The 59,716-nt window shown below is 44.2% G+C and overlaps 1 protein-coding gene across 4 annotated transcripts; it reads left to right on the top strand.

The window, feature by feature from the left end:
* The first annotated feature begins 8,184 nt into the window (after positions 1-8,184).
* Positions 8,185-59,090, top strand: LOC137528998 (cytochrome P450 2F2-like). Of its 4 annotated transcripts, XM_068250851.1 has the most exons (10): positions 8,185-8,396; positions 19,154-19,316; positions 22,385-22,534; positions 27,621-27,781; positions 33,890-33,923; positions 40,152-40,291; positions 43,038-43,179; positions 46,348-46,535; positions 50,520-50,661; positions 58,722-59,090. In XM_068250851.1, the coding sequence occupies exons 1-10, from the start codon at positions 8,232-8,234 to the stop codon at positions 58,901-58,903; spliced, it is 1,467 nt and encodes a 488-aa protein (XP_068106952.1). In that variant the 5' UTR covers positions 8,185-8,231; the 3' UTR covers positions 58,904-59,090. The 4 variants fall into 4 exon arrangements, with proteins under 4 accessions (XP_068106952.1, XP_068106955.1, XP_068106954.1 ...); XM_068250854.1 differs by lacking the exon at positions 50,520-50,661; XM_068250855.1 differs by lacking the exon at positions 19,154-19,316 and having other exon boundaries at positions 8,209-8,396.
* Positions 59,091-59,716: the final 626 nt, after the last annotated feature.

Below are 59,716 nucleotides of genomic sequence, written 5' to 3'. Positions count from 1 at the left end.
ATTTAAGGGGGTCAATTGTAAGCTTCCCTCCTCTTTTAATTTTCTCTGAAGAATAGCAACACAGGGTCTCAAAACAGCTATCAAATGACCTGAAGACAAAGATTGTTCACCATCATGGTTTAGGGGAAGGATACAGAAAGCTGTCTCAGAGATTTCAGCTGTCTATTTCCACCACAGGCTCATTTCTAGTTAAGGCTCAAAGTGGCAGTGCAAGAAAAATCTTGGATAAACAGAAGCGACAAATAGTGAGAACAGTCCCACATCATTTTGCTGCAGATGGAGTCACTGTGCATCGTTCAACCATTCGGCGTACTTTACACAAGGAGATGCTGTATGCAAGAGTGATGTAAAGGAATCCTTTTCTCCGCCCACAGCACAAACAGAGCCGCTTGAGGTATCCTAAAGCACATTTGGACAAGCCAGCTTAATTTTGGAATAAGGTACAGTGGACTGATGAAGCTAAAATGAGTTATTTGGGCATTATGCATGGAGGAAAAACACCACAGCATTCCAAGAAAAATACCTGCTACTTACAATAAAATATGGTGGTGGTTCCATCATGCTTTGGGGGTGTGTGGCCAGTGCAGGGACTGGGAATCTTGTCAAAGTTGAGGGACACATGGATTCCACTCAGTATCAGCATATTCTGGAGACCAATGTCCAGGAATCAGTGACAAAGCTGAAGCTTCGCCAGGGCTGGATTTTTCAACAAGACAACAACCCTAAACATTGCTCCATAGCCACTAAGAAATTCATGTAGAGGAACAAGTACAATGTTCTGGAATAGCCATCTCAGCCACCAGACCTGAATATAATTGAAAATCTGTGGTGTGAGTTAAAGCGGAATATAACCCTGCATTTCAACTTTGCTCTAAAATATTATTTACAGCATATTATATGCAAAAAGCATTTTTTTACTAGACCAGCATTGAAAGGGTTAAACACAGAGGTTTAAAGGTCCTGGAGAGATATGCAGAAGTTCAGATAGATACATTCTATTTAGTTACATGTATCTATTGATAAACAGTTACACACTCTTTGGCTGTCGTCCAAGCTCCTTCTCAGTGAGAGAGATGAGTCACATTCAACACTTAGATACATTATGTAAACAAAATGTATCTATTTCAGCTTCGGATGCGTCTGCAGAAATCTAAAGGAACTTTAAAGCCCTGAGTAACCCTTCCAATGCTGGTCTAGTAAAAAAAAAAAATGCTGGTTGCATATAATATACTGTAAATAATGTTTTAGAGCAAAGTTGAAATGCAGGGTTATATTCCGCTTTAAAGAGAGCTGTCCATGCAAGGAAGCCATCAAACCTGAATGAACTACAGATGTGTTGTAAAGAGGAATGGTCCAAAATACCTTCAACCAGAATCCAGACTCTCATTGGAACCTACAGAAAGCGTTTAGAGGCTACAATTTCTGCAAAAGGGGGATCTACTAAATATTGATTTCATTTCTTTTTTTTTGGTGCCCAAAGTTATGCACTTGCCTAACTTTGTTTAAAGAATTATTGCACATTTTCTGTAAATCAATGAACGTCATTTCACTTCTCAAATATCACTGTATGTGTCTCCTAGATGATATATTTAACTGATATTTTTTATCGTAACAACCATCAATTTATACAGGAAAATCATGGCGTTTAACAAGGTTGCCCAAACTTTCGCACCCCACTGTATGTCTCAGATTAATACAGGGTTGCAGAGCGGACTGGGTTACAGAGGAAATAGGTGTTCATAAATGCCAGACTAAACAGGTGGCTTAAAAGGAAATAAGTGTCAGACTCCATAACATATCGCAATCTCAGATCTGCACATGACCTTCTATTGTCCTCCTCTAGAATAACCTCCTCGCATTCACATAATTCACACATGTTTCAACCCTCCTCTGGAATTCTCTGCCACAGCACATCTGTCACTCTCCAGCGTACGAGAGAGAACGGCGCTGGAGACTTGGGCGCAGGATTCAGCCGGTATATGGCTGATCCTGCTTCTGCACAAGTCCCGGCCGCAATAAATACTATTCCCCCTCCAGGCCGCCATGGATAGTGGGGAATGAAATAATATTATGTTTTAAGAGTAACTTCAGCTCCGTCTTCTGACGGCGCTGAAGTTACTCCCTGTGCCTGCTATAGCCGTAATTCCTATTACGGCCTATGGTGGCGACAGCTGCGACCAAATCTCCTGCACTGGTATCAGCGTGTTCGACTCTCCATTCTTTGATATCTTTAAACGTACCATCAAAACTCACTTTTTTCGTCAATCATGCGCTCTGCTTAGGCCAGTTTACCTTTTGACCTCTGGCCAAGTTGTACTACTACTAGATAACCTAAAGCATACTGCCTCTAGGTATGAATATTGTATACCACCCCACCTCTTGTTCCTCCCCTATTCCTTTAGATTGTAACATAGCAAGGTCAGGGCTCGCTCACCCTTTTGTGTCTTGAATTTTGTTTACTTATATTAATTTTGTCACTCTTATGGCCAATTCTGTACTTTGTACTGATTCTGTATTTTGTACCAACTCTGTATTTCATATATTGGTGTATACCGTTGTATTATTTTGTACCTCATGTTTGTTTGTTACATTGTACAGTGCCACGGAATATGTTAGCACTTTAATCTCTAATAATACTGTATCCCTTCCACTTCAGGTGTCCTTCATGATTTTTTATTTTACATTAAAGAACAACTATCAAAGTTAACTAAAATTCTACTAGCAAATAGCAAAACAACAGCTTTTTTTCATCTTTTAATTTCTTGTGAGGAAAATATGACATTTACAGTGAACAGTTTTCACTGTGGGCATTACTATGGAGGACTGTGTCCAGCACATCAAGCATACAGAGACAGTCCTCACTGGCTGTAATCATGTGACTAAAATGTGTTCAGCATGACAGAAAGCAGAAATAATCCATCAAAATAGTGTGTAAATAATTTATCAGCTGCAGCTCTGTGTGCCTCATCTCTGCTTCACACAGTTCAAAAGTAAACAGTCAAGATTAGATTACCAGCCAGGAAGAGCGCATTCTGAATGGTGAGTGTAAGCATCAAAGTACAGGAATAAAATAAGACTCCTTCTCTTTAGATCCTTTCTCTGTAGTTGAAGAATCTCTCAGCTGTCCTCTCGGCAAATCTGTTTATTAAAAAGTTTGCATGAAAAGACACAAAATGAAAATAAATATCACATTTTACTTCACCATTTACAATATACATGAATGTATAAATGTACAACACATCCATAACAAGCAGCTGTTATATGGTGAGGACAAATCTACATCATCATGCAGTATTATGCAACCACAGAAAATATGCAAAATCTGAAGTAAAAAATAAGGAGCATCAAAGAGTTATATAAGCAAACTCAAGGTATTCCTTTCACACAGGCTGTAATCTGAGACTTCTGAAAAGCTTTCTATTGTTACTGGCTAAGAGATCTATATTTATGTAGGGCTTACAGAATGACAGTTTACTTTGATAGTTGTCTTTTAAGAATTTGTACTTTTTTCCAAAAAGTTCTGCAAAGAGACAAGACAAGACAAGACAAGACAAATAACATTTATATTGTGCTTTTCTCCTTGCGGACTCAAAGCGCCAAGGGTGTCCTTTACAGTGATGAGTAATGGATTTAATCTGGATAATGAATGCAGCTGAGCGAGTGGGTGGGTGGGGGGTTAAACTTACCCAGCAGCCTTCTTTTATCTGTCCCACAGCGCCTCCCACACTGTGCTCCAAGCCGCGTCACTTGACTACAAACACTTCCTCCTTCAACCCGGATGGAGGAAGTGTTTGTAGTCACATGACCGCTGGATTTCATCCGGATTTAATCCGTTGCTCATCCCTGCTTTAACATTTTCCAAGTTGGCTTATGGTAATTATTTAAAGATCTGTGGCCTGATTTACTATAGCTGCAGTTAAAAAGAAAAAAAGCCTTCAAAGTAATATCTCAAATTCATTAACTATTTGGCAGCTATAGCTACTTTGCGCTGGCAAACAGCAAAGTAAATTTACAAAAAATATACACAAAAAAACATGTCCCTACAGTGCCTTATGGTAAATCCGGCCCTGTTTATATGTATAGAGATCTATACTAGCCCCCTTCACTGGTTCAACTTGCCAGCAGTAAAGACGCCAACCAGAGATGGCCCGAACCTCAGATTTTTGGTTTGTGAACCGGGTTCGCGAACTTCCGCAAAAGTTTGGTTTGCGCGAACTTTCGCGAACCGCAATAGACTTCAATGGGGAGGTGAACTTTGAAAACTAGAAACACTTATGCTGGCCACAAAAGTGATGGAAAGGATGTTTCAAGGGGTCTAACACCTGGAGGGGGGCATGGCGGAGTGGGATACACGCCAAAAGTCCCGGGGAAAAATCTGGATTTGACAGCTGTTTGTGTAGTGACGGCTGTGCTGGACTGGTGCGGACCATGGCCATAGTGCAGGCCATGGTGGTTTTCAAGCCCAGTGCTTTAATACATCTTCCATGTGTATACATCAATCAGGGAGTGTAATTTGAGTACTGCTTCACACTTACACACCAAACGCACCTCAAACAGCTGTTTGTGTAGTGACGGCCGTGCTGGACTGGTGCGCACCATGGCCAGGGAATGATTTAACTATACTGTAGTGATAGTGAAGGGGTTAATCACTGAACAGCTTATCACTGTGTGTACAGCCCTTCCTAGGCTAGAAGCACACGCTCTAAATGTCACATTTATGACATCAATCAAGCAAATGAATGATTTAAGAATACTGTAGTGATAGTGAAGGGGTTAATCACTGAACATCTTAGGTTTATAACTGTGTACAGCCCTTTGTAGGGCACTAGCACTGGAGCATGTCTCTCAGGAAGCATTCAGCAAGCCAGGACGATCTGTCTCATCATGGCAGCCTCTCCTTATTATACAAGGGTGGCTGGCCAGTGTTCCTTTCTGTGATTGGGTGCCAGGGCTTAGGCTGGGAGGTCTCTGATTGGCTCAATGAGGTCAAGTGGGGCTGGCCACGGTTCCCCTCTGTGATTGGTTGTTGGTGCTTCTGCTGGGAGCCCTCTGATTGTCTCCCATGACGTCCTGGACCTCATACAGTATTTCAATGGTCCAGATATCCGCGGATATCAGCGCTATCCGCATAGCCCAGCCAACTATCCGCAGATAGCTATCCGGATACTGGAACAGCTATCTGGAATACGGATCCGGTTGGATAGGCCTAAAAAGTTCGGATATCCGGGTCTACCCGGATATCCGGAATCCTGATGAGCAGCACTATATATTTAGTTCAAAGCCTGTTTTATGAAAATATTATATATATAATTTTTTTTATATCTTGGCTGTCTATACTACAGTACACTCCAGTACTTAGCATACTGTCTTCTGTCAACAGTGATATGCTCTTATTTATTGCCTGAGGAAGTGGGATATACCCGCGAAACGCATTGCACCTTGTTCGGAGTATGTAAATAAACTGATTTTTGCTTAAAACAGCAATTTTTTTAGTCTGTTTTGGAGGGGTAAGTCAACCGCTACCTACTTCATTTTATCCATTTTAAAGAAATATTGTTTTTACCCTGTTGGCGCCTCTGTACTACTATTGCAGTTGTTTCCACCCCTGGTGGAGGGGAATTCTTCCTTTTTCCCGATCTACAGAGAGCGACTTCTTAATCCTGAGTGAGGACAGGTCTAATCTCCTCACTTGCCTTAATAGTGGTTACCTGGACAGTAACCCTTGTTTGTGAGTATAACCTACCTATACTTACCTTCCATACCCAATTTACAGTACCTACTACACTATACTGGGCTCTCGACGTCTTTCCTTATATTTTGACATAACCTTCCTACTTTGACTCCTCTTCTCCAGACCTGTCCTTCTCCTCCTCCCCCCTCCTCTGTGCTACCGCAGGTGTTGATGACAAATCTGGTTCTGTTTCTGCTTCCCACAGCTCCTTCTCCTCTTTCTGTTCATGCTCCTCTACAGCTTGATCCATCACTCTACACACGGCACGCTCCAGGAAGAAAGTGTATGGGATCAGGTCACTGATGGTGCCTTCGCGGCGACCAGGTTTGTCACCTCCTCAAATGGACACATGAGCCTGCAAGCATTACACATGAGTGTCCAGTGCCTCTGAAAGAAAATCCCCAGCTTTCCAGAGCCTGCCCTGACACCGTAGCTGTACAGATACTCGTTGACGGCTTTCTCCTGTTGTAGCAGGTGGTCAAACATGAGGAGCATTGAATTCCAGGGAGTCGGGCTATCGCAAATCAAGCACCTCACCGGCAAGTTCTTTTTCTGCTGAATATCGGAGAAGCACGCCATGTCTGTGTAGGAACGCCTGAAATGTGCATACACCTTCCTGGATTGCTTCAGGACCTCCTCTAAGACTGGTAACTTACACACAAATCATTGGATTATAAAATTCAGCACATGTGCCATGCAGGGCACATGTGTCAACCTGCCCAAATTCAAAGCCGACAAGAGATTGCTTCCGTTATCACACACCACGTTGCTGATCTCCAGTTGGTTCGAAGTCAGCCACTGATCCACCTGTTTTTTTCAGAGCGGCCAGGAGTGCTGGTCTGGTATGACTCTCGGCTTTGAGGCATGTCCAAGATGGCGTGACACAGTCGTACCTGGCATGCGGAACAGGCCCTGGGGAGCTGGGGGGTGTGCAGTTGGAGAGGAGAGCGCAGCAGTAGAGTAGCACTCAGCTGAGGAGGAGGATGACAGAGAAGAGGATGTAGGAGGAGGTGTAGGAGGAGAGGGAGAGGAGGTGGCAGCAGACCTGCCTGCAAGCTGGGGAAGTGTCACCACCAAGTCCGCTGCACAGCCGCGTACTCCATGCTTGCCAGCGGTCACCAGATTTACCCAATATGCCGTATAAGTAATATACCTACCCTAACCGTGCTTTGCAGACCAGGCATCCATGGTCAGATGGACCCTTGACCCAACGCTTTGTGCCAGAGATGACACCACTTGCCTTTCAACATCACGGTACAGTTTGGGTATCGCCTTTTTGGAAAAATAATTGCGGCCTGGTATCTTCCACTGCGTGTCCCAATCGCCACAAATTTCCAGAAGGCCTCAGAGTCCACCAGCTTGTATGGTAACAGCTGGCAGGCTAACAGTTCCGCCAAGCCAGCTGTCAAAAAATTAGGCTTATACACAAGTATATAAAGTATTTGCACTTCTGCAGTTGTCTCACCGTTTAATCTCTTAAATATTTGTATTTCCTTTTATTGTTGCCTAATGCATAGTATAGGCATTGTCTAAGAAATGTTTATTTCTACTGCATCTGATCTACCAGTGCACTGGAGATCATGCTGAACCTTACTGTGATTCATATTTTGTACTGGATCATTACTAACAATGGCCCTGTCCTGGAGAACAGAAAAGCATGTATTCATTTAGATCAGCTGATAAATTTGTAAGGTTCTGATTTGATATCATGATGTCTTGTTTTTATGCAAAATCATGTCCAGCAAATCAGATCGTTACAAATCTATCAGCTGATCGAACTGATCACCTGCTTCTCCATGAGTTCTCCTAGGCAGCACCATCCATAATCATTACTAGTGTATTTATTTGAGTGTATTACTGTGAGCAGTGCTTTCTTCATATTAGATCATAGCCATGAGAGTATATCTTTCATACAAAGATGCCGATTTATTATACAGTGTTGGTGTGTCTTTAGTTTACAGACTTTTGTGGAAGAAAAATGTTTGTAAGTAAAAGTCAGCCAGTGCATCCTCAGATCATTTTAGTACTTTGGCGTGTTGGCAGTTTTAAACAGAACTACTTTAAACTGCAGTATAGTAAAGCAACCACAAGATGTCACTGTCTGTAGATTGATGTGAAGAGCACTATGGTATTGGGATTTTTTATATTCACCCTGTGTCCCCCTCTGTTCTAAGTAAGGCGCAATTTCCTGATGGTGGTGTATGATTTATCTCTGCATGTTTTTCTTTAGTAAAGAGCTCTAACTTGTTTTACTGGGTGCCAATCTGCGTGTACAGACCAGTCTGCTCCTTCAGGGCAAGCCTTATAATTGCTTTAGTTATCAGGAAAAAACATGACTGATTTAATTTTTTTTATCTTTATTACACTTTTCCTTTTATGTACAAAAACATTCACATAAAAATGATGCTCTTAGGGCATATTTGCAACTCTGCCCAGTCCTACCCACACTAATAGAAAGCCAGTGAGCATCACACTTTATTTCCACTCTAAGCTCACAGAGATGATAGCTGTGCTGATCATACTCGTCTCCTGCTGCTGTTTCATCTTCTCAACATGGTACACAATGTACAAGAATCGGAATCTACCACCAGGTCCAACCCCACTTCCACTGATCGGAAACTTACTGAACATAGAAAGAGGAGCGCTGGTGAATTCTCTCATGACGGTAAGATGTGCATGAAATGTCTTAAAAATGCAGTATTAAAGTTGGATCTACTCTGCTTTATTATCATGCACAGTATATCTTGCTGGGTTAAACATATTGTTTAAGATCTACATTTGCAGATCACACTCACTGGCTTCTATCCCAGTTACTTATGTCTGTTGAACTCTTAAAAATGAGCAATGACCTATTGAAGTTTTCTCCTTACTTCTTGCTTTTTTTCCTCAATTAGTACAGAATGTTAATGACCTCCTATCAGATATTAAGAAGAGAAAATATAGTTCAGTTGTGGTTTAAGAATTTTCGTAAAGAGATTATGAAGAAAATTGCTACGAGTGTACCAGGCATTAGAGGCCTGCGCGGGTCCACTTTTTCATACCCGCACCCGACCCACACCTGCGACCCGCTACCCGCACCCGACCCGCGACCCGGTTTCTGGTGAATTTGATACCCGCAACCCGACCCGCACCCGCAGAACCGCTACCCGCACCCGACCCACGACCCACGACCCGCAGGCCCGCTACCCGACCCGCGACCCGCTTTTTTACATTTTCTTCTAAAGTGGACATTTAAAGTAACATTTAAAGTAAAGTAAGCAAAAGACACAGTCAGAATTAACATGTTGGCTTTCACTACCCGCGACCCGCACCCGTACCCGCAGACCGCTACCCGCAACCCTACCCGCACCCGCAACTCGCTACCCGCACCTGACCCGCACCCGCAGCCTAAATCAATTCGGGTACCCGAACCCGACCCGCATTTCGGGTTACTCGCGGGTACCCGTGGGTACCCGACCCGCTGCAGGCCTCTACCAGGCATTGCTATTATAATGGCACAATGGAGGAAAGTGACACTGTGTAGCATGCTCTTTAATGTGGGCTGTTGAAAGGGGATACTATAAACTGGAGGCACTATAATTGTGGTGTCACTGAATATATAAGAGGGTCACTATATGGAGGGAGGGCACTGTAATTTGGAGGAATCATGATGATGAACACTGTATACGGGGCATTATACACTTTAGGCATTTAAACAAGGTCACTATAAGTGGGCCTTTACACTTCACCACTACACCTGAGATGGGTAAAAATGACTTCAACTTACCCAAGGCTTCTTCCAGACCCCTGTAGTCATTGTGGACCCTTGGTGTCCTACAGGTCCCCGCTTTTGTAGCACTGTCAGCCCAATTAAAGTTAGCAAAGACTTGCAAATGCACTGGACAGTGCATACAATGTAGCCCAGGACTTTACAGCAGAACAACAGTGAGGAGTGGACACCAAGGGTCCTTAAGGACTATGGAGGGCTGGGGGAAGCCACAGGTAAGTAAAAGAAGAGTCAACTTTTTCCTTCATCTTAGAGCAATGGACCAAAAATGAGGTCAAGAGTAATTTATTAACTCTTGTCTGAGTTAATTACTTTTAGCCCAATTGCTGACTTACTGTTTACACCACTTATCCTCCTTGTGATTTAGCTTTTTATTTCCACTGGTGCCTCATGCTTACAAAGTTCAGTTTTGGTGGTAAGTTTGGTACTTCCCTACTTCCTGCCTTTGAATTTAAGTGCTGATTCTTAGGGTCATATCTGGATATTCAGAGTGCAGTTTTCCTCCACCCACTTGGTGTGTGGTTGCCTCTCAAATGACCTGTGTTTGTTAGTACTCAACCCTTTACCTAATTTGGTGTTTAAATTACTACACTACCGGTTCACAATTTGTTTATTCTCTTTCCTAGAGATACTCTGGCCCCCTGCTACATATGGAGGCACTGTATGTGCAGTTGGACACGCTTTAGGCCAAAAACCCACTAGGAGCAATTTTCTTTATGATTTGAAAAGCTCTTGCTAATGTAATGTTATGGGTGTGATCCCACTTGAGCGATGTGATTTTATAAAAATCCCCCATAGCATTGCATTAGCAAGAGCTTTTTCAAAACACTAGTGATTAGAAATCGCTCCTAGTGGGTTTCTCGCATTTCAGAGGGCATGTTAAACAAGCAATATGTAAATAAGCACTTTCAGTGGAAAACCACTATAACAAGAGCCAGGCCAGGATTTACCTCAGAGGAGCCTATAGGCACAGATGTCCTGGCACCGACTTCGCACTCTAGGAGTCTGCAAACCCTTCTGAACCGCACCACAAGAGTCCTGGCTGGCCCAGCTGTCACTTCTCCCTTATTGTCCTTGCCTGTCATAGGTAACTACAGGTGCCCTTTAGTATTAGGTAGTCAGGCATACCCTCAGCTTTAAGTAGCTAGAGTTGCCCCCAAGTATTAAGTAGCTAAAGAAGCCTCAATATTAAGTAGCTAGAGGTGCCCCCGACTGAAGGGAGATCACGTCGGTTGAATGCAGAGAGCAGGTTGAGCAATCTCTCATGTACTATCTCATTAGGACTCTGCATAGGGAAGGAGGGAGGGAGGCACTTGGGGAAGGGAGTGGGCCACCTTTCCATCACCAGGTGCCTGTAGGCATGTGCCTACAGTGCCTTATGGTAAATTCGGCCCTGATAAGAGCTTTAATGGGAGCACCAAAAAGTATACATGTGGAATATGTTATGTACTAGAGGGCACTGTGTAATTCTATGTACCCTTGTTTGTTTCTTACTCTGTATAGCGCCACAAATGATGGTGACGCCATACAGATAATTAAAAAAAATACTAATAATTATAATAAAGTACAATTATCATTTAAGGAACATTTTCCTATGTAAGAAGTCTAGATGCCAGGGTTAAAGGGACCCTGTACAAACTTGAAATAAATGTGTGCAGACAATACAATCCTACTTAGTACTGGCCCTTGTTTCCTTTTTACTTTTTTAATTGCAAGGGTTAATAAACCAGTGCTTTATCTCTGCAGTTCCTGAAAACTAATTATAGATCATAAAACCCATGGGAAATGAGCAAATGTTATGATAACAGTAGAGTGAAAAAAAACCTCAATAGGTAGTTATTTCTCTGTTGAGAGCTAAATAAACAGCAGTCATGCTAGTGTGATGTTCAAGCTTCAAACCTCAATTTTTCAACCCTTGTAACCAACATATAAATACTGTATGTGGCTTGAGGAAAGCTGTATTTCATTTTACTTCTACAAATGCACTCAAGACAAGAATGTTATTGAGTTACAAAGTTTTTAGCATTCAGTACAAAAGGGATCGATAAATTAAAGTGTTATACAGGTGCAACCATCTTCCTCATACATCAAAGAAGAACATCAAAATACCTACTGCATTATACAATAGTTTCACAGAAATTCCACCACTATTAATCTAGATGCTAAAGTGTTTATGTTGATTCAACTGGTTGATGTTGATTCAAACCGAGGACCCAGTGTTGCAAGGCGAGAGCCTAACTAACCACTAACGAGAGACTAACCACTATGCTACCGTGCTGCTGTTTAAATAGATACAGTCAGAATCAGAATCACTTTTATACACCAAGTACAACACATGTCGTACGCTGAAATATTTGTGGTTCACAAGGCATAACAAAAAATGAGCAGGAGCCATGTCACCGACACAGCCTCCTGGGCAGGGATGCTCGGGTAGTGCTTTTTATTACCCGCCCGGATCCGGGGATACCCAGATATCCGGATCCGGCTATCCGGATCCGACCTTGCGGATATCCGGATCCGATCCGGATATCCGACCAAATTACCCGCGGGTACCCGACCTATTCGGGTATCCGGATAGAAAACCCGGAAGTGCCCTTTAAATAGCTTTAAAATAGTTTTTAGGGTAAATGATGCATGTAGCATCATGTTTTTTTAAAGGGAAATACTAATTAATTATTTGGTGGACATAAAATGAAAAAAATAAATAAATAAATAAATAAAGCTGTCAATTAACATCAGGACTAGGTTCCAGACAGCGGTCGTGCAGCCCACATTGTGTCCAAAGTCCAATCGCACAACTGGGACATGACAGTTTTCAACCCAGACACCTCCAAAAAAATGACACCGCAATTGTGTTTTGGGTTGAATATAGGTGGCGGTATCAGCAGCAGTGGCCTGTGGCAAAGTGGCGGCCAGATTGGGGAGGTAAAGATTCCCCTGCGGCCTGAATGGGATGCTGCGGCTTTTCTCCCTGTGGTGGTTGGGGGTTGAGTGGTGCGGCTGGTGGTAGCGGCAGAAGGATGTGGTGGGTCCTGCATTCCACGGCCACTGTCTGCAATGCTGATCCTCCGTGCCAAACCCACCGACACATCCTCCTCCTCAGAGTCAGAGCTGACATCCCTATCCTGTGGATGGTAGTCACGGTCCTTCATCCCATAATCAACATCATAACCCCCCCTCCTTAAAACCCAGAACATCCTCCTCAAACTCCTTGTGCTAACAGCCCTGAGTTCAATCGCGCCGCCTGGAGCGAAAAGCTCGCTGACTGAGTGTAGGCTGCCCGCTGGGGTCGATACTGACACGGCAGACCTTCTGAGGGTGGCTGTAATGTTGCTCCCTGTCCTCTTGCCCTTGCTGCCCCTCCCCCAGCTGCCGGTGCCAGCAGACATAGTACAACTTATACGTGATGATGTCACCAGATGATATGGGGTACTTTTACTTTAATAAAATCGGGGTTGGACATTACATCAAATCAGCACAGAGTGACAGACCGCAGAGTAGAGAACAGACAGTGCACACTGTGTTATGGTGGCGGCCTGGCGGGTACAGACGGTGCGTTCCTGCACTCGATTTCCCGCTCAATTCCCATGGACTCGATTTTTTTTCGACATGTCCGATTTGCGTTTCGATGGATCGTTAGGTCAATTTGGCATACTTTACATGCGAATCCAAATGCAAATCGGACATGTCGGAAATAATCGAGTCGACGGGAATCGAGCGGGAAATCGAGTGCGGGAACGCACCGTGTGTACCCGCCAGGCCGCCGCCATAACAACTAACTGCAGTACTAACTACAATACAATAACACAGTAATCCTCCTATTTCTTATACTGTCCTGCTGGCCTACACAGACACAGACACAGACAGGACCTAACTGAGTGAATGAAAGCAAACAATTACAAGCTAGCTAGCTAAAAAAAAAACAATAGAACAATAGTGTGGTGAAGATGTTTAGCACTCAAAGCTTTAGGTTTATCACTGTATACAGCACTTGCTAAGCCAGCAGTGGAGCAAGTCTGTCAGTGACCAGCCAGCCACACAAGCAAGGACGATCTGTCTCATCATGCCAGCCCTCCTTACTATACAGGGGGGCTGGCCAGGGTTACCTTCTGTGATTGGGTGCCAGGAATTAGGCTGGTAGGCCTCTGATTGGCTCAATGAGGTCAGGTGGGGCTGGCCAGGGTTCCCCTCTATGATTGGTTGCTAGGGCTTCTGCTGGGAGCCCTCTGATTGGCTGAATGACATCATCTCCTTACTAGTTACACCATCCAGATCCGGATATCTGGACGGATAGAATCCGGATAGTGCTATCCGGATAGTGGCCCAGGTATCCGGATCCGGATCCAACCCGGATAGCGGAAAAATGGTCGGATACCCGGGTTTATCCGGGTACCCAGATCCGGATGAGCATCCCTGCTCCTGGGCGCCATCTTGGTCTTATAGTCCAGCAACTACAAATATTTAAATGCAGACTTAGGTGCAGAATAACACAAAACCATAACCATCTGTAAAACTTCCAGACCCCATTTTCATTTCTACAAAAAGTCCAGTGTACACCACTCCGCCCTGCCCTTATCCACCTTCCAATATAGCAACACTTACAGAAGTTATGGCTGGGCACATTTCATTGATCAAAGTTATTTCTATCCAATGGAGTACACCTTTTATGAGGCATTAAATACAAAGCCTACATTAACCAGGGTTCTTGATTATATTGCAGCAGGGGGTGTGAGTACCATCTGGTCTAAATATTAACACGTTCCTGTGAGTGTGGATAAGTTTGTGGTATGGCAGCACACTATTAATAGTCATTATCCACTCTTGTGGCCAGTGCTGGGTCCTTGTCTACTATTGGCCAGTTGGAATAGATTACCTTCCTAATACGATCATCCAATACAGCAACCTCTATGCAAGCAAACAAGGAGGTGGGTGCTCAGGTATTGAAGATAAGATTAGGAAGACTCAGTGAACAAGAGACCAAACTTTTTTGAACAGTGACTACACTAAGGAAGACGTCATAGTAGCTAAAGGCTTCAGATCATATCGTGAACCATACGAATACAAAGAAGACACAAAATTTGTTGAGAACAGGGTTGAGACGCACTTAGAACATGTAATGAAATTATAATATACAGTTCTGGCATGAACTACTAGAGAATGCAATTCAGTGTCTGAACGTGTCTAGGTAAAAGATTAGGTGACAGAGGATCACTACTCCACAGTAACCACAAAAATTAAAGTAATAAAAATAAAGGTGCAGGAAAAGATAAAATCTAGAAAGTTGAAAAAGTTTTTTTCGAGATAAAGTAGACTTTGATAAAGGCAAAATGTTCAGCTGGTGTTCCTCACCGTTAATCAAACCAGTGAGAATCCGAAAGGACATTGAAACTGGACCACTGATTTGAGTTCAGAACTCAAACCTAAACAGTCAAAGCAGATTCAAATATCTAATAAAAAACAGAGGAAGTTTACAAAAAAGAGGATAATAATAACCAAAATAGAGACGCTTCCACACTAGGGCCATCATGTGCAGGTGCAACAGCCTCTTTTTATAGCAAGGATAAGAAGAAGAGGGAGACGTAGAAAGAAAATTAAAAGCAGTTGACGGCAGCGTGACCAAGCGTCCATAGTGACATAAAACGGCCGTTGCTGGTCTCATCAAGTGCTCACCACTTACCTCCACTCTGACATCGGTACAACATTCTACCACAAGCTGGGATTAGTCATGCCATCTTAGACGATTCGATGTAAGCTGTACCCAGGGCCGGATTTGTACTCTTTACCGCCCAAGGCCACTGCCACCAGCCGCCCCCTTCAGTATAGGTAGCGAGATGACCCGTCCCCCTTACCTCTAGTATAGGTAGCCAGATGACCCCTCCCCCTTCCCTGTAGTATAGGTAGCCTGATGACCCTCCCCCCAGTATAGGTAATCAGATGACCCCTCCCCATTTCCCTCCAGTATAGGTAACCAGATCAATCCCTTAATCCCTTCTTTTCCAACCACCCTTTTAAGTATAGGTAGCCAGCTCGCCTTCGCACCGCAGCAGCCATTAGTGCCACTCATTTCTCTGCTCATCTCCAGTGCAGAAGCTTCCTCTTCCTTTCCGTCTCCAATGCTGCCCAAGTTTATAGCCACCGGCCACAATGCAAACGTGCACAGAGAGCAAGGTGGTTGCTGCACAGGCGGCTAGCAGCAGAGTACCGCGGTCAGGCGCTCGCCTGCTTGCAAATGCTGCACTAGTTTAGCCTGCTACTTTGGTGCCTTTGCTCCAGTGGTGCCCTAGGCCATGGCCTAGTGGCCTTGGCCTAAATCCGGCCCTGGCTGTACCCTTTCAATAAACACTGAGAGTGACAAACTGAAAGTGCCCACTTCTCACTATGAGTTTGAACTTGTTGACACTTCTTTCATACCCACAACGGAACGCATATTTGGGGAGCAACTGAAAAAAGGATGACTACTGATGTGGTGAAATCTTTCTAATTTTCATGATGACTTTACAATTTGCTACAATTTCAAAGGAGTGCTGCAAAACTCCTTTCTATCTGCTGGTTACATAAGATGTGTATGTGGTTATTATTAAGTGGATTAAACCCCTAAAGCCCTAACGTTTTCTCCTAGGTAATATTTTCACTTCCTGTCAATAAAATGCCCTATATAAACCAACAGAAAGCAGACAAAACTCACAAATAATTTTGATAGTACTTTTTCAATTACTTTTTGGTACTTTTTCAATTGCAAAGTGCTAAAAAGTCATTTTAAAGAGAAGATGAAAAAGTATGTAGTAGGAGAATTCAGGGGAAAAAGTTAATTGAATATGGGCCAAAGTGTCAAAATTAACAATGCAATGTATGTATTAAAATGCATAGCCTGTTCCTGGCAATTTTTTTTCATTATTTTCCAACCTGACATCTATTATATCAACCCTGTCTAATGAGCATAAGAAAACCAAGTTTTGCAAAATACAAAGTCTGTCCAAACTGTTAGGAAAGTTCACATTTTTGTATAAATGTGTGTCTTACTAAAATATATTATATTTCCATCAAATTACGAGTTCTGAAATTGCACATCACAATACACACTAATTTCACAGTGGTTTGATATTCCACATTAGGATTTCTATCGCAATTGCAAATAATTTTGCAACAAAATTACTATTTAGTTAATTGCAAACTCATTACTAGCATAGGTTTAGACATTGCAAGTCCAATGCTCCAATGGCTAGAAAAGTTTTGTTAAGAATCCAGCTCAAATCACACAAAGTCCAGTGGATACACATAACACCTTCAAAAACACAGATGGTGTCCGTGATGGTGGTTCAATTTAATTATTGCATTTATAAAGTGCCAAGATATTACGCAGCGCTGAATTTATTGATGTATACAAGGGTGAGCACCAGAGCCAGAATAAGCCAATCTCGTCAACATAGACAATGAGCACATCCAACATGCAATTCATTTCTAGATGCAAATAATAAACCTCCTCATGTGGATGCACTCACCTAAGCAAAAGCATATGTGAAACCAGCGATCTCAGTTTCTTAGGAGTGGTTATGTTTATCTGCTGGTTTCATGTGAGTCCTCATGGCATCCCCCTCTACCTCCTGATGAGAATCATAATTTTGCTATTAAAAAAATATCAAAAAGTAGATGACATTACTGTCAAAATTATTCTCAGTATTTTCTTTATTGCTGGCGGCTTCAAAGGTATTTTATTGACAAGTAGAATTTTCTGTTCACGAACGGCGAACGTGAACTTCCGAAAACTGTACGCGAACAGGCGAATCTGGCGAACCACCATAGACTTCAATGGGCAGGCGAATTTTAAAACCTACAAAGACTGTTTCTGGCCACAAAAGTGATGCAAAAAGTTGTTTTAATAAAGTGAACCGAGCACCTTTTTTTCACTCAGGACATTTCTATAGCACATGAAAAGTGTATGCTGACTATCTATTTCATTATTAAAATAAACTTTAATTTTACCTTGTATTTTACATTCAAAGTTGTTAAATTGGCCTGTTTGAGCAGGCCTGCCGACCGTCCCCATCCGCAGAGAGTTCAGGAACCTCTAATTGTTTTATTGAGCTAATTACCAAGAGGTAAACACCTTTCATCAGCAAAGGGGGTGAATAATTAGGAGTGTGTCTTCAAAGCCAGGGTGTGTGTCAATGTGTCAAGATAGCATCTCTGACTTCTGTAAATAAGGAATGTGAGAAGGGGAGGGGGGAACATGGCAGCTTCTATGTCAGGAGGGATTCCAGTGAAAGAGAATATGGTCAGTTCCCTTTAAGGGGTCTAACACCTGGACAGGGGCATGCCGGAGGGGGATCCATGCCAAAAGTCTCACCAAAAATTATGGAGTTGACTCAAAGTCTAGTTTTAATCCCCAAAGGGCAGGAATCACATTATGCACAGCTTGTGATACTCCACAGTGGGCTGTGGAGTATCACAAACAGAGAAATGCAATAGTACTATCAAAATACAGTGAAATAATAATGCACTGGAGTGGTACTGTGCGTGTAACTTAATTAGGCAACAGCAGTAGCGTGCACACAGCTCTGGGTGTCAGTGGGCTGTGGAGTGTCACACGCAAAAAAAACAGAGACCGATGTGCTAGCCCTTAACCAGCTGAGCGGTCTGGATGAGCTCAGCTCGTCCAGTACCGCCGGAGCCTGCCGCTCAGGCCCTGCTGGGCTGATTTGGCTCAAATAAAAAGCAGCACACGCAGCCGGCACTTTGCCAGCCGCGTGTGCTGCCTGATAGCCGCTGCAGTGCGGCGATCCGCCGCATGCAGCGGCGAAAGAGGGTCCCCCCAGCCGCCTGAGCCCAGCGTAGCCGGAACAAAAAGTTCCGGACAGCGCTAAGGGCTGGATCGGAGGCGGCTGACGTCAGGACGTCGGCTGACGTCCATGACTCCGCTCGTCGCCATGGCGACGAGGTAAGCGAAACATGGAAGGCCGCTCATTGCGGCCTTCCGTGTTATTTCTGGCCGCCGGAGGCGATCAGAAGATCGCCTTCGGAGCGCCCTCTAGTGGGCTTTCATGCAGCCAACTTTCAGTTGGCTGCATGAAATAGTTTTTTTTTTATTAAAAAAAAACCCTCCCGCAGCCTCCCTGGCGATCTTAATAGAACGCCAGGGTGGTTAATAGGGTTGTTTTAAGTACTTTTTACAGCAAGTAAGGAACAAGAACACAGGCCTACCTAACACTTTCCCTTCCTATCTGCAGCAAGTCTGTCCCTACTCTCACTAACACTCAGCAGCCAGCAGAGAATTGATCCAATATGGTCACCGTTACTGCTTTTTGATGGGGGGGGGGGGGGGGCAGGAAGGGGTTCTAGCTGATTGGCTGCCATGTGTTTGCTGACTGTAGGCTGTAAGGGGTCAAAGTTTAGCTCAATGATAATGTATAGGGGGCGAATCAAAGACGCCAAATGTTCGCTGTTTGCTGCAAATGCGAACAGCCGATATTCGCAGAATACTGCTCTTTGACAAACTGTTCGGGCCATCTCTATTGACAAGGTGTGAAAATATCACCCAGAAGAAAACTCCGGAAAAAAATAAACTGAATAGGAGCCCATATCTCTCATGGTCAGGTTAAATGAATGCTTGTAGCTGCTCAGAATATGGAGATCATTCATGCTTTTAATGTATGTTACAGTTGTGGAAACAGTTTGGACCAGTGTACACTCTCTATTTTGGCTCAAAGCCTGTCATTGTAATATGTGGATATGAAGCTTTCAAAGAAGCCCTGGTTGATCAGAATGATGCCTTTGGTGCTCGAGGAGAGACACCAGCACTGGACCCATTCGCTAAAAGTCGTAGTAAGTCAAAATTATGAAATTTACTTCAATGGGGAGGCGATTAGAAAAAATTATGCTGACCAGAAAAGTGATGGAATGGATGTTTCAAAGTATCCAACACCTGGAGGGAGACATAGTTAAGTGGAATAGATGTCAAGAGTCCCGGAAAAAAATGTAGTTTTCCCACAAAGCAGTGTTTTATGGGCAGTAGTCACATTCAATGCTAAATTCCAGGGCTAAACTACTGCATGTGGATATATCAATCAGGGAATATAATTCCTCTCCTTCTCCTGGGAATATAATTCCTCTCCTCCTCCTCCTCCGGATCTTATCTTCCAGGGATTTGTAGGATGTCAAAAGCACACTCATGTACAGGATCTTCTCAAAAAATTAGCATATTGTAATAAACTTCATTATTTTCTGTAATGTACTGATAAACAGACTTTCATATATTTTAGATTCAAATATACACAACTGAAGTAGTTCAAGCCTTTTATTGTTTTAATATTGATGATTTTGGCATACAGCTCATGAAAACCCAAATTTCCTATCTCAAAAAATTAGCATATTTCATCCGACCAATAAAAGGAAAGTGTTTTTAAAACAAAAAAAAGTCAACCTTCAAATAATTATGTTCAGTTATGCACTCAATACTTGGTCGGGAATCCTTTTGCAGAAATGACTGTTTCAATGCAGCGTGGCATGGAGGCAATCAGCCTGTGGCACTGCTCAGGTGTTATGGAGGCCCAGGATGCTTCGATAGCGGCCTTAAGCTCATCCAGAGTGTAGGGTCTTGCGTCTCTCAACTTTCTCTACACAATATCCCACAGATTATCTATGGGGTTCAGGTCAGGAGAGTTGGCAGGCCAATTGAGCACAGTAATACCATGGTCAGTAAACCATTTACCAGTGGTTTTGGCACTGTGAGCAGGTGCCAGGTCGTGCTGAAAAATGAAATCTTCATCTCCATAAAGCTTTTCAGCAGATGGAAGCATGAAGTGCTCCAAAATCTCCTGATAGCTAGCTGCATTGACCCTGCCCTTGATAAAACACAGTGGACCAACACCAGCAGCTTACATGGCACTCCAGACCATCACTGACTGTGGGTACTTGACACTGGACTTTAGGCATTTTGGCATTTCCCTCTCCCCAGTCTTCCTCCAGATTCTGGCACCTTGATTTCCGAATGACATGTAAAAGTTGCTTTCATCCGAAAAAAGTACTTTGGACCACTGAGCAACAGTCCAGTGCTGCTTCTCTGTAGCCCAGGTCAGGCGCTTCTGCCGCTGTTTCTGGTTCAAAAGTGGGTTTATGCTTCCATCTGCTGAAAAGCTTTATGGAGATGAAGATTTCATTTTTCAGCACGAACTGGCACCTGCTCACAGTGCCAAAACCACTGGTAAATGGTTTACTGACCATGATATTACTGTGCTCAATTGTCCTGCCAACTCTCCTGACCTGAACCCCATAGAGAATCTGTGGGATATTGTGAAGAGAAAGTTGAGAGGCGCAAGACCCAACACTCTGGATGAGCTTAAGGCCGCTATCGAAGCATCCTGGGCCTCCATAACACCTGAGCAGTGCCACAGGCTGATTGCCTCCATGCCACGCCGCATTGAAGCAGTAATTTCTGCAAAAGGATTCCCGACCAAGTATTGAGTGCATAACTGAACATAATTATTTGAAAGTTGACTTTTTTTGTTTTAAAAACACTTTTCTTTCATTGGTCGGATGAAATATGCTAATTTTTTGAGATAGGAAATTTGGGTTTTCATGAGCTGTATGCCAAAATCATCAATATTAAAACAATAAAAGGCTTGAACTACTTCAGTTGTGTGTATTTGAATCTAAAAAATATGAAAGTTTAATGTTTATCAGTACATTACAGAAAATAATGAACTTTATCACAATATGCTAATTTTTTGAGAAGATCCTGTACATTGGCCAGGAATTGAACCCAGGTCAACTGCTTGGAGGGCAGCTATGCTCACCACTATACCACCAACACTACAGGCTGAAGCCATCCTAGCTGGCCTGGGAAGGATGAAAAGCTAGGTGGCCATGCAACCATTCCTGCTAACCTAAAGCTTACTTGTGTCTTACAATACATTGGCTTAAGACTTTACCAAATCCAATGCTCCAATATGGGGAAGCTTCTCTGTTTGCTGTTTTTTTTTTTTTTTCTATAAGTGTGGTGTCACAGTTCACTCATCTCTTCAACTACAAGAAAGGCCCAGGAGTAGTCTTAGCTACCGTAATATCTATGTTATGGCAGGGCCCTTATAACACTTTCTCTTACAGGGCTATGGAAACTGTTTTGCCCATGCGATTAAGCAAGGTGCAAAAATTAAATCATGCCTAGGAGAGAATGGTTTCGATCCATCAACCTCTGGGTTATGGGCCTAGCACACTTCCACTGCACCACTCTGCAGTCAGCTTACATTTGTATACAATCTTTAAGTTTAAGAAGGGTACATTAGTTGAAATAGTTACACTACAATCTATGTTACAGCAAGGCTCCTAATGACACTTTCTCTTAAGAGGCTATGACCACCGATTGGTCCATGTGGTAAAGCAAGGTGTAAAAAAATAAAGTACACCTAGCAGAGGATGGTTTCGATCCATCAACCTCTGGGTTACGGGCCCAGCACACTTCCACTGCACGAGCCTCATTTTATTTAAACAATTACTGCGCACTTTCTATAAATCCAATAAACTTCATTTCACTTCTCAAATATCACTGTGTGTGTCTCCTACATGACATATTTAACTGACATTTTTTATCGTAACAATCAACCATTTATACAGGAAAATCATGATGATTAACAAGGTTGCCCAAACTTTCGCATCCCACTGCATTCATTTCATAGTTTGCACTGTTTTTTTATTCATTCTAATCATCATGTTACGTCTGTGATATATATCACTGTCTGTATCATTATGTACTCCTTGCTGTTTTCCTGCTTTGTACAGCGCTACAGAATATGTTGGTTTCTTTATAAATCAATAATAATAATATATAATACAAATAATTTATTTTTCTTGGAAGGATGTATTATTTTTAGATTTTGACAGCATTTCTTTCACAGGAATCATTTTTACTAATGGTGAGAGGTGGAAGCTGATGCGTACTTTCACATTCAAGACATTAAAGGATTTTGGTTTTGGAAAAAAAAGCTTTGAAGGGAAAATTCAGGAAGAGACCAGGTGTGTGATGGAGGAACTCAGAAGATCTCAAGGTTGGTTAGTTTTACAGAGAAATCTCCACACACTGTGTCGGGCATACCACTTTTAGCAAAAATTCCCTGCCCGACACAGTGTCGGGCATACTGCTCAGGAGGTTAACAAGGTTGACCAAACTTTTGCATCCCACTATATATATGAAAGGAGCACAATTATGCAATGAGTAAAAGTTTATCTCAGATCCACTTTAAAGTGAACCTGAGACAAGGGCGAAGAAAATTTTTATACATACCTGGAGCTTCTGCCAGCCCCCTCCACGCAGATCGCTCCCTCACGAGGGTCCAAAACCTCCTAGATCTCCCAATAACAGGCCCGTTCTCAGCAGGCACTCTGGCATACTGTGCATGCACGGCCTGGCCGCGCGCCTACCCTGGCCCCTGACAGGTGAACACGCTTGGCCACACTGCGCCTGCGCTGACTGGCCATGGAAAATGGGGCTGTTACCGGGGGATCTAGGAAGCTTTGGACAGCAGCGAGAGAGCGATCTGTGCAGAGGGGGCTGGAGGTAGCCCCAGGTATGTATAACATTTTTCTTCGCCCTCGTCTCAGGCACACTTTAACCACTTGCCGACCACCCACTGCACAGAGGCGGCCGGCAAGTGGATCCTGCAAGGACCGCCGCATGCACAGAGGCGGCGGTCCTTGTACGGGCATGGGCGGCGCGATCGCGTCATTCGTGACGCGATCAGCCACCGGCGCCTGGCTCCGCCCCCTCGCGCTGTAACCCGCCGGCCGTTCGGAAGCGCCGGCGGGTTACTAGCACCCGGATCGCCGCATACAAAGTGTATAATACACTTTGTTATGTATACAAAGTGTATTATACAGGCCGCCTCCTGCCCTGGTGGTCCCAGTGTCCGAGGGACCCCCAGGGCAGGCTGCAGCCACCCTAGTCTGCACCCAAGCACAATTATTTCCCCCCCTCCCCGCCCCCTGATCGCCCACAGCACCCCTCAGACCCCCCCCCCCCTGCCCACCACCCAGACCACTGTTTGCACCCAATCACCCCCCTAATCACCCATCACTCACTCCCTGTCACTATCTGTAAATGCTATTTTTTTTATGCCCTAAACTGCCCCCTGCTCCCTCCTGATCACCCCCCCCTCAGATTCTCCCCAGACCGCCCCCCAGACCCCCCCCCCCCCCCTTGTGTACTGTATGCATCTATCCACCTGATCACCTGTCAATTACCTGTCATTCACCTGTCAATCACCCATCAATCACCCATCAATCACCCCCTGTCACTGCCACCCGTCAATCAGCCCCTAACCTGCCCCTTGCAGGCAATCTGATCACCCACCCACACAAATAGATCGCCCGCAGATCCGACGTCAGATCATCTCCCAAGTGCATTGTTTACATCTCTTCTCTACCCTAAACACCCACTAATTACCCATCAATCACCCCCTATCACCACCTGTCAAAATACCCATCAGATCAGACCCTAATCTGCCCCTTGCGGGCACCCAATCACCCACCTACACACTCAGATTGCCCACAGACCACCCCTTATCAATTCGCCAGTGCATTATTTACATCTTTTCTTCCCTGTAATAACCCACTGATCACCTGTCAATCACCTGTCAATCACTCATCAATCACCCCCTGTCACTGCCACCCATCAATCACCCCCTGTCACTGCCACCCATCAATCAGCCCCTAACCTGCCCCTTGCGGGCAATCTGATCACCCACCCACACCAATAGATCGTCCGCAGATCCGACGTCAAATCACCTCCCACGTGCATTGTTTACATCTCTTCTCTACCCTAAACACCCACTAATTACCCATCAATCACCCCCTATCACCACCTGTCACTGTTACCCATCAGATCAGACCCTAATCTGCCCCTTGCGGGCACCCAATCACCCGCCTACACGCTCAGATTGCCCTCAGACCCCCCCTTATCAATTCGCCACTGCATTATTTACATCTGTTCTTCCCTGTAATAACCCACTGATCGCCTGTCAATCACCCATCAATCACCCCTTGTCACTGCCACCCATCAATCACCCCCTGTCACTGCCACCCATCAATCAGCACCTAACCTGCCCCTTGCGGGCAATCTGATCACCCACCCACACCAATAGATCGCACGCAGATCCGACGTCAGATCACCTCCCAAGTGCATTACATCTCTTCTCTACCCTAAACACCCACTAATTACCCATCAATCACCCCCTGTCACTGCTACCCATCAGATTAGACCCCTATCTGCCCCTAGGGCACTCAATCACCCGCCCACACCCTCAGAATGCCCTCAGACCCCAGCCCTGATCACCTCGCCAGTGCATTGCTTGCATCTATTCCCCCCTCTAATCACACCTTGAGACACCCATCAATCACCTCCTGTCACCCCCTAGCACACCTACCCATCAGATCAGGCCCTAATTTGCCCCGTGTAGGCTCCTGATCACTCGGCCAAACCCTCAGATCCCCCTCAGACCCCCTTCCGATCACCTCCCCAGTGCATTGATTGCATCTATTTTCCCCTCTGACCACCCCCTGAGACACCCATCAATCACCTCCTGTCACCCCCCTAGCACTCCTATCCATCAGATCAGGCCCAATACAACCTTTCATCTAAAAGGCCACCCTGCTTAGGACCGGTTCCACAAAATTCGCCCCCTCATAGACCACCTGTCATCAAAATTTGCAGATGCTTATACCCCTGAACAGTCATTTTGAGACATTTGGTTTCCAGACTACTCACGGTTTTGGGCCCGTAAAATGCCAGGGCGGTATAGGAACCCCACAAGTGACCCCATTTTAGAAAAAAAGACACCCCAATGTATTCTGTTAGGTGTATAACGAGTTCATAGAAGATTTTTTTTTTTTTCAAAAGTTAGCGGAAATTGATTTTTATTGTTTTTTTTTTCACAAAGTGTCATTTTTCACTAACTTGTAACAAAAAATAAAATCTTCTATGAACTCAACATAGTCCTAACAGAATACCTTGGGGTGTCTTCTTTCTAAAATGGGGTCACTTGTGGGGTTCCTATACTGCCCTGGCATTTTAGGGGCCCTAAACTGTGAGGAGTAGTCTAGAAAACAAATGCCTCAAAATGACCTGTGAATAGGACGTTGGGCCCCTTAGCACACCTAGGCTGCAAAAAAGTGTCACATGTGGTATCGCCGTACTCAGGAGAAGTAGTATAATGTGTTTTGGGGTGTATTTTTACACATACCCATGCTGGGTGGGAGAAATCTCTCTGTAAATGGACAATTGTGTGTAAAAAAAAATCAAACAATTGTCATTTACAGAGATATTTCTCCCACCCAGCATGGGTATGTGTAAAAATACACCCCAAAACACATTATACTATTTCTCCTGAGTACAGCGGTACCACATGTGTGGCACTTTTTTACACCCTAAGTGCGCTAAGGGGCCCAAAGTCCAATGAGTACCTTTAGGATTTCACAGGTCATTTTGCGACATTTGGTTTCAAGACTACTCCTCACGGTTTAGGGCCCCTAAAATGCCAGGGCAGTATAGGAACCCCACAAATGACCCCATTTTAGAAAGAGAACACCCCAAGGTATTCTGTTAGGACTATGGTGAGTTCATAGAAGATTTTATTTTTTGTCACAAGTTAGCGAAAAGTGACACTTTGTGAAAAAAAACAATACAAATCAATTTCCGCTAACTTGTGACAAAAAATAAAATCTTCTATGAACTCACCATACTCCTAACGGAATACCTTGGTATGTCTTCTTTCTAAAATGGGGTCATTTGTGGGGTTCCTATACTGCCCTGGCATTTTAGGGGCCCTAAACCGTGAGGAGTAGTCTGGAAACCAAATGCCGCAAAATGACCCTTGAAATCCTAAAGGTACTCATTGGACTTTGGGCACCTTAGCGCAGTTAGGGTGCAAAAAAGTGCCACACATGTGGTATTGCCGTACTCAGGAGAAGTAGTATAATGTGTTTTGGGGTGTATTTTTACACATACCCATGCTGAGTGGGAGAAAGATCTCTGTAAATGGACAATTGTGTGTAAAAAAAATCAAAAAATTGTCATTTACAGAGATATTTCTCCCACCCAGCATCGGTATGTGTAAAAATACACACCAAAACACATTATACTACTTCTCCTCAGTACGGCAATACCACATGTGTGGCACTTTTTTGCAGCCTAACTGCGCTAAGGGGTCCAAAGTCCAATGAGCACCTTTAGGCTTTACAGGGGTGCTTACAATTTAGCACCCCCCAAAATGTCAGGACAGTAAACACACCCCACAAATGACCCCATTTTGGAAAGTAGACACTTCAAGGTATTCAGAGAGGGGCATGGTGAGTCCGTGGCAGATTTCATTTTTTTTGTCGCCAGTTAGAAGAAATGGAATTTTTTTTTTGTCACAAAGTGTCATTTTCCGCTTACTTGTGACAAAAAATTATATCTTCTATGAACTCACTATGCCTCTCAGTGAATACTTTGGGATGTCTTCTTTCCAAAATGGGGTCATTTGGGGGGTATTTATACTATCCTGGAATTCTAGTCCCTCATGAAACATGACAGGTGGTCAGAAAAGTCAGAGATGCTGGAAAATGGGAAAATTTACCTTTTGCACCATAGTTTGTAAACGCTATAACTTTTACCCAAACCAATAAATATACGCTGAATGGGTTTTTTTTTATCAAAAACATGTTTGTCCACATTTTTTGTGCTGCATGTATACAGAAATTTTACTTTATTTGAAAAATGTCAGCACAGAAAGTTAAAAAAATCTTTTTTTTTACAAAATGCATGTCTTTTTTGATGAATATAATAAAAAGTAAAAATTGCAGCAGCAATCAAATAGCACCAAAAGAAAGCTTTATTAGTGACAAGAAAAGGAGCCAAAATTCATTTAGGTGGTAGGTTGTATGAGCGAGCAATAAATCGTGAAAGCTGCAGTGGTCTGAATGGAAAAATAGGGTCTGGTCCTTAAGGGGGGTAAAGCCCAGGGTCCTCAAGTGGTTAAGCAACCAGAAACCACATTGATTCGGCATATACCAAGGCCCGTAGGTGCCTAATACCTGAGATTCTACTGAACATGGTACCCGAGTGTAATCATTATTACAGCTAAGTTATTTGTATTTCAGGACAACCCATGAACCCCGCAAGATGTTTCAGTTATGCATTTGTGAACGTTCTGTGTTCGGTGATCTTTGGAGAACGATTTGAATATTCAGATAAGCGATTCTCAAAACTTATTGGTATTGTGGATGACATATTCCATACCATGTGCTCTATCTGGGGTCAGGTAAACTATTCCTCATATAAATTATTAGAATTAACACTTCATTTTTTTTCACAGACTTATGGGGCCATATGCAATTCACTTTTTCACCGGAGTTTTCTCCCAGGTGAAATTTTCAAACTTGTCAATAAAATGCCTTTTAAACCACCAACAAGCAAACGAATAGTTGAAATAATTTTGATAGCACTTTTTCAAGTACTTGTCGGTACTTTTTTCCATTGCAAAGTGCGAAAAAGTTATTATAAATTGAAGATGAAAAAATATCGCCTAGGAGAAAACTCAGGTGAAAAAGTAAATTGCATATGGGCCATGGTGCTTAACCCATTAGCAGCTTCAAAGGAATTATCTCGTTTGAGAGAAGTGCACTGCTTTTGATCTCAGCCAGCAGAACATTACAGAATGCTGTAAATTATTGGAATGCTTTGATGTCCTCTGTTATTGTCCTCTATTATTGTCTCACACTGCCCCCTGGTGACAAGTGGCCATAAATACACATTACAGCACAGCAGTACTCATTAGTAGCAAGGAAATGTTCCTAATAATAAGAAAAACATGCACAAATAAATTGGCCTGGAGCAATTGCAAGCCTCTAAATAAATTGGCTGCTAAAGGGTTAAAATAGCATAAAATGAGATTCTGGTAAATAATGTAGTACACTTTTAGTACTGATTCTACTCCAGCACACACATAAGCCCTTATTTAATGTACCTTTTCTCCTGTTTTCTCCTAGGACTAGGAGATAACTTTTTTTATCTTCTGTTTAAAATACCTTTTTCTGCACTCTTTGAGTGAAAAAGTACCATAAATCTAAGAAAATGTTTTGTCAACATTTTTCTGAGTATTTTCTTGCTCATGTGCAATAAACTTTTTTCTCCTGAGTTTTCTCCTAAATCATTTTTCGTCTTGTATTTAAAATTATTTTTCAGCACTTTGCAATTGAAAAAGTACCAATACTAGGTGCAAAGGTACTAGCTCAGGCAGTATGCTTGTGCAACGTGTGTGGCTGCAAGGAGAATGCTCAGTCAGCTTTACCTGTGTTTACCATAGTGAATGCAAACTTATCAGCAAACGATTGTATGCAGATTTAATAAAGTGAAAGTGCAACTTCATCACCTGATGAAGTGAGGGGACCAGTAACCCTGTTGAAACACATTGTGATCAATAAACCTTAAAGTGGACCTAAACCATTGCACAGGACAGAAGGAAAGCAAAGAAATGCACCCTGTATGTATTTAGAGAGTTTGGCCTGTCTAATTTCCCCTCATCTGTGACTAATCATCACTGTAATTTGATCTCTCAGCAATCTTAGCTGGCTGCCATGGCAGAGCAGCTAATTTTGTTATCCTTTTGTCAGCTTCCATGAAAGCAGGAGGTAGACACACTGCAGATTTATTGCAGAATTTTTATCAGCTGTAACAAAGAAATGTATTTTTCTTTAAAGGTTATTATACTGTTTCTTATCTTTTAAAGCAGCGAGGAAGTTCTGAGTTCAGGCCAACTTTAAAGCAGCAGGGACAACCATACTATCCCGGGGGAAAAACACATATATAAGTAGATAAATACTTATTCTACTTACATAACACATGTATTGTACTGTCCACATTTTCATTTCAGTGAATATTATATAGTAAATAAAGAGAAAACTGTTCCAGCATTTTCCATTTTTACTTCTTCCAACTGAAGTCAGTCCTGATGCCATTTCCTCCCTTACTACTTTTTTCTCCTAGAAACTGCACTGTCATATCTAGCTTGCTTTGTAAACACATGGATCATACTCAAAATGGGAGACTGTTAGCAGTGGAGTCCCACAGGGGTCTATTCTGGGTCCAGTGCTCTTCAATTTTTTTAATAATGACCTAGTAGATGCAGTAGTGAGCAATGTTGCTATTTTTGCAAATGATACAAAATTGTGCAGAATCATCAACTCTCAGGAAGATAGTGTCATATTGCAACAAGATCTGGATAGGATGGCTATATGGGCTCATACATGGCAGATGAAATTCAATGTTGACAAATGTAAAGTCATGCATTTTGGACGTACTAGTGGTCTAGCACCATACAAAATAAATGGGATACAGTTGGGGACATCAAACTTGGAGAAGGACTTAGGAGTACTCATTGACAACAAGTTAAATAATCGTACTCAATGCCAAGCAGCTGCGGCTAAAGCTAACAAAATTTTGGGATGTGTTAAAAGGGAAATAAAAACTCGAGATGCTAGCATAATATTGCCCCTGTTTAACTCTCTAGTAAGGCCACATCTGGAATATGGAATTCAGTTCTGGGCACCACATTACAAAAAAGATATTGCAGTTTTAAAGCAGGTGCAGAGACGAGCAACAAAATTGATACGTGGGATGGAAGGTCTCACTTATCAAGAAAGGTTAGATAAACTGGGTTTATTTAGTCTAGAGAAAAGACGCCTTAGAGGGGATCTAATTAACATGTATAAATACATCAGAGGGCAATATAATAACTTGGCGGATGAGCTTTTTGTCCCTAGGCCTTCTCAAAGGACTAGAGGACATGATCTGCGCATGGAGGAAAAACGTTTTAGCCTTTTATTTAGGAAAGGGTTCTTTACAGTAAGAGTGATTAAGATGTGGAATGCATTGCCACAGGAAGTCGTTATGGCAAACTCTATACCTGCATTTAAAGGGGGCTTGGATGCTTTCCTTGCGTTGAGGGACATCCATGGCTACAGTTGCTAGGTGGTGCCTAATGATGTTGATCTGGGGGTTTTGTCTGGTTGCCATCTGGAGTCGGGAGGGAGTTTTTCCCTTTGGGGGCTGATTGGACCATGCCTTGTGGGTTTTTTTTGCCTTCCTGTGGATCAACGGGGATATGTGAGGGAGCAGGCTGGTGTTGTTCTTTATACTGGTTGAACTCGATGGACGTATGTCTTTTTTCAAGCAAAATAACTATGTAACTATGTAACTATGTGAGCACAGCATGTGGAGGCTGCCATATTTATTACCTTTTAAACAATACCAGTTGCCTGGCAGCCCTGCTGATCTGTTTGGTTGCAGTGGTGTCTGAATCACACCAGAAACAAGCATGCAGCCAATATTGACAGATCTGACAATAATGTCAGAAACACCTGATCTGCTGCATGCTTGTTCAGTGAATAATGTGAGTAAACGCATTAGAGGCAGAGGATAGCCAGGCAACTGGTATATTGCTTAACCACTTTACTACTGAGGGTTTTTTCCCCTTATGTACCAGAGCAATTTCACCATTCATTCGCCTATAACTTTATTACTACTTATCACAACAAAACAATCTATATCTTGGGTTTTTTCACCACAAATTAGGCTTTCTTTGGGTGGTACATTTTGCTAAGAATTATTTTATTCTAAATGCATTTTAACAGGCAAAATATGAAAATAAAAATGGAAAAAAATAATTATTTCTTAGTTTTCGGCCATTATAGTTAAAAAAAAAATACATGCTACCGTAACTAAAACCCACACATTTTATTTACCCATTTGTCCTTATTGCAACGTTTCAAATAGTTCCCTATTACCATGTATGGCACCAATATTTTATTTGGAAATATAGGTTAATTTTTCAGTTTTGCGTACATCGCTTATTACAAGTCAATTTTTTCAAAATTAAGAGTAATATACACTCTTGACATACGTATAAAAAAAGTTCAGTATCTAAGGTTACTACTTATGTATTTTGTTTTACCTCCTGAGCATTACGCCGCTCAGGAGGCTTTGCAGCTTTTGGGTCCCGAGCATTAATGTAACAGATTGCATGGCTGCAAAACCTTTAGCTAGCACTGGGAGGCTGCACCGATCGCTGGAGCCAGGCGGGGTGATGTATTAAGTGGCTAGATCAAGGAATCGGGGGCGATCGGAGAGTGCTGGCTACCTATACTAGCTAGCCTAGTGCTAGCTGAAGGTTTTGCAGCCATGCAATCTTTTACATTAATCCTGGGGGACTTCTGAGGCAATTGAGCAGTATGCCCGACACAGTGTCGAGCATACTGCTAATGGTGGCCACTAATGATCCAATCTTTTTCAACCAATCTTACCATTTCTATCTAATATAAGGGAACTGCCTATAGTACCCAATTCATATATTCCATCAGTTTACTCTTCTACTACATAGATTTGGTAAGATTGGATGAAAAAGATGAGTACATTTGAAATCGGCGCCGGTAGACTTGGGCGCAGGATACAGCCGGTATATGGCTGGTCCTGCTTCTGCACAAGTCCGGGCCGTAGTAATTACTATTCCCCCTCCAGGCCGCCATGGATAGTGGGGGAATGAAATAATTTGGCTTCCAGCGATTGCTGGAGGCCGAATTATTATGTTTTTTAAGGAACCTCGGCTCCGTCTTCTGACGGAGCCGACGTTACTCACTGAGCGCTGCAATAGGAGTGATTCCTATTGTAGTCTATGGAGGCGCCGGCTGCGCCCAAATCTAGCAGCGCTGAAAAGCACTGCTCCGAAAAAGATTGGATCATTAGTGGCCACCATAAGGAGGTTGTCATTTTTGTATGCAAAGGTTTTATTTGGGTTATTATGGAAGACTGTGGGAGGTAAGGGGTTATTTTTAAATGTATGTGTGGGTATTTTTATAAAAATAAATGTATTTAGGTGTTATTTTTCTATTTTCTATTTGGCCACAAGATGTCATCGAGCATTATTTCCTGTTAGCGTACTATTAGTACGCAACCAGGAAGTAATGCGTGGATGTGTTACTTCCAGTTACAATAACTGCAAGCATCTCATTGATACCGACGATCATTGACTCGGGGACTTAGATCAATGATTGATCTCCCATCTAACGGGTGGCAGCAGGAACGAGCACGGGAACACGCGGTGGCCATCTGTCGCAATGGACGATTATCTACGTCCCTAGGCAGGAACTGAAGTCTGCAGGACATAGATAATACAACTTAAACCACATAAGTGGTTGAAAGAGAATATATTTGTCAGCCTCCACATACCTCTCAAGTCAGGTTCTCTTTAAAGAGAAACTGCACTGAAAATAACATAATTAATAAAATTACTTATTTGTAAATGATTTTGTCCTTTGTAAAATCTTTCCTCAACCTCATTTACATTACATTAACATGTTGCCGACTGCTCCACGCCAATTGGTGTGAGCAGTGTGGCAGCCCCAGGACCGCTCCACGGCCATTGGCCAAGTCTTCTATGGGGCTAGCAGCATCTCCTGCTTGGGGGGCGGAGTTCCGCCCCACCTTCAGTCTCCGCTCGGGAAACTGTTAGACGGCGGTTTCACCATCTAATTACTTTGTACAGCGCTGTGATCTGCAGCAGCGCTGTACTGGGGACAGCCGTGTGACACGGCTGTCCCCCTGGCCCACAGGAGAGCGATCGGCTCTCATAGCCTGAAGCCTATGAGAGCCGATCGCGTGATTGGCTGGCTGTGGGGGAGGGAGGGAGGGGAATGGGGCTAAACAAAAAAAAAACCTTTAAACCTTTAATATAAATATTGTTTAAAAAATAAATAAACAATGTGGGGGCGAACAGACCCCACCAACAGAGAGATCTGTTGGTGGGGGAAAAAGGAGGGGGGAATCACTTGTGTGCTGTGTTGTGAGGCCCTGCAGCTTTGCCTTAAAGCTGCAGTCGGCCAATTAAGTGAAAATGGCCTGGTCACTAGGGTGGTTAACGCTGCAGTCCTCAAGTGGTTAAATTTATCTCAGGTGGCGTCATCTTTAGTGCTGGCAAGGTGATTCGCTGAGGAAAGGTTGTGTGTTTTTCACGGAATAGAGACAAACACCTGGTCTCCCAGAGTGCAGTGGGAGGGCAGAGCTACACACCAGTATACAGCAATATATAGATATAGGAGGTGTTTCTGCTGCTGAAACCAGGAAAATGAAAGTCAAAGTGGGTATCGTGAATAATTTACTGCATTCTGCCATATATCTTTCTTCAGTTCTACAGTTCCTCATTACTGAGAAGTATCAGTGACACCACTCACTAACACACACACACACACACACGCACGCACGCACGCACACACACACACACACTCTCTCCTGCTTTGCGCAGCCCTACCATTTAATGATATTCAGCTTGAGTAAGTCATAAGTTCTTAATTGTTCCTTATGCTTTTTATGACTTTAGATATATAGCATTTTTCCAGCAATGAAGTACATACTAGTGTTGGGCGAACATCTAGATGTTCGGGTTCGGGCCGAACAGGCCGAACATGGCCGCGATGTTCGGGTGTTCGACCCGAACTCCGAACATAATGGAAGTCAATGGGGACCCGAACTTTTGTGGTTTGTAAAGCCTCCTTACATGCCACATACCCCAAATTTACAGGGTATGTGCACCTTGGGAGTGGGTACAAGAGGAAAAAAAATTAGCAAAAAGAGCTTATAGTTTTTGAGAAAATCGATTTTAAAGTTTCAAAGGGAAAACTGTCTTTTAAATGCGGGAAATGTCTGTTTTCTTTGCACAGGTAACATGTTTTTTGTCGGCATGCAGTCATAAATGTAATACATATAAGAGGTTCCAGGAAAAGGGACCGGTAACGCTAACCCAGCAGCAGCACACGTGATGGAACAGGAGGAGGGTGGCGCAGGAGGAGAAGAAGGCCACGCTTTGTGAGACAACAACCCCGGCCTTGCATGAGGGCAAGAAGCGTGCGGATAGCAGGCTTTGTACCGCCATGCAGTCATAAATGTAATAAAGATAAGTGGTTCAATAAACAGGGACCACGCGGCAACGCTAACCCAGCAGCAGCAGACGTGATGGAACAGGAGGAGGCGCAGGAGGAGAAGGCCACGCTTTGTGAGACACAACAACCCAGGCCTTGCATGAGGGCAAGAAGCGTGCGGATAGCATGCTTTGTACCGCCATGCAGTCATAAATGTAATAAAGATAAGTGGTTCAATAAACAGGGACCACGCGGCAACGCTAACCCAGCAGCAGCAGACGTGATGGAACAGGAGCAGGCGCAGGAGGAGAAGGCCACGCTTTGTGAGACACAACAACCCAGGCCTTGCATGTGGACAAAAAGCGTGCGGATATAGCAGCAATGCTTTTTGCCGCCATGCAGTCATAAATGTAATACAGATGAGAGGTTCAATAAACAGGGCCCGGAAACGCAACACCATCCCAGATGTTCATTGGTCATGTTACTTGGTTGGGGTCCTGGAGTGTTGCGTAGTCATTTCCAATCCAGGATTGATTCATTTTAATTTGAGTCAGACGGTCTGCATTTTCTGTAGAGAGGCGGATACGCCGATCTGTGACGATGCCTCCGGCAGCACTGAAACAGCGTTCCGACATAACGCTGGCTGCCGGGCAAGCCAGCACCTCTATTGCGTACATTGCCAGTTCGTGCCAGGTGTCTAGCTTCGATACCCAATAGTTGAAGGGTGCAGATGGATGGTTCGACACAGCTACGCCATCTGACATGTAGTCCTTGACCATCTTCTCCAGGCGATCGGTGTTGGAGGTGGATCTGCACGCTTGCTGTTCAGTGGGCTGCGGCTGCATGGGTGTCAGAAAATTTTCCCACTCCAAGGACACTGCCGATACCATTCCCTTTTGGGTACTAGCTGCGGCTTGCGTTGTTTGCTGCCCTCCTGGTCGTCCTGGGTTTGCGGAAGTCAGTCTGTCTGCGTACAACTGGCTAGAGGAGGGGGAGGATGTCAATCTCCTCTCTAAAGTCTCCACAAGGGCCTGCTGGTATTCTTCCATTTTGACCTGTCTGACTCTTTCTTCAAGCAGTTTTGGAACATTGTGTTTGTACCGTGGATCCAGAAGGGTATAAACCCAGTAATTGGTGTTGTCCAGAATGCGCACAATGCGTGGGTCACGTTCAATGCAGTCTAGCATGAATTGAGCCATGTGTGCCAGAGTCCTACCAGAATCCTCATCATCCTCTTGTGAGCGTTGTGATAGTTGTTGTGATGCATCATAGTCGTCACCTTCCTCCTGGTCTGCTTCTGCTGACCATTCGCGTTGAATTGTGGAAGTCCAACGTGCACCGCTCTGGCCCTCGTCAGTGGTGGCATGAAATTCCTGCTCCAACTCCAGCTGTTCCTCCTCCTCTTCTTCGTCATAGCTGCTGGGGCCAGCGTTCCCTGAGGCGGATGGCCTGATGTTGGTACCATCACGCTGATCGTTTTCTCCTTCAGATTCCCCCAGTTGCATCATGACAGCTGTTTCCTTGATTTTTAACATCGACCTCTTCAGTAAACACAGCAGTGGTATGGTAATGCTGACTGAAGAGTTGTCACTGCTCACAAGCAACGTGGATTGCTCAAAATTTTGGAGGACTTGGCAGAGGTCCAACATGTTGGCCCAATCGGATCCACAGAAGCTTGGCAGCTGGCCGGATGCGCCTCGGTACTGCGCCGTCATGTACTGGACCACTGCACTCTTCTGCTCGCAAAAGCGGGCTAGCATGTGCAGCGTAGAATTCCAGCGCGTAGGGACATCACACAGCAAGCGATGGTGGGGGAGATTGAAGCGCTCCTGCATCTTGGCGAGTGCCCCCGAAGCAGTACTGGAATTTCTACAATGTTTGGACACTCGACGCACCTTCAACAGCAGATCGGGCACGCCTGGGTATGTCCTCAGGAACCGCTGAACTACTAGGTTCATCACGTGCGCCAGGCAAGGGATGTGTGTCAGCTTAGCCAACCTTAAAGCGCGAATGAGATTACTCCCATTATCACACACAACCATGCCCGGTTTCAGGTCCAGCGGTGCCAGCCACAAATCCGTCTGTTCCTTTATTCCCCTCCAAATTTCCTCCCCTGTGTGCTGCTTATCCCCAAGGCAGATTAGCTTCAGCAACGCTTGCTGACGCATGCCAACAGCTGTGCTGCACTGCTTCCACGATCCTACTGCTGCTGGGTTAGCGTTTCCGGATGAGGTACAGCTTTGAGATGCGTTGGAGGAGAAGGAGTCAGAGAGGTAGGTGCTGCTGTTGTTATCCAGTGGGAGGGACGGCGGTGCAGCTGTTTGTGGCGTGGGCAACACCCGTGCCGTAGCAGGTGAGGAATCGCTGCCAGGCTCCACAAGGTTCACCCAGTGCGCGGTAAGGGAGATGTATCGACCCTGGCCGAACGCACTCGTCCAGGTGTCAGTGGTGAGGTGAACCTTGCAGGCAACGGCATTCTTCAAGCTTCGGGTTATTTTGCTGACCACGTGCTCATGCAACTCAGGCACTGCAGAGCGTGCAAAGTGGTAGCGGCTGGGAACCACGTAACGTGGGATGGCCACTGACATCATGCCCTTGAAGCTGTTTGTCTCCACCAATCGATATGGCAGCATTTCGCAGGCCAGAAGCTTGGCTATGCTGGCTGTTACTGCCACGGCCCGGGGGTCATTTGCTGGCAATTTCCTCTTGCGCTCAAACATCTCCGACACAGACAACTGAACCGTAGCGCTGCACACGGAAGGGCTGTTGGTTGTTGTGTTTGATGAACACTGGGAGACCTCAAGAGCACTACTCCGGAAAGTGACAGTGTCAGCGTCGTCTGATGTTTGTGAATGTTGTGAACCACGCAATGGCTGGGCTACTGCTGCTGCTGAGGCGGGTCTGGTGAACCCAAGGGAGGCAGTGTTGTTTCTGGTACCCTGTCCTGACGCGTTTGCCCAAAGAGTGGGATGTTTGGATAGCATGTGACGGCTCATGCTGGTGGTGGAGAGGTTGTTAATATTTTTCCCCCTGCTCAGGCGGGTCTTGCACACCTTGCAAATCGCCATGGTAACATCCTCAGTGCAGTCTTCAAAGAAAGCCCAGACTTTGGAGCACCTGCCTCCTTGCTGGCGATTTCTGTTTGCTCCTCTTTTGCCTCTCACTTGAACTTCCACGCTTGTGGTGCCTGAAATTGCGCGCCGCCTACCTTGTGGCACAAGGCGAACTCGTGCAGCAGTGTGTTCTTCAACAGACTCATCTGTGCTGCTGCTACGACGGCGATGTTCTCGTTCACAAACAAAATCTGGGTCTCTGTCCACATTGTCCATACCCTCCTCTTCCATCTCCTCAAACTCGTCATATGTCATTGTGGGCGTAGAGCTCCCCACAACAACCTCTGCGCAGCACACTCCAACGTCGTCTTCCAGATCTTGTCGGCCGACCTCCTGCAATTGCAACCCCTCCTGCCCAAATTGCTCTGGGATTTGGGTTTCCGAGTCCTCTTCGGACTCGCCTTGTATTTCAGTGCGCGGTGCATTTCCCACAGTTAACGGTTGTGAATCCAGGCACAACATTTCTGGCTGTTCCTCCATTGACCTTTGAAAGGTGAAAGGTGGAAGTTTGTTGGGCTGGGAATAGCTCCTGCGAATACCCCATTGTGTCCTGAGGTAATTCATCGGACTGGTTATCTGGCAGTTGTGTGCGTGGTGTCGCTGCCGGTTGTGTCAGCTTTGTGCCCACTGGCTCCTTGTAACTGGCTGAGGACTCGGACCTCGTGCGTGATGTGCTGGTGCTGCTTAACCCACTGCTGGACGCTTGAGAGGTCATCCAAGTAATTATCTGGTCCTGTTCTTTTGGATTTGTGAGGGTTGTTGTCCTGGACAACATGGGCGGTATTGAGTGGGTTTTCTTGGGTGCTCCCCTGTGGCCTGTACGTGAACCGTCAGGGGAAACACCTCTTCCCTTGCCCCTCCCTCTTTCACCGGATTTCTTCCTCATTTCACTTATCCTTACAGTACACGCTGACTGGCAGCAGTACAGTGGCAGTACAGAAATGCTATACAGTACCACTATTCCCAGCAGCGACACAGAGCACAATGCTATACAGTGACGGGTGAGCGGTGTACCACTATTCCCAGCAGACACAGAACAGTACACAGAATGCTATATAGTGTGGCTGAACGAGCGGTGTACCACTATTCCCAGCAGACACAGAACAGTACACAGAATGCTATATAGTGTGGCTGAACGAGCGGTGTACTACTGTTCCCAGCAGACACAGAACAGTACACAGAATGCTATATAGTGTGGCTGAACGAGCGGTGTACTACTGTTCCCAGCAGACACAGAACAGTACACAGAATGCTATATAGTGTGGCTGAACGAGCGGTGTACCACTATTCCCAGCAGACACAGAACAGTACACAGAATGCTATATAGTGTGGCTGAACGAGCGGTGTACTACTGTTCCCAGCAGACACAGAACAGTACACAGAATGCTATATAGTGTGGCTGAACGAGCGGTGTACTACTGTTCCCAGCAGACACAGAACAGTACACAGAATGCTATATAGTGTGGCTGAACGAGCGGTGTACTACTGTTCCCAGCAGACACAGAACAGTACACAGAATGCTATATAGTGTGGCTGAACGAGCGGTGTACTACTGTTCCCAGCAGACACAGAACAGTACACAGAATGCTATATAGTGTGGCTGAACGAGCGGTGTACTACTGTTCCCAGCAGACACAGAACAGTACACAGAATGCTATATAGTGTGGCTGAACGAGCGGTGTACTACTGTTCCCAGCAGACACAGAACAGTACACAGAATGCTATATAGTGTGGCTGAACGAGCGGTGTACTACTGTTCCCAGCAGACACAGAACAGTACACAGAATGCTATATAGTGTGGCTGAACGAGCGGTGTACTACTGTTCCCAGCAGACACAGAACAGTACACAGAATGCTATATAGTGTGGCTGAACGAGCGGTGTACTACTGTTCCCAGCAGACACAGAACAGTACACAGAATGCTATATAGTGTGGCTGAACGAGCGGTGTACTACTGTTCCCAGCAGACACAGAACAGTACACAGAATGCTATATAGTGTGGCTGAACGAGCGGTGTACTACTGTTCCCAGCAGACACAGAACAGTACACAGAATGCTATATAGTGTGGCTGAACGAGCGGTGTACTACTGTTCCCAGCAGACACAGAACAGTACACAGAATGCTATATAGTGTGGCTGAACGAGCGGTGTACTACTGTTCCCAGCAGACACAGAACAGTACACAGAATGCTATATAGTGTGGCTGAACGAGCGGTGTACTACTGTTCCCAGCAGCGACACACAATGACTGGGGGGGACCCTGGCTAGCGTGGCTGGAGCGCGAACTACCCTGCCTGCCTACCCAAAGCTAAACCCACAGACAAATGGCGGAGATATGACGTGGTTCGGGTATTTATTTACCCGAACCACGTGACAGTTCGGCCAATCAGAGCGCGTTCGGGTCCGAACCACGTGACCCGTTCGGCCAATCACAGCGCTAGCCGAACGTTCGGGGAACGTTCGGCCATGCGCTCTTAGTTCGGCCATATGGCCGAACGGTTTGGCCGAGCACCGTCAGGTGTTCGGCCGAACTCGAACATCACCCGAACAGGGTGATGTTCTGCAGAACCCGAACAGTGGCGAACACTGTTCGCCCAACACTAGTACATACCTGGACCTCATCATAAAGCAGTGTCCGTCGCAAAAGTATTTATTGTACTTATGGCTGAGATAGTGAAGTCTTGCCAAGAAACGTTAGACCCCGAGAGACCAAGACATTTTGTTGATTGCTTCCTGATCAGAATTGAGAAGGTACGGTTTAAGAAATTGGGTCACCATACAAAGCAGCTACAATTCCACTGCAAACAAAATCTCATATATAATGCATGTCAGCTCAGACAAGGGACATGAATGTTGCTCTTGTTGTCAGCTCTATCATTGGGCCCACACATATTTCAAAAGTCAATATTTATTTACAGTGGGGTACAAAAGTTTGGGCAACCTTGTTAATCGTCATGATTTTCCTGTATAAATCGTTAGTTGTTACGTTAAAAAATGTCAGTTAAATATATCATGTAGGAGACACACAGTGATATTTGAGAAGTGAAATGAAGTTTATTAGATTTACAGAAAGTACACAATAATTGTTTAAATACAATTAGGCAGGTGCATAAATGTGGGCACTGTTGTCATTTTATTGATTCCAAAACCTTTAGAGCTACCGTAATTATTGGAACTCAAATTGGCTTGGTAAGCTCAGTGACCCCTGACCTACATACACAGGTGAATCCAATTTAGAGAAAGAGTATTTAAGGGGGTAAATTGTAAGTTTCCATCCTCTTGTAATTTTCTCTGAAGAGTAGCAACATGGGGGTCTAAAAACAACTCTCAAATGACCTGAAGACAAAGATTGTTCACCATGGTTTAGGGGAAGCATACAGAAAGCTGTCTCAGTGATATCAGCAGTCTGTTTTCACAGTTAGGAACATATTGAGGAAATGGAAGACCACAGGCTCAGTGCAAGTTAAGGCTCTCGTATAGACAGAAGCGACGAATGGTGAGAACAGTCAGAGTCAACCCACGGACCTACAGCATCATCTTGCTGCAGATGGAGTCACTGTGCATCATTCAAAAATTCGGCGCACTTTACACAAGGAGATGCTGTATGTGAGAGTGATGCAGAAGAAGTCTTTTCTTTGCCCACAGCACACACAGAGCCACTTGAGGTATGCTAAAGCACATTTGGACAAGCCAGTTTCATTTTAGAATAAGGTGTTGTGGACTGATGAAACTAAAATTGAGTTATTTGGGCATAACAAGGGGCATAATGCATGGAGGAAAAAGAACACTGCACTCTAAGAAAAACACCTGCTACCTACAGTAAAATATGATGGTGGTTCCATCATGCTGTGGGGCTGCGTGGCCAGTGCAGGGACTGGGAATCTTGTCAAATTTGAGGGATGCATGGATTCCACTCAGTATCAGCAGATTCTGGAGACCAATGTCCAGGAATCAGTGACAAAGCTGAAGCTGTGCCAGGGCTGGATCTTTCAACAAGACAACGATCCTAAACACTGCTCAAAATCCACTAAGGCACTCATGCAGAGGAACAAGTACAATGTTCTGGAATGGCCATCCCAGTCCCCAGACCTGAATATAATTGAAAATCTGTGGTGTGAATTAAAGAGAGCTGTCCATGCTCGGAAGTCATCAAACCTGAATGAACTAGAGTTGTTTTGTAAAGAGGAATGGTCCAAAATACCTTCAACCAGAATCCAGACTCCCATTGGAACCTACAGGAAGCGTTTAGAGGCTGTCATTTCTGCAAAAAAAGGATCTACTAAATATTGATTTCACTTATTTTTGGTGGTGCCCAAATTTATGCACCTGCCTAATTTTGTTTAAACAATTATTGCACACTTTCTGTAAATCCAATAAACTTAATTTCACTTCTCAAATATCACTGTGTGTGTCTCCTATATGATATATTTAACTGATATTTTTTATCGTAACAACCAAAGATTTATACAGGAAAATCATGATGATTAACAAGGTTGCCCAAACTTTCGCACCCCACTGTATTATTATTTAACCACTTCAGTACCAGCACCCTTTGCCCCCATAAGGACCAGAGGGTGCTGGTACAGTAAACCGCCGCTTCCCGACGAATCGGCCGCTAAAATCCGCCACTCCCGCCGGTCACGTCGTTCTGTCCCCGCCGCAGGCTGCTCTCCCTGCCATCGTACAGGAATGACAGGGCCAGGAGCTCACAGTGCTCTGCCATCATAGAGACGGCAGGGCAGCACATTGCGGCGGGGTCAGAGCATCGAGAGCGGCAGGGACAGAGCAGCGAGAGCGGCGGGGACAGGCGGGGGCGCGCGGTGAATGGGACGTAGAGTTTAAGTCCGGTCAGAACCACAGCGCCACCCGCTCACCGTAGATTTAAAATGCGTCGGTCTGCAGGTAGTTAATAGCTGAATTCAGAGTATTGTGTTTCCCTAAAAACAAGAAAGGGTCTTATTTTAATTTTTGCTCCAAAAGATGAGTCAGGGCTTATTTTCAGGGAATATTGTTCCATGAACAACAATCTACATTTATTCTTGAAAAAAAAAATATTCAAATATAAAAATTTCATCAGATTCTGGAACATCATCACAACTTTCCAAACCTTGTATTCCAGAATGAATTGCTCATAATTAACACTGTTTGATTTTGTCAAATACAACATTATACATTTACGGAGAGCATGGAACCCTTGCTGTTTTGGGTCTCATGTGGTCTTTTGAACACACTTCTTTTGGGGGAGTCTTCTTTCTTTGGTGAAGGGTCTATCTGTCCTTCTGCACTCTATTGCCAAGTGATTCCTCTCAAGGCTCCACTGGCAATTTACCATCTCCAAGTGTCCTCATCGTCATGACTCTAGTGTCCCTCCTCATTATGTGCCTTATAATTTGTATTGAGATGGCCCTCAACCAAAATTTTGCTATGGACACTCCTAATTTCTAGCTAAACTCCTGTGACTAACTGTGGGTAAATCTCTCGCTTTTTGCCTCTACAGGAGAAGAATGATCCCAGCTCACCGTTCACTTCAGAAAATCTCCTTTACGTATTGCATAGCCTGTTTATGGGAGCATCTGATACTGTGAGCACCACCCTGCGGCATGCTTTACTCATCTTCCTAAAGTATCCTGATGCTGAAGGTAAATAAGATGCTTGTAAGCCAAGACAAGTCTCTTAAGTATTCAGCCGTTCTCGACCTCAACGACCTGGTAGTGCACCCCACACACTGTACTGAACAAACTGTACAAGTAATCAGATAAACAACATTTCTCAAATTACAATTAACAAATAGTTTGATTGGAAAACTTTGGTCTTTTGAGGTTAAGTTGACACAGCAGATCTTAACGTAGAAAGAGCAAGATCGACATGTGGGAACTCCACACTTAAAGGGGTTCTTTTGCAAATGAGGAAAAAAATAAAAAGTGGTTTATACATAAACTATTAAACATACTTCTAAAATAGTATAAAAAGTTAAAAAAAAAATGAATAGTTTCATCAATACAACATGTAATGTAAATAGTGACGGATGATGGCTGGGAGGCGAATCCATTTGTTAGGGGTGTTTGTTTTTTTACTTTCTTTTCACAACCATAACTCCTGCCTAAGTAGTTTTCAGTGGTATAACCCACTTCTAGCAGGAATCGCAGTTATAGCCCTAATGGCTGAGCTGCTGAATATGTGTTTACATTGTTGCTAGGCAACCAGAGGCAGTGCAGAGACTCCTTTGTGCAAAGAGTCATAAGCTGCTGGGAGAATGAATCAGTCCCATCTACACCATATGATTCTTTATCAGATACGATTCAATTTGATTTGATTCATTGATTTGATTCAATCTGACATGTCTGATTCATGATTCGATTCAATTTGAATCGAATTGAATTGAATCATGAATCAGACATGTCAGATTGAATCAAATCAATGAATCAAATCAAATTGAATCAAATCTGACCAAGAATCATATGGTGTAGATGGGACTGATTCATTCTCCCAGCAGCCTATGACTCTTTTCACAAACGAGTCTCTGCACTGCCTCTGGTTGCCTAGCAACAATGTAAACACATAATCAGCAGCTCAGTGGAACTCAGCCGTTAGGGCTATAAAGGCAATTCCTGCTAGATGTGAGTTATACCACTGAAAACTACTTAGGCAGGAGTTATGGTTGTGAAAAGAAAGTAAAAAAATGAAAAACACCCCTAACAAATGGATTAGCCTCCCAGTTCCTCATCTGTCACTGTATACATTACATGTTGTATTGATGAAACCATTCATTTTTTAAAAAAACGTTTTACTCTATTTAGAAGGATGTTTAATAGTTTATGCATAAACCACTTTATATTTTTTTCCTCATTCACGAAAGAACCCCTTTAAAGAGAATCTGTACTCTAAAATTCTTACAATAAAAAGTATACCATTCTATTCATGGTGTTCTTCTGGGCCCCTCTTTGCTGTTTCTGCTACTCCCTGCTGCAATCCTGGCTTGTAATTGCCTGATTTAGGCAGTGTTTACAAACAAAAAACATGGCTGCTAACCAGCATGTGATAGGCTGAGAGAAGCTCAGTCTGTGACTCATACAGAGCCTGGAGGGGGCGTGGAGAGGGTGTGTATAACTTCTCCCTATCACAGCAGAGCAGCACATTCCTGCCTGGGCCGACAAAGCTGACTAAGGGAAAGATGATTAGATGATATAACAGAGATAATACAGCCACTGTGCAACTAGGAAAGGCTGCAGTAAGACAGGGCACATTAAAACAGGTATAGGAACTTATAGGATAGAAGAAATAAGGCTGAACATTTTGTTACAGAGTCTCTTTAAAAGAGCGCCATTGAAATTTAGGTGGGTATACATACAAACTAGATGAGAGAAGGCTACCCAGTGTGGGAGACCTTCTATTAACAAAACATAACGCCTAAAAATGTGAAGTCACTACCATGTTAACAACCATCAATATTGTAAAATATCCCACAAGTGTTCTAGGTAGGAGGACACTGGGCTGATCGGGAAACCATTGGCCTTGCTGATGCCGGCTCCATCCATCCATCAGCTGCTGCTGCTGCTCCACCGCAGCAGGGACACCTCTGGTTTAGTCCCTCCATGATGCCAGCCAGTAAACCCGTAAGTAAGGGCCACCAAAGCCGGATGCTTCTGTGACAGCCAGATTATCTTGACCAGCCCTGCTGAATGCTGTCTAGGAGTCTGGAGTCACCACAGAAATGAACACTACTGCACCTTCTGAACTTGAACACCTTGGCCAGCACTGCCAGATGTCAGCAATCAGGATCCTCCTCAGGAGCATCAGCCATGAAGAACTTAGTCATCACTGCTGAACCTTCGCCTCTTTCTGTCCCCGTCCCCCCTAGGGATGACAGATGATGCAAAGTGCAACTGGTGGCACCGTAGTATGGCAGCCTCGGCTCTTGACATTATCCCCCCCATCCTTCCAGAACCTGTATGAGCCAAAACCAATTCCGGGTTTAACCTCCCCATTTGTACTTGGCGAAATAAATGATTCTGAAATGAGACTTGTGTAAAACTTGGCTGCCTGGTTTGCGGGGGGGGGGGGGGGGGGGGACTTTTTTGATTTTTTTTAATATACCCATTGATTTTGGTTCTCTTTTCTTTTCCAATATTCTCTAACTTGAAAACAGGACTTGAAACAGGCCCACACGTCTTTCACAGGTCAATAATTAAAGTGAAATTTCTAGTAAGGAATGCAAACAGCACTACAATTGAAATAATATAGCCTAACGTTAAGAGTTTACTCAAATGATGCATCTGAATGGTCATAAAGTATCTTTACTGCAGACCAAGACAAATAGTTTACAATAAAAATTATGTTCCTGCTATTCACACTTACGGTATTTGGAATGGCTGTGACATCAGAGATAAATCATTCCACAGTGCAAAGGGGATGTTTTGTGTGAATTGCGACCCCTGGGTAGTTGTCCAAAAGAGAAACTTAGTAAGAGGGCTTTTTGGTCCTTTTTAGCCCCTTACACACTCCTAGGAGTTCTGGTTTACCATGAGCTTCCTGGACAATCTGTAACCAGAGCAGATCAGGCCGCAAGCACCAGAGCAGGTGCTTGTGGCCTATCCGGTGTCAATGGGTCCAACTGACACCTTTTCTGGCCTCTCTCTCCATTTCCGCTTACCAAAAGGACCGCAAGAAGGTGCCAAATCTATTGCCTTGCTTAGGGCCCCATTACATCTGAATCCATCTGTGTCTGTATCTCAGTTGTCTGGCTCAGTTGATTAACAATAAGGATCTTAGTGATAACAGTGTGTAATGCTTGTGTATCTTTTAATTAGATAAAGTACGTGAAGAGATTGATCGTGTGATTGGACGAGACAGATTGCCAAGAATGGACGACAGACTGAATATGCCTTATACGCAGGCTGTAATGCATGAGGTGCAGAGATTTAGTGACATTGCGCCCCTCAATGGGCCTCATATGGTGACCAAGGATGTACAATTTAGAGGATATTTTATCCCCAAGGTAGGAAATCTAAGCAATATACAATATAAGGAAGTAAATATAAAGATTCTGAAGTCACACCTCTTCTACTTTAGCTTGACTTTACCACCATAGCCCAAGCAGGATTTGGGAAGGGCTATGCATGTGCTACTGACTGTTAACTTTTAGGGTCCAATGAGTCACATGAACAGCACTATTAAAGGAATACTGTAGGGGGGCCTGGGAAAAGGAGTTGAACTTACCCGGGGCTTCTAATGGTCCCCCGCAGACATCCTGTGCCTGTGCAGCCACTCACTGATGCCTTGGCCCCGCCTCCAGTTCACGTCTGGAATTTCAGACTTTAAAGTCTGAAAACCACTGCGCCTGCGTTGCTATGTCCTCACTCCCGCTGATGGCATCAGGAGCGTACTGCGCAGGCCCAGTATGGTCTGTGCCTGTGCAGTACGATCCTGGTGACATCAGAGGAAGCGAGGACATGGCAACGCAGGCGCAGTGCTTTTCAGACTTTAAAGTCTGAAATTCCAGAAGTGGACCGATGGCGGGGCTGGAGCATCAGTGAGTGGCTGCGCGGGCACAGGATGTCTGCGGGGGACCATTAGAAGCCCAGGGCAAGTTCAACTCATTTTCCCCCAACCCCCTACAGTATTCCTTTAAAGCTAATCTTATATCTTGATATTGAACTGACAAAGGTCTTAAGAAATATGGATAAGTAATTAGTTTTACAGACACCTCGCAAGTAATAGAAACAGGGCAAGTAATAGAACAGGTCACCATGACACCACAGCACAAGACGTACTGCTATGGCAACCTTGCACACCCCCATTACTTACATTTCACAATGCCACTGCCACTTATTCCCAGTGCCTGTTCCCTGTCCACCACAGCCACCAGGCATAATCTTTATTGACATGAGGAAACAGAAAAGCGCCTGAAAAACACGTAGTCTACTATTGTGCAATTACATTTTCTTAAATCGCTAAAAAATTGGCTTTTTCATCAGGTGAGGTAAGCCAACCATATCTCCCTTTTAATAAGTTTTAACGCTTTGCATTGTGACAAAGCTTTCAAGAGGAACTGTAGCGAAAAGAAGGAAAAAAAAATCAATACATTGCAAAGTGAGACGTTAAAAATAGAAGAGAGATCAATAAATGAGTGATATTCTCTATGTCATTTGTTCATATTGTTTGACTCACAATCAGCCTGCACATAATCATCTTTACCACTGGCAGACATGAAAAAAACACAGGCAGCACCAACTGCCATTATCTATAATCACACTCCCAGCAATGCCTCAAATGTAAATTGCACAAAGATTACATAGTACTAGGGATGGTCAGAAATGACGATTTCCGATTCCGTGGACATTCCGATTTCTGCAATTGCCGATTTCCATTACTGCGGTATACCAGAGGCAATGCAATTTCCTATTTCCGAAAAACGTATTGGATTTTCACAAAGTTTGAAATATTTTGCGGATGGTCATAATTTTTGCAGACATCCGCAAAACATTACGGATTCTGTTAAAAAACAATACATTACAATATACTTGTTAACAGTTAATTGGCTAAGTACTTCTGAACTCTGAAGCATTCAACCAATCAGAGAATGCAGAATTTTTAAAACAGAAATTGGATTGCTGCGGTAATTAGGCCAATCAAAAAGCTTGGATACTCGATTATTTTCAAGTCTTTTGATTGGCCTAAAATTTCTGAGGTTTTCTAATTTTTGTTGTAAATCACCTCATTCTCTGATTGGTCCATTGCTGCCCGAGTATTTCTGATTTTCTGAATTATTGTAGTATATCGGACAATGGAAAATCGGAAATACTCGTAACTACCTTAACTAAGTCACATTAAATTGTATTTCTGTGGATATATCATTTTCCAATGCCGATTCCCAATCAAGAAATCAGACATTTCCATTCGGGCTGAAACTACTGACTATCCCTACATACTACCACACTTGCTATGTGATTTTTTTGTATGCTCCCATAGACTACTATCCAAGCACAATCGCAGGGAAACTGCAGCATGAATTATGATTGCACTTAGATATAAGTCATGTCTCACCCGATTACAGGGAAATACACGATTCCCTTGTGAATTCCAGAACACCGCAAAACCGCGTGCAATATGATTGTCAGATCGCAATGTTGTCAGTGGAAAAGGACTCTAACTTCATTACTTCCAATCTGCAAATGAGAAATGGTACCCTACTCCTACAGAAAGGTTTCTCTAGGAAAAATAACAAGTTCCCAGAATCCCAGAAAGCTTCCTGTCATTCTGTGAAGGCTAAAGACGTTATCTGAAACTATCTGAACTATTACTAGCTTTCTATTCTCTCTTGTTGGCTCTCCTTGCTAATCTAATACATCTAATCTAATCTAATCTATCTGATTGTTCCATATACTAACCTCAGCTTGCCTATCATACTGTCTGAATTCTGCCTGTCCTGTCATTAACTTGCCCATCATATTACCTGACCATATGGTCTTTTTTTAGTACTTTGACATTTCAAGCACTGTAAGAGCAAATTAGCTAATTTTGCGCAGCGCTGCTCCAATCATTTGGGAGCCACCATAGGCCGTAATAAGAATTACATCTATAGCAGCACTCAGTGACTAATTTGGACGCCAGCAATAGCCGGAGTGCAAACTGGCAATAGCCAGTGCCTGAATTACGTACAGTATTCCCTTCTAGTTGCAACAACTTGGAGGGGGAGTAGCATTACTCTACCTAGGAGTTTTCCTGCAGAAGGGTGAGCAATCTTTAGGCTTTACTCTGTGCTGAAATTTGGAGGTGGCCATTTCAAATGTATGTCCATAAGAAGACAGAAAATCCCAGTCAGCTACAAGTGACTTATCACAAGCACAGGTTTGTAATGGGATGTCTACCCAGCAACGAGTGATCCTCTGCACTAGCCATTTCATAGGTAATCAAACAATCCCAGCAGAGAGTTGAGAACTGGATCACTTTCTAAACAGATTATAAAAACTCTGTTTTGCTTGATTATGCAATAAAGATCCCCCATTCTGACTGGGAGTACCGGGACAACAACTCAATTAGTACTTGGTTGCCTGCACTGGCAAACCTTTCTATGTTCCTTCCAAATGCTGGGGGAAAAGTAGTTTGTTCAGAAAAAACATTGTTATCACCACTAGAGGACATAGCCTCTTTAGCAGATTTGAACCACAAAAACAATATGGAAGTGTTGTGGTGTTGTAGTAGATATTAGCCACTTCAGGATTCTGCGTACGCTTAACTACGCCCCTGAATCCTGAAGTGGTTTCCATGGAAACAACGTTCCATGTCAGTTCACGGAGGGTGTCTCCGTGAACACCCTGCGAGCCGCCGATCGTAGCTCGCAGGGTAAATGTAAACACGCGGGGAAGATCTTCCCCGGTGTTTACATATATATGGCGCTGCGCAGCAGCAGCGCCGTAGAGGAGATCGGCGATCCCCGGCCTCTGATTGGCCGGGGATCGCCGGCATCTGATAGGCTAAAGCCTATCCTATCCGGCGCAGGACGGCTTTCCGTCCTGCGCCGCACACAGGGGACGGGAGAGGGAGGGAAGGAGGCAGAGGGAGGACTAGTGCTGCGGAGGGGGGCTCTGAGGAGCCCCCGCTAGGCACAGCAGCACGGCGGCGATCAGACCCCCCCAGCAGGACATCCCCCTAGTGGGGAAAAAAGGGGGGAGGTCTGATCGCCCTGCCTGATTTCTGATCTGTGCTGCGGGCTGAAGAGCCCCCGCAGCACAGATCAGCCAAACCACCCGGTATCCGGAAGTGGTTAGGGACATTACTGTGAGATATTTCAACACCAGCCAAGGGCTTGCTGCCTACTGAAAGCTACATAAACTTAATGGAACTTTTCATAATATGTGAAGTTGGTCATTACTAGTTCACGATGTCCTCCATTAGAATACTGCATATTTGAAAAGAGAATTTAGAAGTGTTTTTTTTTTTTTTTTTTATTCTTTTGTTGGATTTCTCTGATTTTTTTCAGGGCACAAATATTTACCCTTTGCTCTGCACTGTCCACCGAGACCCCACACAATTCGCCACTCCATACAAGTTCAATCCTAATCATTTCTTGGATGAAAAAGGACAGTTCAAAAGAAATGATGCCTGGATGCCTTTCTCTGCAGGTGAGTACATGAATAAACAACAAGTGTCAGCGCCAAGGCAGAAGGCGACCGCAGCCAAAAAGGACAATGTCCAAAAGTCCACACAAGCAATGAATATATAAAGTCAGCGCAGGTCTATAGTAATACAGCTTTCGTCATTTTTTGGTATACAGGATCTTCGAACAAAAAGGTAAAGAAGCAAGGCTTACCAGATTCCAACAACCCACATTATAAGGTTGTAAACGAGTTTGATAGATGGTCCGCAGAACTTTCAAATGGTGTCGTTTCACCAGCGATGTTGCACACCACAGATTCCTCCGGAATATATTAGATATCCTGAGGTCGCAGAGACTCGCCAAAGAGGAGTCCAGTAGGATAGTGACATGAAAGAGATGTACGGCACATCTAAGTGTAAACCGTCTTTATTACATAACAAGTAAAACAATTTAAAAACAAGGATAAAAGAAACTCACATACGCGGCCCGTGCACTGGGAACCCCGAAAAAGTAGCGCGCATAAAATGGTCAATAGAAGACCTCAAATAAAATGGTGCCGCCTGTCGCCTTCCCGACCGGTTTCGCAATCTTGCGTCATCAGGGGAGAAAAGTACATGAATAACCACATTGTTCAGTTGAGGCTTCACAATAATGTGCATGCTACACTGAGTCAATGTATTTTGAGTTTTTACTTAGGATGGTATCATTTTGCCTAGTTTTTTTTATATAATAATGGAATTGGACATCTGTGGACGTTTGCGATGGTACTCGAAGATATGGAAAGACTGAGGTTTAGGCAAAAATATCTGCTTTCTCAGTCATAGTCGGGGGAGGGGGGCCTTGGATGTTACAGCCATTGGCTCCCCCCTTCCTCCAATGAATTGGATGATGAGATTGTTGGTTTTGTGAGTGTGACTGTCAACCCTGGGGGACAAAAGTATTAGAAATTCCAAGGTAAGTATTGTTAGTTTCTGATATTTGGAAGGGCAAGTTAGAGGAAGACAGTTGGTAGGCAGGGTTGCTCTTTCGAGTAGCTACATACTCGTAGCTCAGTGTTTCTTAAACTTGTCCTCATGACTCCCCAGCAGTGCATGTTTTGCAGGCAAACTCACCTATGCACAGGTGGGGTAATTAGTGTCTCAGCTAGGTAGAGTCCATGTAGCTGAGACACTAATTACACCACCTGTGCATAGGTTAGGATGCCTGCAAAACATGCACCGTTGGGGAGCCATGAGGACAGGTTTGAGAAACCTGTAGCTACTCAAATTTGAAGTATTAATTACAGCACCTGTGGGGGCGGGTGAGGGAGGGTTAATTTACCCATGTGACCATCTGATCTGATACACTCCAATCATATCCCACATCACGTTCCAAGTCGCGTTCACGTCATTACCATGCTTGCTCCTTCCGGAAGGGTGGTAGTGCGTGTTGGCTATTTGAAAACACTACTAGTCTAGTTTCTGTAAAGATCCTGTGCCGTTTATACTTTCTGGATCCATGACATAAAATATTTATGCATAACAGGAATTTTCATTCCACTAGCAGTGTACTTGAGGATCTACTTACGCCAGAACATAAAACACTAAGGAGTCTTTGGGTAATGCTCCTTAATTATCCTGGTTCCCCATGGAGTGTGCTGCAGCCTAGATGTGCTATGAAAAAAGCGCAATATAACATTTTCTGTGTCTTGTCTTGTCTGGAAGCCAAAAGATCAGTATGACAGTCATACAGTTGACTTTTTTAAATGGAAATAAATGTACCACCTCGGCTCTCCTAGGTTTCTAAGCTCAAATAACCTGAAGGTTAAATGTAATAAAGTTATATAAGCGAGCTGTGACACACCCATCTGGCATGTTCTATTAAGAATTGTCTGGAATGGAAAAGTCTTTGCAAACAGAAAAAGATAAACAACAAAAGTGGATTAACTCTTCAAGGTTAGTATTAGGTATAGTAGAGTGGCGGAGTTGAGGTCAGAGACAGATCTGGCATTAGGACTGGCGTCACACTATCCAGGGGGCATGTGGTTAGGGCACCATAGAGGGAAAGTAGGCACATTTTCAGATCTTTATACAGTAGTAAAAATACTTAACCACACATCCTGTGCTCATATTATATTTCTTTGTCAACAATCCTGAATAGTTTAAACAGTCACCGGATCACTAAGTAGTGTACATCACTCAGCTATTAACCACTTAAAGTGAACCAGAGACGAAGCACCCTCATGTATTTTACCATATATATCAGTGGGAACATTAGAGAAAACACCTACCCTGCTCTCTGTTTCATTCTTCACTGCTCAGCCTGCTTCTAATCAGCCCTGATAAAATCCCCGACTGAGCATTCAGTCTGGTTTTGCTCAGGAATCATTATAGCTGAGTCATTATAACAGAGACACAAGGGGGCAGGCTTGGGCTTGAAAAAGCATCAGAGAAGACAGACTCAGCTATAATGATTCCTGAGCAAAGCCAGACTGAATGCTCAGTCTGGGATTTTATCAGGGCTGATTAGAAGCAGGCTGAGCAGTGAAGAATGAAACAGAGAGCAGGGTAGGTGTTTTCTCTAATGTTACCACTGATATATATGGTAAAATACATGAGGGTGCTTTGTCTCTGGTTCACTTTAAGTACCAGCGGTCTCTGCCCCTTTAAGGACCAGAGACCGCCTATACCAGAAACCGCTAAATACCAATGAATCGCTGCACATAACCAACGCAACCGCTGTCCACGCCGCATGCCGGGAATTTCAGTCACCCACTCTGACGTCTCTATGATGACAGAGTTCCTGTGAGCCGATCAGGAGCTGCGTTCATTGGCTCCTGAACGTGTCTATCAATGTATGCCAATGGGAGTTGCTTACATTGATAGACACGGTCAGGAGCCAATCAAATTAGTTCCTGACCTGCTTACAGGGCTCTGCCGTTAAACAGAGACGGCAGGACAAGTGAGCTGCATCAGGGAGGCAGCAGCGAGATCAGCGGGAGCAACGAGAGTGGTAAGAACGCGCAGAGTTGGTGAGTTGAAATCTATGTCCTGTCAGCCAGATCAGCATCAAAACAGAGAGTAGATTTCAATTAGCGTTGTCCATTACTGGTTAATAATGCATATTAAAAATTGAAAACCGGGAATGAGAAAAGGGTGAATAGATAGTAGAAGGTATAAGGTGTACAGATATAAATAGGATTCCAAAAAGAAAAATTAGAATTTGTGCCCCCCACCTCCAGAAGTACTAAAAAGCCATTGCGTCCCCTCATATCCTCCTTTCCTCCAGATAGTCGTGGTAATAGGCAGCCATTGTGCTCACTAATTTCCCAGATAGCAGTATTAGGCAGCCTCGCTGTGTTAGGTGTCCTTTGTGTCGTTTCTCTACTGCCCCCATAGTGATATTGGGCAGCCTTTGCGCCACCTTACCCCTTTACTTACCCCTGATAGTAGAAAATGATTGTTGTGGAGTCCTCGGCTCCGATGTCTGTGTAGTCGCACAAAGCTGCTCCACTACATTTGCTGTAAGGCCCAGTGCACACCAAAAACCTCTAGCAGATCTGCAAAATGCTAGAGGTTTTTGAAGCAGATTTCAGAGCGATTCTAGGCATGAGAGAGGTTTTCTACACATGCCAAGCGTTTTTTGGAGCATTGTTGTGTAGCAGATTTAAAATATTGTTACAGTAAAGCTGTTACTGGACAGCTACTGTAACAAGAACGCCTGGAAAACCGCTCTGATCTAGCGTTTTTCAGAGCGGTTTTTCACTTTCCTACAGGGCCGGGCCGAGGCATAGGCTGGAGAGGCTCCAGCCTCAGGGCGCAGTGTAGGAGGGGGCGCATAATTCATTCAGCTGTAATTCCTAATTTTGTATGAAGCAGAGAGAAATAAGAAAAGGGGATACATGGCAGTGACTGCAAGCCATATAACTAGATATTAAGGTGTTGGGGAGGTTGTGGGCCCTGTGGCGCCTTTTAGTGTAATAGCAATCAGTGTGTGACGGCTGGGGTGGCAGGGATGGAGGGGCGCACTTTGGTGTCTCAGCCTTGGGTGCTGGAGGACCTTGTCCCGTCTCTGCTTTCCTATACTTAACATTGAGGCAGAAACGCCTCAGAAATCTAAAAAATGCTGCAGCCCCCGAGTTTGCGTTTGTGGAAAAAACAACCAGCTCTGATGTGCACCATCCCATTCACTTTCATTAGCCAAGCGGTTTTCCCCCTGCAAGCGTTTTAAAAAATGCTCCAGAACCGCTTTCGTGTGCACCAGCCCTAAGTGCCTTTTTGATTGCAATAAACATTGTGAGAGCAGTGCCAGCCTCCCCTTATCTGTTCTTTCATATATATTGGTGAACTTTTTTGGGCTATAGCATGCCTTCAGCAACACAAGGAATCACTAAGTCTAGTTTCACATTTGGGGCTTGATTCACTAAACCGTGATAACTTATATCATTAGCGTATTGTGTGCGTTTTCACGTGCAATCGGGAAATGTGTGAAAATTTGCGATTGCACACAAAAATGCGCGATTGTGCACAGAAACATGAAAAGGTGCGCAAAATGTGAAAACGCTAGCGCAGCCGTGACATGAGTTATCATCCCTTTGGTGTGGTGTGATTGTCCTGCGGCACGATAGCCCTGGGCAGGACAATCACAGCGCAGCATGTCCTTTTTTCCACACCCTTGCAGCAGACAGCACCAACAGGGTGATTTTCGTAGCTCAATCCCTGAACAGTGATGTGCTCCCTGCTCGACAGGAAGTACGTCACTGTTCTTTGTCTGATTGGCACATGCATGCTGCACCGCAACCACTAACAATCTCAATAGATTCTTGCAGAGCCATAGACTGCAATGCAAATGCCTGCCACGCTGTACCACTCGTATCATTGAGCAACACACTGCAGAGTCTGCGTCATCTCTGTATCGGCGTAACCACTTCCGCTCCATCGAATGACACCCCGCGTAGTGTGGCCAGTCTCATAGAGACTAATGGCCACTGTGACGGGAGAGTGTGTGTGTGTGTGTGGGGGGGAGCATACCGCAACGCAATGCAACACATTATGTGTGAAAGTGGCCTATGAGTGTATATCAGCTATAATACGCATAGGAGCTAGCAGTCCAGTCTACTAGCAAGTGAGTGCTGGAGCTATTACAAACTCTCTGCTGGAAAGCAGTAGGCAGATTTTTTGCTTAGGTAGCTTGTGTCCAATTCTCACCCCAGCAGCATTCCTCACCTGATGTTGCATCCAATTCCCACCAGCATGTGACAAATTGATGTTACACATGCGGTGGGTCATGTGGTGCAGCTTTAGCCCAGGAAGCCATGGAGATGGGACGCTGGTCGGAGGAGGAATATGGAGTAGCACTCCAGGCAGGTGGTTGGCTCTGCTGCATGCCCCACTGCCAACTCTGCATAGCTGTAAGCCCCAGGTATAACTGGGACAAGGTCTCCCAGCACCTGAGGCTGATACACCATATCCCCCCCATCACGTGCCTAATTAGGCGTGAGGCTAAGGCAGGGTTCATACTCATACAAATTTGCTGAATTGCGCAAAAGGTGAATCAGCGCATCGCCAGGCCGCCTCCGAATGGCCTCGAATCAGAGGTGCGCTGAGCCCCCCCAGAAACTGCAAACGCACCTTGAACCCAAATAGAAGCTCTGCATATACACCAAAAGCATGGCTGTTAAGTGGGAGCAGCTGACCAAAAATGAACATGGCAAGGAAATGAACAGCGCTACTTAAAAACAGACAAGTGCCTACCTGCAAAAGAGTGCAAGCCCCACTTGTGGGATAAAATACACACCTAGCATACACATGACCTGTCTACCATTGGAGGATGTTGGTTTTCTGTAACAGCTTGCATGCAACCTATTACGTACTCGTCCCTCAGCGCACCTCTGATTCGAGGCCATTCGGAGGCGGCCTGGTGATGCGCTGATGCACCTTTTGCGCAATTTTCAATTTTCGAATTTACTTGATTAGCCGCACCCAGGCTATGCATATACATAGGTTAGGATTTAGTTAGTGTTAGGTCTCCTCCCATGGAGGATTGACTTCTTCGCAGTGGGAGGGACGAGTACTTAATAGGTTGCATGCAAGCTGTTACGGAAACCAACATCCTCCTCTAGTGGTAGACAGGTCATGTGTATGCTCGGTGTGTATTATATCCCACAAGTGGGGCTTGCACTCTTTTGCAGGTAGGCACTTGTCTGTTTTTAAGTAGCGCTGTTCATTTCCTTGCCATGTACTAATTTAATTCATTTTTGGTCAGCTGCTCCCACTTTACAGCATTGCTTTTGGTGTATATGCAGAGCTTCCGTTTGGGTTCAAGGTGCGTTTGCAGTTTCTGGGGGGGCTCAGTGCACCTCTGATTCGAGGCCATTCAGAGGCGGCCTGGTGATGCGCTGATCCACCTTTTGCGCAATTTTCAATTTTCGAATTTACTTGATTAGCCGCACCGCACCCAGGCTATGCATATACATAGGTTAGGATTTAGATAGTGTTAGGTCCCCTCCCATGGAGGATTGACTTCTTCGTAGTGGGAGGGACGAGTACTTAATAGGTTGCATGCAAGCTGTTAAGGAAACCAACATCCTCCAGTGGTAGACAGGTCATGTGTATGCTAGGTGTGTATTTTATCCCACAAGTGGGGCTTGCACTCTTTTGCAGGTAGGCACTTGTCTGTTTTTAAGTAGCGCTGCTCATTTCCTTGCCATGTACTAATTTGCTGGATATCTAAACTACTCACCATTGCACCCCCCCCCCCCTTCATTAAAAAGTGTGGCCAGCATGGCTTTACCCCTACATTTACTCAAAAAACAAGTGAGTGTAGGCTTTACTCCCCCCACACACACACAATACAGATCTATACACATGACATGTACAAATAGTGGGCCTGTGGGAGACAAGCTCTGTAAAGTTGCATCACTCTGGCATACCACAATGAAAAGGATTTCAGCGGGAGGGATAAGGATTGGAGCAATGCGCTCAAAGATTGCTGACATTATAAGGAAACCTGAGATGTTTAAAAGTGGTCTATTTATACTTACCTGGGGCTTCCTTCAGCCCCATGAGGTGCGTGGGCTCCCTCGCCATCCTCTGCAGCCACTCTGTTCCCCTGCTATCTCGACAGCTAATCTGTCCGGTCGCGCTCTTCTGTGCAGGTGCAGCTCGGCAAGAGCATGACTGGCCATATTACCGGTAATGATAACGAGAGTGGCCTGAGAGGATGGCGAGGGAGATCACACACCTCATGCGGCTGGGGGAAGCCCCAGTGGAGTATAAATAGACCACTTTGAAACATCTTAGGTACACTTTAAAATGTAACAGAGCTGTAATATAAAAAAAGATTTATACATACCTGGGGCTTCCTCCAGCCTGGATCGTTCCCACGCTGCCGTCCTCCGCTGTATGCGGCTTCGGGAACCGGGTCCCGTCACTGCCGTCAGTTAGCTCCACTCTACGCAGGCGCAGCCACTGGAGAGCTACGCAGAGGGCGCACTTCTCATGCGTAGACTGGAGCCGACTGACGGCAGTGACGGGACCTGGTTCCCGAAGCTGCATACAGCGGAGGACGGCAGCGTGGGAGCGATCCAGGCTGGAGGAAGCCCATTATATTGACAGATCAACTGACATTCTAATTTGAAGAATTTTGAAACGTTGTATTTTGAATACATAGGGGTTGATTCAGAAAACAGGGAAAACTGATTTATCACGCCTAAAAGCTTTGCACATGCAAATGTGCGTGCAAGCCATTTCACGTGATAACTACAGCACTTTGCGTGCTAACCTATTAGAGTGTATGCTTAGCATGCCCATGCTAAGCTGATTTGCACGCAATGTAATGCGTGAAAAACGTTACGCGTGCAAACTAATGACTTCACGCAAAGTCATTGGTTTGCGCGCGTAAATCTTTACATGCATGATAACACGTGCAAAGCTGCTTTTCTCGGGCGTGATAAGTGTTAGCATGCTTTTGTAAATCAAGTCTATTGTATCTTAGCAATAGCCATATCTGCTAGTATACACTAGTTGTTCTGCTCTAGGTTAGAGCAAACTCTGCATGTATCAAAGATACAGAGACCATAGATACTGATACAAATTATCTTTGCAGGGAAACGGATGTGCCCTGGAGAATATATGGCCAGGATGGAATTTTTCATCGCTCTCACCACCATCCTCCAGAACTTCACACTGTCTTCTGAGAAGGAATTCACTGAAGATGAAGTTGCTCCTAAGCTGGCTGGGTTTTTAAATTTCCCCATACAATATGAATTGTCCTTCATTCCTCGTTAACTCAACTACACTCGATGAAGAATATGAGATGATTAAGTATATGAAATTGCTCTCCAAGTAAAATTAAGTTTGTAGTGAAAGTGACTTTTCCGTTTTACCCATTTTTCATTAATACCTACCTACATCTACCCACCATGGACAAATGAAACTGTTTTTTTAATGATACAATAAATTATTCTGTAGTGTGTATGGCTAAATGTATTAGAGGCAAAGGAACAGCAAGACTGTCAAGAAACTTACATTATTTAACCGCTTTTTCCAACCATGCAGTACAGTGGGATGTGAACGTTTGGGCAACCTTGCTAATCGTTATGATTTTCCTGTATAAATCATTGGTTGTTATGATAAAAAAAGGTCAGTTAAATGTATCATATAGGAGACACACACAGTGATACTTGAAAAGTGAAATTAAGTTTATTGGATGTACAGAAAGAGCGCAATAAGTGTTTAAATAAAATTAGGCAGGTGCAAAAGTTTGTCATTTTATTGATTCCAAAACCTTTAGAACTAATTATTTCAACTCAAATTGGCTTGGTAAGCTCAGTGACCCCTGACTTACATTCACAGGTGGATCCAATTATGAGAAAGAGTATTTAAGGGAGTCAATTGTAAGTTTTCCTCCTCTTTTAATTTTCTCTGAAGAGTAGCAACATGGGGGTCTCAAAACAACTCTCAAATGACCTGAAGACAAAGATTGTTCACCATCATGGTTTAGGGGAAGGATACAGAAAGCTCTCTCAGAGATTTCAGCTGTTTGTTTCCACAATTTGGAACATATTGAGGAAATAGAATACAACAGGCTCAGTTCAAGTT

The sequence above is a fragment of the Hyperolius riggenbachi genome, chromosome 8 (assembly GCF_040937935.1).
Source record: "Hyperolius riggenbachi isolate aHypRig1 chromosome 8, aHypRig1.pri, whole genome shotgun sequence".
Classification (NCBI taxonomy): Eukaryota; Metazoa; Chordata; class Amphibia; order Anura; family Hyperoliidae; genus Hyperolius; species Hyperolius riggenbachi.
The sequence above is the reverse complement of the archived record's forward strand: the minus strand, read 5'-3'. Positions and strand labels throughout refer to the sequence as shown.

Coding starts and splice junctions, on each gene's coding strand:
- LOC137528998 (XM_068250851.1), top strand. CDS start 8,232: ATGATAGCTGTGCTGATCATACTCGTCTCCTGCTGCTGTTTCATCTTC. Junction 8,397..19,153: donor TGGTGAATTCTCTCATGACG/GTAAGATGTGCA, acceptor TGTATGTTACAG/TTGTGGAAACAGTTTGGACC. Junction 40,292..43,037: donor TCCTGATCAGAATTGAGAAG/GTACGGTTTAAG, acceptor TTGCCTCTACAG/GAGAAGAATGATCCCAGCTC.